Here is a 72,089-nt window from a genome sequence, read left to right as displayed (position 1 = left end):
GACTCCACCAGTTGCTAGCTGTATACCCTTGGGAAAATTACATAACTTCTCTCTGCCTCATTCACAAAATAGAGGTAATAATATGTATTTCATGGGGTGGTAGTGAGGACTGAAGATGACAATTCATCTAATGGGCTTCGCACATAAAAACCAAAAAAAGTGCACTCAATAAATGGTAGTATTGTTGTACCTAAGAATAAGATTAAAAGGAGAGTATGGAAGACATTCCCATAGCCACTGTTTTTGTTTTTGTTTTTGATACTTTAGATGGTTTACAGAGCAAATTAGTTTCTCATTAAACGATTAATAGCATATCACTTTTTGACATTGGTTGTCAACCCCATGACATGTCAACACTCTCCCCTTCTCAACCTTGGGTTCCCCATTACCAGCTTTCCTGTCCCCTCCTACCTTCCCGTCCTTGCCCCTGGGCTAGTGTGCCCATTTACTCTCGTTTTGTTTTATGGGCCTGTCTAATCTTTGGCTGAATGGTGAAGCTGCTGTTTTTTTGTTTGTTTGTTTTGTTTTATTGCTCACTCCCTAAAAAATACACTCCAGTAGATTTTTTACCAACTGTTCCCATCCTTACCAAGGCCATTACAGACACTGAATGGCACTAAGTCATACTCACCTATAAATGCTACTAATATTAGGCATGATATGTTTAACTTTTAAAAAAATTTAACTTCTCTATAATTGGAATTACTTTGCAATCAATTTAATTCTTCCCAGACTTATGAAACTATGTTGTTTGGCAAGGCATGCTAGAATAGAGTGGATTAGAGGGGGCCACGGTTGAAGAATGGCGGCTAGATCATGAGACTGAAAGTCTTATATCCAATTTCGCCCTTGGCATGCTAAATGAGTTTAGTTTAAGCCCACTTGTGCTTCAGTGCCCACATCTTGAAAATGTAGATTCCAGTGCATTTCCCAGGTACGCTGAGTAGTTTAATTAGATAATGCCTGGTAAGTATTCCAAACTCCTTGGAGAAAGGCAAAGGTCCTATTGCCATTTGTAAATATTAATTATACATGTTTACATGGAACCTTTAATCTCAGGAACTAAGCGTGCTTAACTATGTTCAATGACTGGTCTTTGGCATTCACATATTGCTTCATCTATTTGCAAAAACCTTCTTTACACTTGTTAAATAACCCCAGAAAGTTTTCCCTTTGAACTAGAGCTGGTACCCTTTATTTTCTTTAAGATGTAGCTAATACATTTTGAGATTAATTTAGGCACACCAGACACACACACACACATCCCACAACACAGCATAAGTTGACTTTTCAAATGACTATTAGCTCCTTTAACATAATTACCCTAAGAGGCTCTACATGTATTCTGATGCTCAGCCCTTTCTTAGAACTCTCTAGGGATATCCTTGGAGCCAGTTCATGAGCCACACAAGAAATTCAACCTCACTGGTTTATAATCGAGGAACCCTGGTGTGGTGCAGTGGTTAAAACATTTGACCGCTAACTGAAAGGTCAGCGGTTCAAAACCAACAGCCACTCGGCAGGAGAAAGATGTGGCAGTGTGCTTCTGTAGAGATTTATAGCCTTGGAAACCCTATGGGGTCGCTATGAGTTGGAATTAACTCGACGGCAGTGGATTTGGTTTGGTTGGTTCATAATTTAACATTATATAATGGGAAAATGGAGTGCTAGAGAGGTTTGACAAGGCAAGAGTTGGGTTTAGAAAGAGAAACTAGAACCCAAGGCCTCTGACTCCCTATGTTTATCTACACCATCAAACATCAATCAGTTTCATCAAATTAGTTCAGTAACAGGTCCATTGGGGGAGGTGTTATGGATTGAATTGTGTCCCCAAAAAATATATGTTATCTTGAGACTATGTTGGCATCTCCTGCCTGGAGGGGAGATGAGAAGGTAGAGGGGGTTAGAAGCTGGCAAAATGGACATGAAAAGAGAGAGTGGAGGGAGGGAGTGGGCTGTCTCATTAGGGCAAGAGTAATTGGGAGTATGTACCAAGGTGTATATAAGTTTTTATGTGAGAGACTGACTTGATTTATAAACTTTCACTTAAAGCACAATAAAAATTATATATATATATATATATCTACAGATACATCCAAACTCCCCAAGGGAACAAACTGCTGGACTGAGGGTTGTGAGGACCATGGTCTCAGGGAATATCTAGCTCAATTGGCACAACATAGTTTATAAAGAAAATGTTCTACATTCTACTTTGGTGAGTAGCGTCTGGGGTCTTAAAAGACTGTGAGCGGCCATCTAGGATACTCCACTGGTCTCACCACTTTGGGAGCAAAGAAGAATGAATGCAACTAAAGATACGAGGGAAAGATTAGTCCAAAGGACTAATGGACCATGTCTACCATGGCCTTCACCAAGCTTAGTCAAGTAAAACTAGATGGTGCTCAGATACCACCACTGACTGATCTGACAGAGATCACAATAAAGGGTTCTGGACAGAGCTGGAGAAAAATGTAGAACAAAATTCTAACTCAAAAAGAAAGACCAGACTTGCTGGCCTGACAAAGACTGGAGAAACCCTGAGAGTATGGCCCCCAGACACACTTTCAGCTCAGTAATGAGGCCACTCCTGAGGTTCACCCTTCAGCCAAAGATTGAATAGGTCCATGGAACAAAACAAGACTAAAGGGGCACACCAGCCCTGGGGCAGGGACTGGAAGGTAGGAGGGGACAGGAAAGCTGGTAATAGGGAATCCAGGGTTGAGAGGGGAGAGTGTTGACATTTCGTGGAGTTGTTAACCAATGTCATAGAACAATGTGTGTACTGCTTGATGAGAAACTAGTTTGTTCTGTAAACCTTCATCTAAAGTAAAAAAAAAAAAAAGTTAGAAAAGAAAGTAAAAAAAAAAAAAACACATGTTATAAATCCTAACCTCTATGCCTGTAGTTATAATCCCATTTGGGAATGGGTATTCTTTGTTACGTTAATGACACAGGATTAGCGTAGAGGGCGTTTTAAGTCAATCTCTTTTGAGATATAAAAGAGATTAAACAAGCAAACAAAAGCAGCAGAGATGGGGGAAGAGAGATGCCAAGCCACACGAAGACTGCCCTGGAGCAGATTCTCAGAGAGACAGGGACTTTCCTCTAGAGCTAGCAGAGACAGAAAGCCTTCCCCCAGAGCCAGCACCCTGAATTCAGACTTCTAGCCTCCTAAAATGTGAGAAAATTAATTTCTGTTTGTTAAAGCCATCCACTTGTGGTATTTCTGTTATAGTAGCACTAGATAACTAAGACAGAGTTTGGTACTGAGAAGTGGGGGTGCTGCTCTAACCAATACCTAAAATGTGGAAGTGACTTTGGAATTGGGTAATGGGTGGAGGCTGGAAGAGATTTCAGGTGCCTAACAGTAAAAGGCTAGATTGCTAGATTGCCTTGAAGAGACTGTTGGTAAAATTATGGACATCAAAGGCAATTCTGGTGAGGGTTCAGAAAGCAGTGAGGAGAGCTATAGAAAAGGTCCCCACCGTCTTAGAGAATACATATGGTGCCAGCAACAGACTGTCGCTAGAAATGTGGACAGTAGATGTGCTGCTGGTGAGGCTTTAAAAGACAATGATGAACATGTGATTGGGCAACAGAAGAAGGGTGACACTTTTATGCAGTGGCAAAGAACTTGTCTTAATTATGTTCAAATGTTTGGTAGAAGGTAGAACTTGTAAGTGATGAACTTGGATATCTGGCTGAGGAGATTTTTAAGCAAGATCTTGAAGGGGCTGTGTGGTTTCTCCTTGCTGCTTATAGTAAAATGTGAGAGGAAAGAGATGGACTTAAAAATGAACTGTGCAAAACGAAAACAAAACTTAAAGATTTGGAAAATTCAGTTGTACAAACTGAGGACATGTGTCCTAGAATTTTCACCTACCAACTACCATAGCAGAAAACCCATCAGCTTAGACTGAAGGGGACAGAGAAAGAACAAAAGGAAAAAATGGTGTCTGCTTCTTGGAATTCTATAGGCAGGCAACAGGGAAAAGGAGCTACATCTGTTGTCCTCCAAGAAAAGAAAAGGACCATCTGTGGAGCAGCTCAGAGATCAGCAGAACTGCTGGAAGGAGCATGGGAAGTAGGTTCAAAGTGTGGGGCCATGGTCTCCTGGATCTCAAAGGGTGGGGCCACAACCTTCTATGTTTCAATGAGTCAGGTCTTCGCTAACTCAGTTCCAGAGTGTGGGGCTGCCATTAAGGTGTGCAAGGGGGATGAGGCCGCCACCCAAAACCGAGGAGGCGAGGCTACCATGCCCAAGGGGCAGAAGAATGGGGCCTGCTGGGGCCAAGGGGGTGGGTTCGCCACTCAGACGGACTAGGAGAATAGGGCCATCTAAAGCCGAGGGAGCAGAGTTGCTGTTTCAGTTGGCCTGAAGGCGGAACTGAAGCCCACGTCTAGGGGGCCTCCACCCGGAATCCAAAGTGCATGGCCAACACTCGGAGTCTGGAGGGCAGGGCCATTGCCTAGACAGTGTCAGGAGAGGATTATTTTCAAGCCTTAAGAGCTAATGTAATGTATTCTGCTAGGATTTGAACTAGCTTGGTGTCTGTTATCCCTTCTCTCCCTCCAGTTTTTCTCATATGTAATGGAAATGTCTACTTTGTACCTGTCCCACCATTGTACTTTGGAAAGAGATGCCTTATAATTTAGATTTCACAGTTCACACAATAAAGGGGAATTTTGCCCGGGATGGAATACACCTAAAGTATCATCCGTACTTGATTTCAATGATTCAGAAGATGAGATTTTGGACTTGGAGTGGATTTAAGACTTCGGGGGTGATGTGATGGGGTGAGTGTATTTTGCATGTAGCAAGGACACGAATTGGGGGGGATCAAAGGGTGAAATGTTATGGATTGAATTGTGTCCCCCTCAAAATATGTGTTGCAAATTCTAACCTCTATGCCTGTAGTTGGAAACCCTGGTGGTGGAGTGGTTAAGAGCTATGGCTGCTAACCAAAAAGTTGGCAGTTCAAATCCACCAGGCTGTCCTTGGAAACCTCATGAGGCAGCTCTACTCTGTCCTATAGGATCACTATGAGTTGGAATCGACTCGAGGGCAATCAGTTTGGGTTTTTTTTTGGTTTTTGGTTTTTTTTTTTTTTTGGATGCCTGTAGTTATAATTCCATTTGGGAATGGGTTTTCTTTGTTATGATAATGAGACAGGATTAGCATCAGATGTGTCTTAAATTAATCTCTTTTGTGATATAAAAGAGATTAAACAAGCAAGTGAAAGAAGCAGAGATGGGGAAAGCAAGGTGCCAAGCTACATGAAGATAACCAAGGAGTAGAAGCTCAAAGAAACAAGGACGTTCTTCCAGAGCCAGGAGAGAGAGAAAGGCTTCCCCTAGAGCTGGCACCCTGAATTCAGACTTCTAGCTTCCTAAACTGTGAGAAAATAAATTTCTGTTTGTTAAAGTCAGCCACTTGTGATATTTCTTTATAGCAGCACTAGATAACTGAGACACCAGATGTTTTAGTTAGTTGTCCAGTATCCAACAGTATCCTTGGCAAGTAGGTCAGAATTATCATCTTTATTCTACAAAAGCAGAGATTAGATGACTTGACCAAGGTTATGCAGTACAGATAAAATTCTATTTAATGCACTGAAAGGGACATCAAAATTTCTTTATTAGGTTAAAAATATTAAATGGAACTAGGTGCTTTCCATTGGTTGAAATACAGCAAATGCTTCAACATACACTACATGTAACTGATACTCTGGTGTGCCACCCAGATGCCCCCTTCAGGACTGAAGCGCATATTACCCCAGCTGCTGGGGGTGCTTGTAGCTAATAGTTGAGTCCCTCTCTGGGACTTGCCCTCAGTTGAAGAGAGTCATCTCTCCCAAGGTCACATCCCCTCAATAATGTGCTGAAACGGCCTTATGCTGGCTCACAAAAGCTGATTGCTAAACTTTCAGGAATTGTATGAGCCAGATAATGTCATGTTGGTAGCTTGAAATTGGTCATAGAGGGAGTAATTACACCATGGAAATCAGCAAATGCTGCAAATCGGGGAAGTTTTTTTTTTCCTGAAGAGCTGGTTGTTAAAAAATCATTATCACACCAGTGCGCTCCTTTCTATGGATCGGCCTGCATCCAATGACTGGTCAACATGAAGGTATAAAGGCCTAGACTCCTCACTTCAATTCTGGACAATTCTAAAGGGTCATTCTAGCTCCAGAGGTCCTTTTGGAACTGGTTGAGGCCCCTTTGTTGTGGCTGCATTATAGTTTCTCTCTGTTCAATTCTACTGCTTTCTTTCCCTTACAGGTGTTGATCCTTGAAAGCACTCCTCCAATAAGCTTCCTGCACGCAAATCTCCACCTGAGAGACTGTTTTCAGGGAAACTGACTTGTGACACTGGGTTAAAGCCCCAGTGTACTCTCAACTGAGTTCTGTCATGGCATTTACAGGATTTATCGCTCTGATTTATTTTTATCGGCTTCTACTATGAGACTGTGAACAACACCTTGAGGTCAGGGATTGTGCCTTATTTTTCTTTGTATTTTGGTACATTTTATGCATATTATTGGTATGTATATGGTATATATCATGCATGTTATAAATGCACGGATGAATGTTTGCAAACTAACAGGTTCTTAAGAAGAGGTTGTGCATTTAGATACCTTTTGTGGGTTTCCTGAGATGTGAGACATGGGCATATTTGGATTGTTAGGAAGGAGGAACAATTGAAAATGATGTTTCCTAGGCAGGTAGATACTACCATGCCTGTCTTTAATGCCTAGTGCCATTAACTATGCCCAAGACCTTACCCATAGCTTGAATTTCTCCTCTTTATTTTTCTTTGATTGACCTACTCCGATGACATTTCAGACAAAGGGTCAGAATTTTTTAAACTGGAAAGATCCTTGGAAACCATCTAGCTCAATCCCTTACTACTCCACTTATTTTACAGATGAGGAAATGAAGACCTCATGAGAAAATGGTCACAGGCTCCGCAAATTTTTGCATAGCAAAATCCTGCCATTGAATGCAATTAAAGTAAAAAGCATAAATACTGAATTCAAACAATAGCATCTTAATTTAATAAATTGAGTGCTTTGTGGAAAGGGATTTGTAAATGCATCTGTTCTGCAGGATAATTTTACTAAATAACTTTATTATCTCAAAATTACATTCATTAAACTGGGATTTTACCTGTAAATTGTTGTCAGGAAAGGATTAGTGTACAGAAAGCTTAAATCCTAGGCAAGGCCTGGGTCAACAGGTGGGCACTGAATAAATGCTAATTTCGTAAGTTTCCATCCTGATTGTTAACGGTCAAAACACTCTATAGCCAAAACAAGGACCAGGAGATATATACCCTCCTGAGATCCCATCTTACCAGGATGTAATATTAGCACTTTCTCTGAACTACCTGAGCTCCATTCCAGCTATCTGGCAGCTGTATCTTCATACTGTGGTACCCAGTATGGCAGGTTGGCAGGCTGCCTAGGACTCTTTCATCCTCAATGCTAGCAGCAAGAAATATGATGAAACTACAAAAGAAGCCAATTCCAAAGTCACTCCACTCCTACTTCTCTTCTTATATTGAAATACTCTATCCACTATTTTCCTGAGATAGAGGAACCGTGTTTCTTAGAAGGCAACACTCACTCTATTTCTCTAAAATTGTTGGCTATGGAGTCCCCTATGGTAGAAACTGGGCCCAATCTCATACTTTGTGAGATGGAAATGGTTCCACTAGCTAGTGCTGAAGAAGTCTTTGGGAACCAAGTGCATATCAATGAGCCCACAAATGCTGTCACCCCAAAACAAAGATAGTAGAACTATTCCTCCCAATTCACAGAAACCCCCAGCTCCACTGCCCTTGCTTTTCATCTTAACCCATTTCCTGCCACTGACATTCATTAACCTGTTTCATTTTAACAAATGTTTGGGGGCTCATAGATAGGAAGGCCAAAGGAGGGGGAGAGGGGCATACTGTGTTTTATTTATCCAAAGTTTCACATTCCCCCAGAATTCACCCCATCTGGAAACCCTGATGGCATAGTGGTTAAAAGCTATGGCTGCTAACCAAAAGGTCAACAGTTTGAATCCACCAGGCGCTCCTTGGAAACTGTATGGGGCAGTTCTACCCTGTTCTATAAGGTCATCACGAGTCGGAATCGACTCGACAGCAATGGGTTTGGTTTCTTTTTTTTTTTTGACCATATTGTGAAAGAAGCAGATTCATACCCTCTTCCTCTCAGTTTTCTCCCACCCAAGTTTACAGAATGGCTGTGTGTTGTTGTTAGGTGCCATTGAGTCGGTTTCAACTCAGAGCAACCCCATGTGACAGAGTAGAACTGTCCCATAGGGTTTTCTAAGCTGTACTCTTTACAGGGGTGGATCACCAGGTCTTTCTCCCATGGAGCCGCTGTGTGGGCTCGAACAACCAATCTTTCAGTTAGCAGCCAAGCGTTTAACCATTGTGCCACCAGGGCTCCTAAATGAATGTATAAGAAGACCAAATGCAATAGCAGACTAAGAAATGGCAGCCTTTCTTCAGTGAGCCTTTTCCTTGGTGATTAGGCGAGTAGCCCCCAACCAGTGTGTAACAGAATCACATGGGAGGTGTGCTAAATAGGCAGCTTCCAGGAATGACTCAGTAGGTCTTAGGCGGGAGGCTCTGGAATCTGCCTGTTTCATAGCTCCCCATCACCCCCGCCCCCCGCCGTGTGATTCAGTGTAGGAGGCCCTCAAACACACGTTAAGAATATGCACTAGGCAATTCGTGGCTATCTCTATCAGCTGAGGACACCCCATATAGTCTTGGCCTTAAGTCCTGAGGCCACCGCTCTGACTGCCACCAGTGTTGGACTAGCCCAAGTAGCTCAGCATCATGGCAGACATATATTACATTCAATAATTATTCAGTCTACAACAGACCATGATTTTTTTTCATAACAAATAAAACTGGTATGACAAGTGCATTTATTGCCTTAACACTGCTGCCTAGCTTGAGATAAGTTTTTAACATTTCTCCATAACTGCAGCATGTTTTCCTTGTTTCCTAAACTGCGATATAGATTAAAGAAAAAAATAAAAACATTGCTCTCGAGTCGATTCCAACTCATAGTGACCCTATAGGACAGAGTAGAACTGTCCTATCATAGGGTTTACAAGGAGTGGCTGGTGGATTTGAACCGCCGACCTTTTGGTAAGCAGCCATTGCTCTTACCACTTTGCCACCAGGGCTCACATTGGAATGATTTCACAATCAGCCAAGCACAGAGCTGATGGGCAAAGAGATGAAAGTAAGAGAGGAGGGCTTGAAATAGCCATTTGAAAAGTTCTCGGAAGAGCTGTAGAGTTTCTTGCTATCCTTTGTACAAATTAGAAAAAAGAACTCCTTCCAGGTGGATGCAATCTTGTAGGTGCTCTTCTTCATGAGTGGATGCCTCCTTAAAAAAACAACAACAAAAACCAAACCAGTCACCTTAAAGTTGATTCCAACTCATGGCAACCCCAAGTGTGTCAGAGTAGAACTGTGCTCCATAGGGTTTTTAATAGCAGATTTTTCAAAAGTTGAACACCAGGCCTTTCTTCCAAGGCACCTCTGGGTGGACTTGAACTTCCAACCTTTCAGTTAGCAGCGCAGAGCATTAACAGTTGCACCACCCAAGGATTCTGAATGATTCCTAAGTGCTTAGAAAAAGGTGCCCCATCCTTTCATTGGACAAAAGCCTCCATCAGGGCACACGGTTTGAGGAGCAGAGAGCGGACTGGATTTTGGCCCTCACATGTCCACTCAGCTAAGTTCCCTTGTGCAGGGCACAAACTACATACCCACACAAAACAGCCCTGACTGTAAGTTGAAGCTCTTGTGTTTGAATAGTATCTCCTATGTTTGACTTTGTCAGAAACAAAGTTAATTGATAATTGCCCCAATGTATAAGGGAAATGAGTTGAGAATCTGGGAAAGGCTAAAGCCCCCTACTCTGGGACTTCATTTACCTCATTCTTTGGTGTTAATAATGCCTACACTTACCTACTTGTTACTGTGAGTGCTATAGGTGTTGTAAAAGTTGAAAGAAAATGCCTCTCTCCTAGATGACATGAGATGAGATAACCTATGTGCAAATGCCCAATAAACTGTAGAGGGCTGTTCACATGTAAGGTAGTATTGTAGTTGCCTTTATTGTCTCTGTGACAGCATCTACTAACACCTCTGATATTCCCTCCCCAGAATCCCACATTATCATCTTCATTATTAAGTTTATCACTGCCTTGGTATTGTGTAGACACAACTTAGACCTGTTTCTGAAGTTAGACTTCCTCTAACTCCAGTAAGGTGCCAGTGATGTTTTCTAATTGGAAATATTACAAGAAAGAGTGGCATACCAGCCAGTGATAGACTAGCTCTTCTCTCCCTTCCCTCCCCACCACCACCATCACTACCACCATGAGGCTGAGATTGCTGTTACTGTGAGCAGATCAGACAAAATCAATCTTCCAACTATTTCCATGATTTCCAAATATTGTCAAGCTTCCACCAAAAGAATGCGTACCTTTCCGCTGTATTGTGGACCCTTCACAAAGGGCCCCTCTCTGAAGGTTTGCTTAGGGGGTCCATAATGTTAAGATGTTGCCTAATATCCAGCAGAATTGGGAAGATGTCAGACCCCACCTTCCTCAACCCTACTCAGCTGAGGTCACACACAGCTTCCACGTGAAAGCTTAGAGCCTTTTTAGTCCTTGTCAGTCAAGACAGATAACAACCAGGAATACTTTTAGTAGTCTCATTCTGCAAGTTGGGAGGGGCTGGAAGATCAGCTAGAGATTTGGTCTGGTATATGCTATGCCTAGAGTGTTGCCACCTTTCCTTCCTCATGGCTATGTTGGCCCAATCCATACTCTTTGCCTTGTAACTCTGTTTCTCACCAGATGAGCTCTTTTCTAATGGAGCCAGAGATGTGCCTTGAACTCCAGTTTGCTTGGCTACAGCTCTGATACTCTGCCTATTTTTGGCTCATTCTCTCCAGCCTGCTTCTGTTCCCCCCATTGGATGGGGCCCTGCACTGAGTGGATAATCAAGTTGATGACAAGGCCTATCTTACTTTAAGACTCATTCCCCTTCCTTAACTCTTGCTGCCACATCCCACCCACCAGTTGGCATGCCTGAGGACATACTTAGGCCACAGCCCAACTAAAGGTTCAGTTTCTTTGCCCACCACCCCGCTCCCTCATTCTGACTTGTGTTGTTAAGGTACCAGCATGCCTCATGAGAGCCTGCCTATGTTTTGCCAGAAACCAGAGGCAAAGTCCTAGAATTCAGAGGTTTGTCTTCAGTCCTTTTTATCTTTCTGAGTCCAGCCCTGGTGGTACAATGGTTAAAGCACTGTGCTGCTAACCAAAAGGCCAGAGGTTCAAACCCATCAGCTGCTCTGTGGGAGAAAACACCTGGCAATCTGCTCCTGTAAAAGGGAAACAAACCAAAAAAAAAGAAAGTAACCCATTGCCGTCAAGTTGATTCCAACTCATAATGATGCTATAGGACAGATTAGAACTGCCCTATAGGGTTTCCAAGGCTGTAAATCTTTACGGAAGCAGACTGCCACATCTTTCTCCTGCAGAGCAGCTGATGGGTTCAAACCGCTGACTTTTCAGTTAGCAGCTGAGGGCTTAACCACTGCCCCACCAGGGCTCCTTCCTATAAATGTTACAGCCTAGGAAACCCCATGGGGCAGTCCTACTCTGTCACATGGGGTCACTAATGAGTCAAAATTCACTCAATGGCACACAACAACAACAGCAACAACTCCACTTCCTGTTGCTGTCCAGGGTCTTTCTTTGCTCTGTAACTACATCCTCTGCTCTCTAAGGTTTTTTTTTTTTTTCCACTCAATCTCAATATTTTCATTTCCTTAACGGGCTGATTTATACTGCTATAAAGGAAACAATCTGATTAAGCAAAGTCATATTAAGACAAAAGTGACTGAAGGTGAGGAACATTTATTTGCATTTTCATTAACTTAAAGTAGTGGTTTTCAACTCTGGCTGCACTGAGAAGAATACCTTTGCTGGGACCCTACCACAGACCAATTAAATCAGAATCTCTAGGGCTAGGGCTCTGGAACCAGTCATTTTTTAAAGTTTTCCAGATAACTCTAGCGTGCAGCTGGAGTGAGAACCGTTGACCTAAAGGAATGAGTCTCTAATGGAAGGGCAATAACAAACGAGTTGTGGGTGGTGAACACTCAGTCCTAACTTCTCTCAGTCTGACAGTCCAAAGAGCTTCAGGACGTGGATTTATTTAACATTTCATGGTAGAGGCCAAAATGTCGTTTCAAAGTATACTATTTAGAATGGGTGGGATGTGAAACACTCATGGAATGTAAACTTGCAGGAGACGCTGGGCTTCATGAAGATTTGTACCATATTATAAAGTTATGATACTAAATATGTTAGCCAGTTTCTGGCCTGGCTCCCCCTGGAAATGGTTTTATATCTTTAAAAATAATGCTGTGCTCTGCTTTGAAAGTATCAAACTCTATTATGAAGTAATCAGAGCCACAGTGATTGCTTAACATTATAGGATCTTGTAGACTGGAGCTGGAAGCAGACTATTGTAGTTCCTGGAACTAAAAACTCTTGCCCTCATACGCCCCTAATGATTATAATTAAAGTCCAATACTGGAGACACTTGAAACTCAAAATGGGCTTCTGGTTATAGGCCAGGCTTAAGCTGGACTGTTCTCTAATAAGCACATTGTTACGTTAAGGAAATGACTGGGACCAGGACTAATCCTAGTGGTAATCAGTTTGACAAGTAGTTTCTGAGCTATCTGTCCTATAGTGGTATAGTGGCTGCAAGGGGCAATGAGCAGTGTTCCCACAAATCACTGCCACTTTCCAGAGAAAAGCAAAGTGGAGATATTAAAAAAAAAAAAAAAAGGAATAGGAAAAAATCAAAACTGAGTGTCACATAGTTTTGTCACAAGTCTAAGTCAAAGAAGTCTGATTCAAGAGGACCAGGAAGGGCCTCCCTGCCCAAAATTCTACCAAACACGCTCTGGAAATGGTAGCTTCAGTGGGCCAGTCCTTTGCTTTGAACTTTGTTCACTGTCTCCGCAAAAACAACTTTGAACTAAAACTTCCCTTCAAAGGGGAACATGTCGAAATGTAGGCAGACTTCTCATTGTAGTTTGCTTTCATTTATCAGGTAGGCCCCCTCCATATCAATGTGGTATGTGCTGCTGCAGGAAGGGAAGCCTGCTTTGAGGGGGCATGCATTTTGAACTCCAGAGAAGACAGGTTCTAAGTGGGATGTGATGACACGAGGACACTGGGCACTTATGAAGGAAAGTGTCCAGAAGGGGGTCAAAGGCAAACCTCCCTCAGTGACTAAGACAAAAGGGAGCCATAAGAACCCCTCTTTGGAAAAATATTGTATGATTCCACTTACAGGAAATATCTAGAATAGGTAAATGTGTAGGGACCAAAGTTTATTAGTGGTTACCAGGGATGGGAAAGGAGCCCTGGTGATGCAAACCATTAAGCACTTGGCTGCTAATAGAAAAGTTGGAGGTTCAAACCCACCCAGAGGCTCCAAGGGAGAAAGGCCTGATAATCTGCTCCTGTAAAGATTACAGTCTAGATAACCCTATGGGGCAATTCTACTCTGTCACATGGGGTCGTTATGAGTTGAAATGGACTGAACGGCACCTAACAACAACAACAGGGATGGATGGGAGGGGAAAAGGAAGAGTTACTGCTTAGGGGGCACTGAGTATTTGTTAATGGTGACGGAAAATTTGGCAATGGATACTGCTGATGGTGGCACAACATGATTCATGTAATCAGTGTCACTGAATTGTACATGTGACAAAAATGTTAAATTGGCAAATGTTGTGTTATATATATTTTTACCACAATAGAAAAAAAAGAACACCCCTCTTTGGCTGGTCTGAAGCGATGGGGCTCCTAAGGACAAAAACAATGAGTGGCTACAGTTGCCCGTGATGCTGCTCTCTCCTACCTAGGTACTGAGGGCAGGCACTGGCACCTGAAGGCATTTGAACCGCATAGTTCTATGCACCTTTATTCCGTCTGTGAGGCAGGATCTGTTGAAGCAGAACAGTTTAGGAGCCCAAGTGTATGTGAAAGAGTGCAAACACATAAGGAATTGGGAATTGACGTGCAGTCCTAAGGTGTAACAATAGGAAACCTTTTGGAGATTGTAATATCTTTCGTTGACGCCACGTTTAAACTTTAGCCTGGAGAACACTCACTGCGAATTCTGTCTGCCTGGCGAATCCTCTGGAGAGCTTTAAAAATGCTTTGGCTGTCTTGTCCTGTGGTCAGGACGACCCCTACAGGTAGGCCACGGCTCCGAAGGGCACTTGCAACTCGATTGGCTGTGTGTGCCCAAATGTCTTCATCTGAGGAAATGACTCCAGCATGAGCCCACTGGAAATATTTCATGACAGTTACCAGCACTTGGATGGGTGAAGGGAGTGTCCGAGAAAAGGTCAGGTAGCTATTTTTGTTGTCTAATTCATAATTCACACAAGCCCAAGAGAAAATCCCTTTGTCCCAGCTATTTCCCAGGAGTGAGACTGCCTCGCAGTAGCCAGGGTTAGCAGGTCCAATAAATCCTGAGGCCATCTTGTGGTGGGAAATGAAACTGGAGAGGGCCCTGGAAGTCTGGCAGTCTTCATTGAGAATCACATATTCAAAAGAGTACCCCAGGTCCAATGATGGGTCTCTGTTGATCCGCTCAACAGCTAATCGAGCAGCAACCTCAGGCAGGGCCTTTGAGAACAATGGATCACAAGCCCAAGGGCCTATCACTCCTACCTTGTAGGGAGGTGCCCACACCTGCTGTGGGAGGAACATGACAGCCAGGAAGCACAAGCACCACAGGAGCTTGGAGGGTGCAAGGCCATGGTGTCCTGGCTGTTTGCTGGTAGCCACGAACCAGAGCATAAGGCGAGAGAAAGGCCAGGGTCCCAGGAACATAGCCCTCCTGCTTTCAGCAAGCTAATGAAAAAATAGTTGCGGTATTCTGCTGTCCCAAGATGTACAGTGGCGTTTCCAAATGCCTGTCAATCAGAGGAAAAGGTCTGTTATTCATATAATTTCTGAAGCTTCTGAAAACATTCATTATGAAAGAATGGTAATTGCCCTCACTGTTGCCCAGTCCTTGGGGTTAAAAGCATGAGGTCCTGTAAGGATAGAGGTATCACACAGTCCAAGATCCTTGCTATAATACAGACTAGAAATAGGGAAGCTCCCACACCAGTCCCGAGAAGGGCTTGCTCTAAGAGCACTCTGGCTTCCAGCTTTTTCAGTGACAGATAAAAGATTGAGCCTAGGGGAGGCAGTGACAGTCCCCAAACTAAGAGCTTCTTTCCCCATACTGACACTCCTCCTCTACCTGTACTCTGTATCTCACCAAATGACAGCTCCAGCCACTGTTTGCCCACTTGCTCAAGTCAGACACCTGGGAGTCAGTTGAGACTCCTTCTTCTTCTTTGCCCCCACATTCAATCCATCACCAAGTCCTGTTGATCCGACTTGCGTAATAGCTGTGTACCTCAGGGTTGTGCGGGTTACCTGAGTTAACATACATCAAGTGCTTATAACAGTGCCTGGCATATCATTAGCATTATACTAGTGATGTTATTATCATTATTATAGCTTTAAATATGTCCACTTTTCTCCACCCACACTGCACTCTTAGAGTCTAAAAGAGAGATGGAGGTATAAACAAATAATAGCTAAATAGAACAAGAAGTGCTATGACCAAGGTAGCCCAGAGAGGAAAACCTAAGCCCAGATTTCAGGAAGGAAGAGGAGGGAGGTCTCACTGAGTTGAGTATTGAAAATAGAAAGTGAGTCAGGTGAATGGGGTCAGGAAGACGTCGGGACTATGAGCCTTCCAGACAGAAGGAACAACATATAGAAAGACCCAGAGGTGAAAAACAATATAGTAGATTCTCAGAATCCCAAGGTATTTGGAATGGGCTGGAAAGGGGCAAGACCAGAGGCAGAAAGACCAGTTTGGAGGCTGTTGTAGTTAGTGATCCATATGAGAAATGATAACAGACCAAGAGAGTGGTGGCGAAGGTCTAGAGGAAAGGCAATGAATTCCACCAAGACTAAAAATATCAAGAGATTAATAAAAGAGAAGCAGCAAGAATTTGGTGATTGACTAGATGTAGGAAGTAAACATAAAGAGGACACCCAAATGATTTTGAGTTTTTCAGGTCTAGGCAACTGGTTGAAAAATAGTACAAGTTTCTGAGATGAGGAACATTGAAGGAAGAGGATGGGAGAGACAATGCATTCCACTAGACATGTTGAATCAGTGGTGCCTGTGGAATATACAGGAATCCCTGGGTGGTGCAAACAGTTAACACATTTGGCTGCTCCAAAAGGTTGGAGGTTAGAGCCCACCTAGAGGTTCCTCCAAAGAAAGGTCCCAAAAAATATGCCATTGAAAACCCTACAGAGCAGTTTACTCTGACACACACGGGGTTGCCATGAGTTAGAACTGACTCGATGGCAACTGGTTGGTTGGTGGAACATACAAGCGGCAATGTCCAATAGAAAATTTGACATACTGAAGCTCATAATGGAAAGCTGATCTAGAGATATAAATTTGGGAGTAATCAATTTTTTTTTAATTGAATGCATGGCAGAGCATAACAACAAACGACAGTTGTGAAGTAAAGAAAGAAGACAACAAAACCCTGAAAGTCCACTTTATTTAAAAGTCAGGTACAGAAAAGGGAGCTCATAACCATGGAAAGTTCAGAGAAAACAAAGCAAAATCCAGGAGAGAGTGGTGTCTTATAATCCAAGGAAGAAGGAAGTTTGAAGATGGAGAAATGATGATCAGTGTCAAACTCTGCTGAAAAGTCAAGTAAGCTAAAGATAGAAAGGTGTACATTGCAAATGGATTCAGTGAGTAAGCTGTAAATTGAGGGACCACAATGAGTCAAAAACTGAATGAAGTTAATAAAACGGAATTAGCAAGCGTAGAGACCAAAAAACCAAACCCGCTGCCGTTGAGTCAGTTCTGACTCATAGTGACCCTATAGGAGAGAACAGAACTGCCCCCATAAGAGTTTCCAAGGCTGTAAATCTTTACGGAAGCAGACTGCCACGTCTTTCTCCCGAAGAGCAGCTGATGGGTTCGAACCACTGACCTTTCATTAGCAGCCGAGTGCTTAACCACTGTACCACCAAGGCCCCTAAGTGTACAGAACTCTTTCAAAATGACACGTGCAAAGCCTTTCTCAGTTGGCCATGGCCTTTGTCTACAACCCCATCTCCCACTGTTCTCATCTGACTCTTTTTGATACAGTGATTCTGTGTATTCCTTCCATTTTCTTTTGATGCTTCCTGGGTCATTCAATATTTTGAATCCTTCAGTATTGCAACTAGAGACTTGAATTTTCTCTTCAGTTCTCTCAGTTTAAAGAAATGCCAAGTGTGTTCTTCCGTTTTGGTTTTCTAACTCCAGGTCTTTGTACATTTCATTATAATACTTTACTTTGTCTCCTTGAGCCACCCTTTGAAATCTTCTGTTCTTCTCTTTTGCTTCATCATTTCTTCCATTTGCTTTAGCTACTCGACGTTCAAGAAAAAATAAGTTTCAGAGTCTCTTCTGACATCTCTTTTGGTCTTCTGCTTTTTTCCCGTCTTTTTTAAGGACCTTTTGCTTTCTTCATGCATGATTTCCTTGATATCATTCCACAACTCATCTGGTCTTCAGTCATTAGTCTTCAATGTGTCAAATCTATCCTTGAGGTAGTCTCTAAATTCTGGTAGGATATACTTAAGATAGTACTTTGGTTCTGGTGGACTTGTTTTAATTTTCTTCAGCTTCGACTTGAACTTGCATATAAGGAATTGATGGTCTGATCTGCATTCGGCCCCTGGCCTTGATTTTGAGCTTCTTCATTGTCTCTTTGCACAGATGTAGTCGATTTGCCCCCCACGCATCTATCAGTTTATCATACTGTGGGGGCTTGTGTGTTGCTGTGATGCTGGAAGCTATGCCACTCATATTCAGATACCAGCAGGGTCACGCATGGGCCACAGGTTTCAGCTGAGCTTCCAGACTAAGACAGACTAGGAAGAAGGACCTAGCAGTCTACTGCTGAAAAGAATTAGCCAGTGAAAAGCTTATGAATAGCAGCAGAACATTGTCTGATATAGTGCCGGAAGATGAGCCCCCCAGGTTGGAAGGCACTCAAAACACCACTAGGAAAGAGCTGCCTCCTCAAAGTACAGTCGATTTTAATGACGTGGATGGAGTCAAGCTTTTGGGATCTTCATTTGCTGATGTGGCACAACTCAAAATGAGAACAAACAGCTGCAAACATCCATTAGTAACTGAAACGTGGAAGGTATGAACTATGAATCAAGGGAAATTGGAAGTTGTTGAAAATAAAATGGAACACATAAAGATCGATATCCCAGGCATTAGTGAGCTGAAATGGACTGGTATTGGTCATCTTGAATTGGACAATTTTTTTTTAGAAGTAGATTACCAGGTTGTTCTTTCTAGTCTCTCTTATTCTGGAAGCTCCACTGAAACCTGTCCACCATGGGTGACCCTGCTGGTATTTGAAACACCAGTGGCGTAGCTTTCAGCAACATGCGAGCTACCACAGTACTACAAACTGACAGACTTGTGGTGGTTCTGATTTATAAATTGCCTGTATTCCTTGTTTAAATGGTGACTCCAGAACATCTCTATCCTTACAGGACCTCATACTTTCAACCGCAAGGACTGTGCAACAAAGAGGACAACACTATATGGGGAAGAGAGCCCACTGGTTTGCAAGCTCCTGGAGGCCCTCTTTATAGCCCTAAAGCCTAGCTAAGTGCCCAACACATAGTAGGTATCAGTTTATGAAATGAATGATTAAAAGCTTCAACTTGATTAGGAATAACCTCACTGGAAAGAATGAGAATTAATTACTCAAGGGAGATGTTAATAAGAAAAATCCTAGTAAATTCTTAATTCTGACCAAAGATCAAAACAATGACATGGGTCTCCTCAAGGCTGATAATCAGGAATGGTGTGCACCAGCCAGGCCCAACTGAAAATTTATTGTCACTTCTAATTGTATTAGAGACCCTGACACCTTAAGAGGCCATCCTGGGGCACACTGGGTGCATCTTGAAGACGTACAACAACCACATCCCCCAACATTTGTATCCAGGTGAAAGTTGGTTTAAATGAGGGTCAAGAAAGACTTGCGGAGGCACAGATAACAGGGCAAGGAGGCCAACTGATTGCCTCTTTCCTCCAAACACACCTCAGTTTGTTGGATTTCTTCCCTGTAAATGTACATTTATGCCAGAAACAAGCTCTTGGAATAACAAAAGCTACGATTTACTGAGTGATTGTTATGTGTCAAGAAGTTCCTTGTGGTGAAAACAGTTAAGCACTTGGCTATGGCAGTTGGAACCTACCCAGGGGATCCCTGGAAGAAATCCTGCTTTCAGCAAGGTCACACCTATAAAAACCCTAATTGCTTCCAGTAACAAATGCCTCCTTGACCATGAGACCAGAAGAACTGGATGGTGCCTGGCTGCCATTACTGAACATTTTGATCAAAGATTCTATAGAAGAATCCTGATCAAAAGTAGGAAAGTGCAGAACACAATTTCAAATTCTCATGGACCCCAGACTTTCTGGAGCCACGGTGACTGGATGAACCCCTGAAGTTATTACCTTGAGATAATCTTTAAACTTTAAACCAGAAATATTCCCAAAAGTCTTCTTAAAACCAAACAATAGTTTATCTTAACTAGTAAAAAATGTCTACCTTGAACATTATGCTTTTTTAGGAACTACTGTATTTTACACAAATAATGCTCGCATTCTATGTTCATTTGCCAACCATGCCCTCCCCTCCCCACCAGGTATTTTCATAAGCATGCTATGCTAATTTTTTACAACAACATGTTGTAAAAAAAAAATAGCATAGCACAATTAAGAAAATACCTCTCAGGAGTAGGGCAAGGTTGACAAACATAAAATTTGTGCATTATTTGCACAAAAATAAGGCATCTATATGGGATAAAAGTGACAACAGCAACTTGAAAGATAAGATAGGAACCTTAGGGGGCAGTGAGTTTATGTTAATGTGGGAGGAACAACTCAGAAAAGAGCTAGAACAGTTGCACAATTTGAAGCATGTAATCAGTGTCACTGAATTGTATATGTAGAAACTGTTGAATTGGTGTGTATGCCTTGCCATGTACATTCTCAATGACAACAACAACAAACTTAATTTTTTTTTTTTAAATCCATGGACTAGTCCTACTCTGCAATACATGGGGTGGCCATGAATCGGAATTAAACTTGACAGCAACTGGTTTGGTATTTTGGTTTTGCTATGTGTCAGGCACTGGGCTAAACTCTTTTACATGTATTATCTTATTTTTAAAACTCAGTTAAGATAAAAAAACACCACATCACAGCCCTTTGAGGTAGGCACTATTATCACCTTTATTTACCGATGATGAAACTGAGGCTTAGAAAAGGTAAAAAAAACTTGCCTGAGGGCACACCATGGTAGAACCAGGACTTGCTCCCAGGTAGATCGAGCACTGTATGAGAAGGCCTGCTGGCAGCCCATCAGAATGAGTCTATAAATTCACTGGGACCATCATTATAATACCTTCAATGCTACTCATATTGGGTTTGAATGATTTATTTATGGCTAAAAAAAAAATCCTTAGTCCCTATAAAAGAATAAATTAGGAAAATGGGGGTGGGATGGTAGAGTAAGCTGGGAGGACCAACCAGAAAGTCACTATCCAACCTGAAGGAATTTTCCACTAGTGTTCAAGCCCAGCCCTGGGACTGCCCACTTCTCCATCACTCAGGCATAGAGTTGTATAGCTCAGAGTAGAGGAACCAGTCACATTATATTCTGTATGAATTTAATCCTAGAATGGAGAGCCCAGGAGTACAACCTTTGGCTTATTAGCCCCAAGTCTTAATTTCCTCATCCGCAAAATGGGGGTAAATGTAATTTGGTGCCTTTGAAGTAAGGGATTAAATGAGATAGAAAGCTGAGTACACAGTTGTCTTTCAGTAAATACTTGTTCTTCCTTGCTGTTTGGAAAGAGGACTGCATTGGGAATCAGAAGGCCTGGGTCCTGGACCCAGTTCTGCCCCTAATTCACCATGTGACCTTGGAGAAATTGTTCCCCCTTTCTAGGTCTCTGATTTTTCCCCTCATCTGGACAAAAGAATCTGCAATTCCCTTTCTTCTCTGACATACATTGATACTGGGATTCTGTGCTTCTTTCAGGCAGTGACTTTTCTAAATCTCTGCATGATTAAACTGTTTTCTGAGTTAATTCAACATTATCTAGCCCTTGCTGCTCTTGTTAGCTTCTTAATGGAGATGAATTCTCCCAGGTGATTTGCACTTACTTCTATCTGGCAAACCTAATTCCTGATCACTTCTTCATTTTGGCCTAGAATCTTCCATCAGGAACCTACAATGTGAAGAGCCTCTGCTCTACCCTAGTGTTACGCTACACTGAGGTCCTGGGTTCCTAAAACCATCTACTATTTTATCATCGTTACTAACAAACGTGGATATAAAACCCTGGTCTGTGGGAGGCCTGTAAACAAAAAAGCGAGAAAGGATGAGAGCCTGACCAAGAAATCTCACCAGGAAAAGCAATCATGTGCATCATGAGGAGGTCAAATAATAACACCAGCAACCTGGCTGGTATTCAAGTTGAAATTTGTAAGCCCCTGCTTGCTTTTGCTCACCATTGAATCTCCAGTGCCCTGCACAGTGCCTGACATAGAGCAGGTGGTCAGTAAGTATTTGCTGGAATAAATAGTGAGGAGGAGACATGGAGTACAAACAGGGGTGGATTAACCAGTAAGCAACAGGCTTACAGTAAGGTAGGCATGGGCTTATTTGTGTTTACTTACTAATCTGTCGTGATCAATTTCACGTGTTTCACCACAGCTTGACCGTGGTGAAAGACAGGTGAAACTGATCACGACAGATTAGTAAGCAAGCACAAGCAAACCTGTGCATACCTTGCTTATTGGGTAATCCATCCCTGAGTACAAATGAAATTTTTTATGAATCCTATGTCCTTGAAAAATGCTCTATTTTAAGCCCTTGTCAGGACCTACTTTTGGCAAAATCATCCAATAGGCAAAGTTGTCTTTAAACACCCTAGTCCAGCTCTATCTGCCCTCTCCATTAATGGAGAGAAAAACAATTCTAGGGAAAGAAGCTCTTTCAATTATTTATTTCAAACGTAAAATTTAATTCAAATGTAAGTGATGATAATATTGGACACTTTCCCCTATTGCAGCCCAATCAAGAGTGTTTATGTTTTAATAGGGCGTGGGGAGAAGTTTATGCCAAAGGAATTAATCTGGAATAATATAATTTCAAGTATCAGTTGCAGGCAGGCAAGGAGGGTGGATCACTTTTTGAATTGAGAAAGAATTTTTGGTTGCACTCAGATCAAAGTGATCAGCCATCTTCCTAGATATAAGGTTGGCACTTTATGTTATAATCCAGCTCATTCCCCCTGAACACAATGCCTGCCCCATAATGTATTCTAAAGTTTATTTTTTAAGTTTATACATTTATATCATGGGCCCTCCCCAAGCCATATGTCAGAAAGTACCCCTTTTGTTCTAGGTTGTTCTTGCTCTTTTTGCTTTGTTAAGTGCAGGATAAACAACCCCAAGCTGAAGGTTTGGCCTTCCATTCTTTCTGGGCTCCATGTCATGAATTGGGTGATATTTCTGACCCTGATAGGACCCACTGGAGAGAGCCACCAGAAAGTTCTGTGTTGTTAGATTTATTCTTGATGCTCCAACTCAAGATTTTGGAGAAGAAAGCTTAATCTGAAAAGAAGAAAGAAAGCAGGGCTTCACTGGTTCATTCTGATTCATTCTTAGAGTCACCTGGAATCTTGTGAAAAAGTAGATTCTGATTCAGTATATCTGGGGGTAAAAAAAAGCAAATTCTCAGCAGGGGGTCGAGCCAGAAAGAACCATTTTGAAGACCTGTTAGAAAGACAGGGAAGGAAGGGAGAAAAGAAGAAAGGAAGGAAGGGAAAGAGGGAGGGAAGGAAGGAAGGGAGAAAAGAAGGGAGGGAAAGAAGGGAAGAATGAAGGAAAAAAGGAAGGGAGGGAGAGAGAGAATTAAAGAAGGAAGGAAGGAGAGAGGAGGAAGGAAGAGGGTAAGGAACGAAGAAAAGACGGGAGGGTGGAAAGGAAGAAAAGGAAGGAGGGAGGGAGGGAGGAAGGCCTGTCTTCACCTGTTTGTTTGTTTGTTTGTTTTTAATTATAAAGTTCTCCTCTAAAAGACACTGTCTTCAAAACAAGCCAGTAGAAGGCTTCCCTATGGTTAATGGGAAACATGGACATAAATAAAAGTTTGACAGTATGACACTTTAGACATAGAACACTACAGACCCGCAGCTGTTCTGGGGCTGTTGCCTAGGTAACTCAGGTATGAACACCTGCATGAGATCTGGCTTCCAAGGAAAGTGGCTGGAGCATAGGGATGGCTCATTTCATTCCAGGTAGCTTTCACAATCTGGTGGTAAGCCTGGTTTCACAAGGAAAGCGCCTGCTCTTTAAACATATACGAAAAGGGACAATGACAAAGAGCTCTGAGGGAAATGGTTCCTCATCCAAGTTTGTCAAGCCAAAAATGTCTACGGATGATTGATCTTTGCAGTTATGGCCTGAATCAAGTTAACAGCTTGTATAAGACAACATTAGGAAGAAATAAAAAAGAATCATGAGAGAAACTAAACGAAAGCTTGGATGTGCGCCTTTGAGCCCAAATCTTGATTTACAGTGTGTTGAAGGCTCTTTTTTCCCTCTTTCTTTCCTTTTTTCCCTCTTTCTTTCCTTTTTTCCCTCTTTCTTTCCTTTTTTCCCTCTTTCATTCTTTCTCTTTTCTTTTTTCTTAATACAAATTGTAGTAAAACTAATGCACCTCAGTCAGAATTCTGAAATCACAAGTGGACTATTTTTGTTGTTGTTGTTGTTTGTTTTATCTCCCATTACAATCTTTCTTATAAATAAGAGCTGTCAACTACTCACCATGTAATTCACTGCTCAAATGTCTTCAATTTACCACCTTCGCATGCAAATCACTGGCATGGCTACCCCAGTGTGTCCATTTTAGTACATCTTCTATGCCTTCATAATCCTGCCAAGGAATCCAGTCCGTTGATAAGTTCCATTAATGGGGTAAATAATTGAGAGAATAGTGAATCTTTTTTGAAGCACTGTCCAGCATCCCCAGACCAAGACCAGGATTAGGATTTAGGCTGACACTTTCTAATCCTTTAAACTGATGCTGCCTATAGCAGCATTACTGCTGACCTAAATGCAATGACCCGGAGATTAACAATTAGAGTCATCTGGAAAAATGTGGTCCTCCACACACTACCACTTTCTTCAACCTCTCAAAGTCTGACTCACATACCCTTAAATTTTGCCTCTGTTTTCTTTCCTTTTCCCTTCTAATAATCACAAATTGCCCTTTCTCTAGGACAGCTTTAAATGCAAGAACATTCATCAACTGGGATTCCAGCCCAAGGTATGAAAGGTGACTCAGGCTGGCTCTCTGCAAAATTCCAAGGAGGTGAAGTTTGTCTCCTTCTTCTCTTCCCCCTAAGTGCCTTCACTGCCTTTCCTTGTGAGAGAGATCCCCAACTTCCCCCCTCACCTCTGCAACCTCCTACCATACTTTAGATCTATCCATTTTCTTTTCCCTTATGAGCCCCCTTCTATCCTGGGAACCATTCATTCAGGACCCTGTTCTGGATTCCCAAGGTGAGAGGTGAGGTATTAATGGCTAAAAATGGCTTCTATTAAGTGAGGACTTCAATATGGTCACATTTTTTGTAACAGCTTTATTAAGCTATAATTTACATAACATAAAATTTACCCTTTTAAAGCGTACAATTCAACAGTTTGTTGTTTTTTTTTGTTTTTAGTATATTCACAGAGTTTGGGAACTGTCACCACTATCCAATTCCAAAACATTTTCATCATGCCAAAAAGAAAATATGCACCTGTTAACTGTCATTCCCCATTGTCCCACACCCCAAAGCCCCTGGCAACCACTAATCTTCTTCCTGTCTCTATGGATTTGCCTATTCTGGACTTTTCCCATAAATAGAATCAGTCATACAGTATGTGGGCTTTTGTTACTGGCTTCTTTCACTTAGCATAATGTTTTTAATGCTCATCCATGTTGCAGCATGTATCAGTACTTCATTCCTTTTAAATTGGAGAACAATGTTCCATTGTATGGATATGCCACGTTTTGTTAATCCATTCATCAGTGGCTGGTCATTTGGGTTGTTTCCACTTTTTGGCTATTAAGAATACTGCTGCTATAAACATTCATGTGTACATTTTTAGGTGGACACGTTTTTCACTTCCTTGGGTATATATCTAGTAGTGCAATTTCTGGGTAATATGGTAACTCTAAGTGTAACTTTTTTGAGGAGCCTGAAAGCTATTTTCCAAAGCAGTGGTGCCATTTTACATTCCCACCATCAATGTTTGATGTTAAGGGTTTACTATGTTTCATATGTCTTTTTTATGTTAGTATGGCAGGCATTTTACACACACATTTTCTCATTTGATATTCACAAAAACATGAGAGGTAGATATTATTCTCCCCATTTCATCAATGAGGATATCAAGACACAGATAAATTAGACAATAATAATACTTATTGAATGCAAATCGTGTGGCTATGCAAAAGCATTCGACTATGTGGATCATAACAAATTATGGGTACTCTAGAACACTTAATTGTGTTCATGAGAAACTTGTACTTAGACCAAGAGGGAGTCGTTCAAACAGAACAAGAGTAAGCATGGTTTAAAGTCAGGAACGGTGTGCGTCAGGGTTGTATCCTTTCACCATACTTATTCCATCTGTATGCTGAGCAAATTATCAGAGAACCTGGACTATTTGAAGAAGAATGAGGCATCATCAGGACTGTAGGAAGACTAATCAACAAACTGTGATATCAGATGACACAACCTTGCTTGTTGAAAGCGAAGAGGACTTGAAGCACTTACTGATGAAGATCAAAGACTCCAGCCTTCAGTATGGATTGTACCTCAACATAAAGAAAACAAAATTCTCACAACTGGACCAATAAGCAGTATTATGACAAATGGAGAAAAGATTGAAATTGTCAAGGAGTTGATTTTACTTGGATCCACAATCAACACCCATGGAAGTGGCAGTCAAGAAATAAAACAATGTATTGCATTGGGCAAATCTGCTGCAAAAGACCTCTTCAAAGTGTTAAAAAGTAAAGATGTCACTGTGAGGATTAAGGAGCACTTGACCCAATCCACGGAGCCCTGGTGGCGCAGTGGTTAAGAGATCGGCTGCTAACCAAATGGTTGGCAGTTCAAATCCACCAGTCACTCCTTGGAAACCCTGTGGAGCAGTTCTAGTCTGTCCTATAGGGTTGCTATGAGTAGAAATTGACTCAATGGCAATGGGTTTGCTTTGGTTTGGACCCAATCCATGGTATGTTCAACCGCCTCATGTGCACATGAGAGCTGGACAGTGAATAAGGAAAACCAAAGAAGAATCGATACATTTGAATTGTTGGCAAAAGATATTGAATGTACCATGGACTACCAGAAAAACAAACAAACCTCTTTTGGAAGAAATACAGCCAGAATGCTCCTCGAAAGCAAGACTAGCAAGACTTCCTCTTACATACTTTGGACATGTTATCAGGAAGGATCAGTCCCTGGAGAAGGACATCATGCTTGGTAAAGTAGAAGGTCAACATAAAAGAGGGAGACCCTCAATGACATGGACTGACACAGCGACTGCAACAATTTGCTCAAACACACCTACTATTTTAAGGATGGCACACGACCGAGCAGTGTTATGTTCCATTGTACATAGGGTCTCTATGAGTCAGAACCAATTCGACAGCTCCTAACAACAACCGTGTGACAGGAGTCCCGGGGTGGTGCGAACAGTTAAGCCCTCAACTACTAGCCAAAAGGTTGGTGGCTCAAACCCACCCAGAGGCACCTCAGAAGATAGGCCTGGTGATCTGCTTTTGGAAAGGCCACAGCCTTGAAAACCCTATGGAGCAGTTCTACTCTGACACACACAAGGTCACCATTAGTCGGAATCAACCTGATAGCAGCTAACGACGACAACAACAACCACGCAACAGGCACTCTTAGAAGCCCTATCTCTTTAATCCTCACAGTGATCCCATAAGGTAGACACTAATTGAATTCCCAGACAACCAGAGAGGTTAAAGTAACTTACCCAAAGTTACACAACCAATGATCGGTAGAGCCAAAATTTGAACCCAGACAGTCTGATTCTAGTAAGTGGTGAAGTTAGAATTCAAACCCAACTCAACTTGGTTCCAACAAAGCCCATGCTTACTCTTATTACATTCTACTTATGCAACTCTTGTGCTATTCCTCCAACAATGATTGCCAACAGAGGCTCCAGGAAAATACATTGACACTACCCAAAGGAAATAATACCTAACTGCAAAATTTCAGGTGACCTGATGGAAATATCAGTGCAGGTGAGGGCCTCCTAGCTTCGTCTACCTACTGGTGCCATGAGGCCATGAATGACCTCCAGCAGGTGTTTTACAGGAAGGTCCTGATGAGGACTGGGTTGCTCAAGGGAATCATCATTCAAAGAATTCTCCAAAATACAGGAAAGATATGAAACCCTAAATTTACTGGTAGAAGTAGCTAGGAGTTAACACATAAATAAAACTTCTAAAGTGAATTTGTTTTCTTTTGATTAAGAATTTCACAGACATTTGTCTCTCTGTGTGTTAATAATAATAAAATAATAATAATAATATATATAGGTAACAATTATTGAGGGTTTACTATGTGTCAGGCACTGTTCTACAAGCTTTACATACACTACTTCATTGAATCCTGACAACAGCCCTATGGGCAGGTATTATTAACATCCTCATTTTACAGATGAGGAAACCAAGGCACAGAGAGGTTAAATAATTTGCCCAAGAGCAGAAGCATAGCGAGGGCAGTAGAGGAGGTATTTGCCCCTGGACACAAGTCCAAGGGAGTGCCAGACCAGGTATAGAACATTCTGAGGTGCCGCAAATATGAAAGGTGCCTGACTGAGGCAGCTAGACAAGAGGGGGGAAGGTGTTTCTGCTGACACTGCTATCAGTGTCTGTTCATCTTGAAATCGGGGGAGTGCACAACTTAGAGGTCACCCCTGGATGCTCGCTACCCTCTCTACGCCTCTTCCCAAGGGCACATAACCAGCATGTGGTGAAATTAGGACGGGGAAACAAAGGGATCATCTAGCTTTACAGTCAAGGCCCTTAAATATTATGAAACACTGCCTTTTAAAAGAAATCACAGGATGGAGCCCACTGGATTTATCCATAGCCTCAAAAATACTCATTGGATGTCTAGGCTTCATTACAGTATAATTAATTATGATATTAGAGCAGAAACTCAAACCATTTGGAGCCATTGTTCGTCTAAAAATATACGGAAATTCCAAATCCATCCTTAGGGATTGCAGTCATCCATCTGTCACAATATGTTCTGTGAAATAGGACGTTATGTGATTTGGATGTTGTGGGAACACCTGAGTCCAAGGGGTGTGGGGCTCCTAGGCAAACCGGCTGGGGGCTGCTGTGCGGTGCACAGCCTGGGCAACTCCCACTGCGGGCACCTCAAGTGAACACTTGGCTGGGTCCTGCCTGGCCCTTGGCCCCACAGTCCTGTGAAGACGCAGGCAGGGGCAGCAGGGGAGCAGTGATGGCCACCCAGCTGCCCCCATCCTGGCCTAGCCCATGATGCCTGCCTACCCTGGCACTAGGGAGCAGGACCGGGTGCCTAATTCTCCCAGAAACAGGGGCACCTGTTCCTGCAGGTAGGGGGCAGCAGGGTAGGTACACTGCTGAGTAGAGCTGTGGTCATTCCCCCGAGGGCTTATGCTGGACCATGGATGTATATGCAGCCGGAAGTTGCAGCCCATGACTGTATTATATGAAAACTCCAAATACAATCTTAGGAATCATTCCTACAGACCTTGTAGAACTGCTATGTCAGAAACATCAGCTACCTTGTCTGGTTAAATTTTGTCCCTCAGGGTTCTCCTTCACCTATAGCACCAGAATGTTCATGGAGTTCCATTGGATTTTACTGAAACATCTGTTCCTGCTCTTGACTCCCAGTATAAAAACGTAAAAATTTACAGGATTCTATCAGCTCTGGATGATCTTTATTTCTTATGGAGCCATGGAATGAAAGGATCCAAGATGGCAAAAGACCTAGGTTGAAATCTATTATCGATTGAATCGTGTCTCCCAAAACTGTGTTGGAATTCTAACTCCCATACCTGCGGAGGAAACCCTGGTGGTGTAGTGGTTAAGAGCTACAGCTGCTGACCAAAAGATCGGCAGTTCGAATCCACCAGGTGCTCCCTGGAAACTCTATGGGGCAGTTGTACTCTGTCCTATAGGGTCGCTATAGGGCCCCTATGAGTCGGAATTGACTTGATGGCAATGTTTTTTTTTTCATACCTGCAGATGTAATCCACTTTGGGAATAGGCTTTCTTTGTTATGTTAATGAGAGCATATCAGTGTAGAGTTTGTCTTAAACCTAACCACTTTTGAGAGATAAGAGCAGATTAGATACAGAAGCAAGCAAGCACAAAATGCAGGAAAGACAGATGCCACATATAGATCACCAAGGAACTGAGGAATACCAGCGTTACAGAAGCTAACCCAAGGATTCTCCCCCAGAACCACAGAGAGAGAGGCTTCCCCTAGAGCAGGTGCCCTGAATTCAGATGTCTAGCCTCCGAAACTACGAGAAAATTAATTTCTGTTCTTTAAAATCACCCATTTGTGGTATTTCTGTTACAGTGGCACTATCAAACTAAGACAGAATCTCAGCTCTTCTACTTACAGTCTGTGTGAGCTTGGACAAACTATTTGATCTCTTTGAGCCCCAGAAAGTGGCTTCAGTGTGCTCAGCCAATTTATAACAAGGATTTAGAAAACAGCGACCGACCCCCACCATCCCAGATTAGATTGGGACAGCCATGGGCCACCTTATTATAAGACCAGATTTTATTCATAAGCATCACCAAAACCACTTGGGCCATTTTACCGGGCTGCCAGCCCTGGGGACCTTCCAGGAGTCTTTTTGTCCTTAACAGTGCCACCACCAATCCATTGGGTCGAACCACATAAAATCACTCATATTTCCGCCACTTTCAACCAACTAAACCAGCAATTTCATATGGCTCAACCCAGTGTCTCTTCAGGCATCAACTTACCTCTCCACACTCCTTTTCACTCTTTTCCCCCCAAGACTGATTGTAAAGCCAGACACATCTCCCTAGCTTCCCTCTTATCTTTAGTTGCAAAGACAAAAATACAGTTCCTTGACATTCAAAGAGTTTTTATTTTACTGTTAAACACTAACCTCCACTTACATATATCATGGGAAAGTTGCAAAGGCTTTACTTGACATTAGCCTGGGACAGATGATAAATAGCTCTGCAGGGCTGGAGCAGGGGCTATAAAAACAGGTTCATAATGGAGTGTTCATAATTGATCATCCAGAAGAAGGCTTGGACAAGGAGCTCTTTGCAGTCAAGAAGTCACATAAGAACCTGGGGAGCAAGGGAGGTGAGGAGAGGAAGAGTGAGGGTGGGGGAGAACTACAGGAAAGGATGCTAAAGTCAAACTTCCCAGTTTTGCCACAAAGGCTGCCCTGTCAGAAATAACCCCACTGAGAATAAGGAGGAAAACAAAAGCTAACAGTTGCTGCAAACTCTATATACGAGTTACTGAGCTACATGTGTGAACACCACTGACTCATTTTAATCCTCACAGAAACTCTATTAAGCCTGTAATATTACTTTCCCCATTTTAGAGAAACGAGGCTTAGGTAGGTCAAGTAACTTGCCCAAGGCCAGGCCAGGTTAAAAACCGGATCGGCCTCATTCCAGTGCCTAGGCTCTGAGACATTCTCAGCCGCCCTTCAAATGTTTCATATAAACCCTAATCCAGTGATAGTTCTTTTGGTAAATTCAGTAATAACAAAGTTCTTTCACTGCTTATAGAACTCAACAAGATATATATATTAGTTCTCAGAAGTAGAATAGTTTTGGGCAGCAGGCAATATAATAATTACCAATTATTGGGTACGTCCTCTCAGCTGGCACTCAAAGTCCATTATTTCATTTATTTCTCACAACAAGCCTAAGAGGTACCCTCGCTTTATCTTTATTTTACAGATGGAGAAAAATATGAAGCCCAGAGAGGTTATGTGACTTAGTCAGAATCACACAGCTAGTAAATGGTGAGGTGAAATTGGGGCTCAAACCCAGGCTGTGTGGCTCCAGGGCCTGGTGCTTAATAACTTTGCAGTATTGCTTCAGGAAACAAAGAACGTATTGTATTTTATGTACGTGTGTATGTATGTATAGCATGATAAATGGGTTTGTTTTTCTCCAGTTTTGAGCAGAGAGGTGGAATCCTGACCCAGTATTCTGCCGTATTCAACCAAGGATAAAGCTCAGTGCTGCCCTCTAGTAGCCAGTTCTAAAACTGAAATTAAAGCCAAACTGTAATGACTCCATATAGGCACAGGATGTCACCATTATACAATTATTAACAAACTCCTCTTGGATCAAATTTTTTTTTAATTCCAATAATACAAGTGTTGCATGACCATCGTAAAAACATTTTAGATAACACAGAACAGTCAAAAGCAGAAAAAAAATCTTTTGTGTTCAATGAATACTGTATTTTTTTCCAAAATTATCATCAAACCATGTAGACCATTTTGTAGGCTAAAAAAAAAAATTGGAGGCGGAGCCAAGATGGCAGACTAGACAGACGCTTCCATCCAGCCCTCTTTACAACAAAGACCCAAAATAACAAGTGAAACAACTATATTTGTGACAAGCTGGGAGCCCTGAGCATCAAAGGCAAGCTTAGACAACGAACTGAGGGGCAGGGGAAGGAAGAGGCCCTTCAGAAGCAGAGAGGAGTTACCAGACCTGAATCGCGGGGAGCCCTCAGGCACCATTCCCAGAGCAGCAGCGGCGAAGGTGGCAACGGGCTGGTCCTAGTGTTTGGCCGCAGTTTCCTCAGGGAGAAGCAGCCAGCCACACAGCCCACTCACACCTCTGGAACCTAAGCAGAAGGGCGCCCTCGGCAAAAGCTAAGTACTTGCGTATATTGTCCCCTCCACCCCCAAGCCAACTTCAGCAGGTGAATCCTTAGGCCTGAGATAGACCCTGGTGAGCACCTGGAGCCATCCTCCCGGCCTTGGGGAAGGAAAAAATTTGAAATTGGGGGGAAAACATAATTTGCTAGCTCCATTAACCGGGGGAGCTCAGTACACAAGTGGCTCCTGTCCAGGCATAAACCGTCCATGGACTTTGAGCACCTTTCCCTTCTGAATGGACCTGTGTGAGCCTACTTCAGGAGAATAGGCCCTTCTTGGCAAACTCTAACCACTTCAGCTGGGCGGTGGAGAGGTGGATGTTTAATGTTTGACATAGTTTTGCCTATTAAACAAGGTCTTCGCCTACCCGCATCAGGGACCGAAGGACTGGTAGCTCCACTCAGGTCTCCCAGCCACCCACGACATGAGTCCAAAGATAACAGGTACCTCCCAATCCTTAGAACCAAAAACTTTGGGTGCCCGTGGTCCCTCTGCAGAACCCACCCACCTTCATGCTCTAGGGAACAGGGACGTGTTTTCCTCAGAGACACTCGGGGGTCGGTTCTCAGCCCCCTGCCTTGTTAAGAGCGTGACCCCCTGCTGCAATCAGATACTGGTCTATACGCCAATCACCCCTGCCCCCCTAAGACTGTAGGATACAGCCTGTACCACACACTTGATGTCAGCTACCTGGAAACCTGAGCTGAATTCATACAAGAAAACTGAATAGACTCCTAGACTGATATACCTGATAACAGCTCTAGCCAGCTGGGGACCTGATGTCAGAGCTCCAAAGGTGAAAATAATCAAGCTAGCTCACTCAAGCAACCCACAGGGGTATGACAAAACAAAACCAAGCAAGAAGGTACAACACAATAAGCAAGCATAAATTAATAAAATAACTCATAGATGCCTCCAAGACAACAGTAAATATCAAGTCACATAAAGAAACAGACCTTGATCACCTCAACAGGCTCTCAAAACAAAGAATCCAGGGATCTTCTAGATGAAAGTGCATTCCTGGAATTACCAGATGCAGAATACAAAAGTTTAATATACAGAACCCTTCAAGACATCAGGAACAAAACGAGACAATATGCAGAACAAGCCAAGGAACACACAGATAAAGCAACTGAAGAAATTAGAAAGATTATTCAGGAACATAACGAAAAGTTTAATAAGCTGGAAAAATCCATACACAGCAATCAGAAATTCAGAAGATTAACAATAAAATTACAGAAGTAGACAATGAATAGAAAGTCAGAGGAGCAGAACTGAGAAAGTAGAAGCCAGAATTTCTGAACTTGAAGATAAATCACTTGGCACTAATATATTTGAAGAAAAATCAGTTAAAAGAATTTTAAAAAATGAAGAAACCTTAAGAATCATGTGGGACTCTATCAAGAGAAATAACCTACTAGTGATTGGAGTACCAGAACAGGGAGGGATAACAGAAAATACAAAGAGAATTGTTGAAGATTTGTTGGCAGAAAACGTCCCTGATATCGTGAAAGATGAGACGATATCTATCCAAGGTGCTCATCAAACTCCATATAAGGTAGATGTTAAAAGAAATTCAGCAAGACACATTATAATCAAACTTGCCAAAACCAAAGACAAAGAGGGAATTATAAGAACAGAGAGGGATAAACGAAAAGTCACCTACAAAGGAGAGCCAATAAGAATAAGCTTGGACTACTCGGCAGAAACCATGCAGGCAAGAAGGCAATGGGATGACATATTTAAAAAAGTGAAGGAAAAAAATTGCCTGCCAAGAATCATATATCCATCAAAACTGTCTCTTAAATATGAAGGTGAAATTAAGACATTTCCAGATAAACACAAGTTTAGGGAATTCGTAAAAACCAAACCAACACTACAAGAAATCCTAAAGGGAGTTCTTTGGTTAGAAAATCAATAATATCAGGTATTAACCCAAGACTAGAACACTGGGCTGAGCAACCAGAAGTCAACCCAGACAGGGAAATCCAAAAAAACAAAGCAAGATTATATTTAAAAAAAAAAAAAAGCCCAAAACAGGGTAATGGCGATATTATTATATAAAAGAAGACAACATTAGAATAATAAAGAGGGGCTAAGAAATGTAATCATACACCTTCCATATGGAGAGGAAGATACGGCAATACAAAGAAATAAAAGTTAGGTTAAAATTTAGAAAAATACAGGTAAATAATAAGGTAACCACAAAGGAGACAAATTATCCTACTCATCAAAATAAAATGCAAGAAAAAAATAGAGACTCAGCAGAAACAAAATCAACAACAACAAATATGAGGAAAGGACAATAAATAAAGATAATCTACTCAGCACATAAAGTTAAGTGAGAAAAAGAAGCTGCCAACAACACACAAAAAAAGACATCAAAATGATAGCACTGAATTCATACCTATCCATAATTTCCCTGAATGTAAAAGGACTAAATGTACCAATAAAGAGACAGAGAGTGACAGAATGGACTAAAAAACAAGATCCATCTCTATGCTGCCTACAAGAGACACACCTTAGACTTAAAGACGCAAACAAACTAAAACTCAAAGGATGGAAAAAAATATACCAAGCAAACAATAATCAAAAAAGAGCAGGAGTGGCAATATTAATTTCTGACAAAATAGACTTTAAAGTTAAATCCTTCATAAAGGATAAAGGAGGACACTATATAATGATTAAAGGGACAGTACACCAAGAAGATATAACCATATTAAATACTTTTGCACCCAATGACAGGGCTGCAAGATACACAAAACAAACTATCAGCATTGAAAAGTGAGATAGTTCCACAATAATAGAAGACTTCAACACACAACTTTCGGTGAAGGACAGGACATCCAGAAAGAAGCTCAATAAAGACACGGAAGATCTAAATGCCACAATCAACCAACTTGACCTCATAAACATACACAGAACACTCTACCCAACAGCAACCAAGTATACTTTCTTTTCTAGTGCACATGGAACATTCTCTAGAATAGATCACATATTAGGTCATAAAGCAAGCCTTAGCAGAATCCAAAACATCAAAATATTACAAAGCATCTTCTCTGACCATAAGGCCATAAAAGTGGAAATCAATAACAGGAAAAGAAATCAAACACTTGGAAACTGAACAATACCCTGCTCAGAAAAGACTGGATTATAGAAGACATTAAGGATAGAATAAAGAAATCCGTAGAATCCAATGAGAATGAAAACACTTCCTATCAGAACTTTTGGGACACAGCAAAAGTGGTGCTCAGAGGCCAATTTATATCAATAAACGCACACATCCAAAAAGAAAAAAGGTCCAAAATCAAAGAAATATCCCTACAACTTGAACAAATACAAAGAGAGCAACAAAAGAAACCCACAGGCACCAGAAGAAAACAAATAATAAAATTATAGCTGAACTAAATGAAATAAAAAACAGAAAAACAATTGAAAGAACTAACAAGACCAAAAGCTAGTTTTCTGAAAAAATCAACAAAATTGATAAACCACTGGCCAAACTGACAAAAGAAAAACAGGAGAGGAAGCAAATAACCCAAATAAGAAATGAGAGGGGCAATATTACAACAGACCCAACTGAAATTAAAAGAATCATATCAGATTACTATGAAAAACTATACTCAAACAAATTCAAAAACCTAGAAGAAATGGATGAATTCCTAGAAACACACTACCTACTTAAACTAACACAAACAGAGGTAGAACAACTAAATAGACCCATAACAAAAGAAGAGATTGAAAAGGTAATCAAAAAACTCCCAACAAAAAAAAGCGCTGGTCCGGACGGCTTCACTGCAGTTCTACCAAACTTTCAGAGAAGAGTTAAAACCACTACTACTAAAGGTATTTCAGAGCATAGAAAAGGATGGAATACTACCAAACTCATTCTGTGAAGCCACCATATCCCTGATACCAAAACCAGGTAAAGACACCACAAGAAAAGAAAATTATAGACCTATATCCCTCATGAACATGGATGCAAAAATCCTCAACAAAATTCTAGCCAATAGAATTCAACAACATATCAAAAAAATAATTCACCATGACCAAGTGGGATTCATACCAGGTATGCAGGGACGGTTCAACATTAGAAAAACAATTAATGTAATCCACCACATAAATAAAACAAAAGACAAGAATCACATGATTTTATCAATTGATGCAGAAAAGGCATTTGACAAAGTTCAACACCCATTCATGATAAAAAACTCTCAGCAAAATAGGAATAGAAGGAAAATTCCTCAACGTAATAAAGGACATTTATACAAAGACAACAGCCAACATCACCCTAAATGGAGAGAGCCTGAAAGCATTCCCCTTGAGATCCAGAACCAGACATGGATGCCCTTTATCACTGCTCTTATTCAACATTGTGTTGGAGGTCCTAGCCAGAACAATTAGGCTAGATAAAGAAATAAAGGGCATCCAGATTGGCAAGGAAGAACTGAAAGTATCTCTATTTGCAGATGACATGATCTTATACACAGAAAACCCTAAGGAATCCTCCATAAAACTACTGAAACGAATAGAAGAGTTCAGCAGAGCAGCGGGATACAAGATAAACATACAAAAATCAGTTGGATTCCTCTACACCAACAAAAAGAACATCGGAGAGGAAATCACTAAATCAATGCCATTTATAGTAGCCCCCAAGAAGATAAAATACTTAGGAATAAATCTTACCAGAGATGTAAAAGACTTAGACAAAGAAAACTACAGTACACTTTGGCAAGAAACCAAAAGAGACTTACTAAGTGGAAAAACATACCTTGCTCGTGGATAGGAAGACTTAACATTATAAAAATGTCTATTCTACCAAAAGCAATCTATACATTTGATGCAATTTCAATCCAAATCCCAACGACATTATTTTTTTTATAATTTTTATTATACTTTAAGTGAAAGCTTACAAATCAAGTCAGTCTCTCCCACAAAAGCCCATATACACCTTGCTACACACTCCTAATTACTCTCTCCCTCCACTCTCTCTTTTTGTGCCCATTTCACCAGCTTCTAACCCCCTTTAAACTCTCATCTCTCTTCCAGGCTGGAGATGCCAACATAGTCTCAAGTATCCACCTGATCCAAGAAGCTCACTCCTCACCAGCCTCCCTCTCCAACCCATTGTAGTACAGTCCATGTCTGAAGAGTTGGCTTCGGGAATGGTTCCTGTCCTGGGGCAACAGAAGGTCTGGGGGCCATGACCACAGGGGTCCTTCTAGTCTCAGTCAGACCATTAAGTCTGGTCTTATGAGAATTTGGGGTCTGCATCCACTGCTCTCCTGCTCCCTCAGGGGTTCTTTGTTGTGTTCCCTGTCAGGGCAGTCATCGGTTGTAGCCAGGCACCATCTAGTTCTGTTCTCAGGATGACGTAGTGTCTGGTTGGTGTGGCCCTTTCTGTCTCTTGGGCTCCAACAACATTCTTTAATGAGATAGAGAAACAAATCACCAACTTCATATGGAAGGGAAAGAGGCCCTGGATAAATAAGGCATTACTGAAAAAGAAGAACAAAGTGGGAGGCCTTGCTTTACCTGATTTTAGAAACTATTATACCGCCACAGTAGTCAAAACAGCCTGGTACTGGTACAACAACAGATACATAGACCAATGGAACAGAATCGAGAATCCAGACATAAATCCATTCACATATGAGCAGTTGATATTTGACAAAGGCCCCAAAACAGTTAAATGGGGAAAAGACAGTCTTTTTAACAAATGGTGCTGGCATAACTGGATATCCATCTGCAAAAAAATGAAACAAGACCCATACCTCACTCCATGCACAAAAACGAGCTCAAAATGGATCAAAGACCTAAATATAAAATCTAAAACGATAAAGATCATGGAAGAAAAAATAGGGACAACGTTAGGAGCCCTAATACAGGGCATAAGCAGTATACGAAACATTATTAAGGATGCAGAAGAAAAACTAGATAACTGGGAGCTCCTAAAAATCAAACACCTATGCTCATCCAAAGACTTCACCAAAAGAGTAAAAAGATTACCTACAGACTGGGGAAAAGTTTTTAGCTATGACATTTCTGATCAGCACCTGATCTCTAAAATGTATATGATACCACAAAAACTCAACTACAAAAAGACAAATAACCCTATTAAAAATGGGCAAATGTTATGAATAGACACTTCAATAAAGAAGACATTCAGGTAGCTAACAGATACATGAGGAAATGTTCACGATCATTAGCCATTAGACAAATGCAGATCAAAACTACAATGAGATTTCATCTCACTCCAACAAGGCTGGCATTAATCCAAAAAACACAAAATAATAAATGTTGGAGAGGCTGTAGAGATTGGAACACTTATACACTGCTGGTGGGAATGTCAAATGGTACAACCACTTTGGAAATCGATTTGGCGCTTCCTTAAAAAGCTAGAAATAGAACTACCATACGATCCAGCAATCCCACTCCTTGGAATATATCCTAGAGAAATAAGAGCCTTTATACAAACAGATATACGGACACCCATGTTTACTGCAGCACTGTTTACAATAGCAAAAAAAATGGAAGCAACCAAAGTGCCCATCAACGGATGAATGGATAAATAAACGATGGTATATTCACACAATGGAATACTACGCGTTGATAAAGAACAGTGAGGAATCTGTGAAACATTTCATAACATGGAGGAACCTGGAAGGCATTATGCTGAGCAAACTTATTCAGTTGCAAAAGGACAAATATTGTGTAAGACCACTATTATGAGAACTTCAGAAATAGTTTAAACTGAAAAGAAAACATTCTTTTGTGGTTACGAGAGGAGAGAGGGTGGGAAGTTGGGAGGGGGTATTCACTAATTAGATAACCAAATTAGATAGCAGATAATAACTACTTTAGGTGAAGGGAAAGACAACACAATACAGGGGAGGTCAGCACAACTGGACTAAACCAAAAGCAAAGACGTTTCCTGAATAAACTGAATGCTTCAAAGGCCAGGGTAGCAGGGGCAGGGGTTTGTGGACCATGATTTCAGGGGACATCTAAGTCAATTGGCATAATAAAATCTATTAAGAAAACATCCTGCATCCCACTTTGAAGAGTGGCGTCTGGGGTCTTAAACGCTAGCAAGCAGCCATCTAAGATGCATCAATTGCTCTCAACCCATCTGGATTAAAGGAGAATGAAGAACAACAAGGACACAAGGTAATTCCGAGCCCAAGAGACAGTAAGGGCCACATGGACTAGCGACTACATCATCCTGAGACCAGAAGCACTAGATGGTGCCCGGCTACAACCGATGACTCCCTGAAAGGGAACACAACAGAGAACCGCTGAGGGAGCAGGAGAGCAGTGGGATGCAGACCCCAAATTCTCATAAGACCAGACTTAATGGTCTGACTGAGACTAGAAGGACCCCTGTGGTCATGGCCTCCAGACCTTCTGTTGCCCCAGGACAGGAACCATTCCTGAAGCCAACTCTTCAGACATGGATTGAACTGGATGATGGGTTGGAGAGGGAGGCTGGTGAGGAGTGAGCTTCTTGGATCAGGTGGACACTTGAGACTATGTTGGCATCTCCTGCCTGGAGAGTAGATGAGAGGGTAGAGGGGGTTAGAAGCTGGAGAAATGGACACAAAAAGAGTGAGCGGAGGGAGAGAGCAGGCTGTCTCCTTAGGGGGAGAGTAACTGGGAGTATGTAGCAAGGTGTATATAAGTTTTTATGTGTGAGACTGACTTGATTTGTAAACTTTCACTTAAAGCACAATAAAAATTATTTTAAAAATTGATATTATACATATGTTCTCATTAAGGGCACAGGATATGGAGTCAAACCCACCTTCCTTTAAACCTCAGCTCTGCCTTACCTAGTTGTGTGATCTCGGGTTATTTCCTGAAGTTACCTAAAGCCTAGGAATCCTCAAATGAAAGAAATGACAAACAGAACTACATCCCAGCGCTATTGTGGAGGTTAAAAGAGATGACACATTTTAAGTGTCTGGCACACAGTCTGCCTCAAAACATGACATTTCTTAGTCTGACCATTTTAAGACCATGCTAAGTCCTAGGAGCTCTTGCTTTTGGAGGATCCACCCTGCATCTTAAGACATGTATACGTTAAGATATGCCCACATCCTATATTAAATATATTTTTGCTAAAACTTAGAGGAATTTTAAACGTTTGCTTTTGAAATGTAATTATTAGTTATGATTTACTAACAGAGATTTTATATAATCAGGAATTCTTAAAAATTCTAACTATGCCCATTTCTCCAATTGGATGTATTGAAATTTTTCTGAATACAAAATGTAAAATTTATAAAATTGATATTACATTTTTCTCCATTAAACATTTATTGACTTTGATTTTGCAGTTTTCTTCACATTTTGGAGCCAATAACTTCTTTTAAGCTTCAAACACCTTTTCGGGTCCTTGAAAAGTTTATTGACAAGGCATTGTGGCTATCTATAGTTTTTGATGGATTAAAATTACAGTTCCTGGCTAACATCATTATCGTTTTACTTTTGCATTATTTTTATAGCTACAGAATATTTACTTTTGTGCCTATTCCAAAATGTATTCAACCATTCTCCTATTATTATATATTTAAGTTGTTTCCAATTTTCACTATTATAAATGATGCTACAATTAATATCTTTGAATATAACCCTGTTTTCAGTACATTAGGGTTATTACCTTATGAGATAGTCCCAGAAGTAAATCTACTGGGCCAGAATGTGTGAACAGCAGTTACTAGCTCTTCACATATATGTACTAATTGTTTTCCAAAATGTTTGGATCAATTTATGCTCCAGCAGTGAATAAGTATCCATGTTATTGTCCTGTCATCAGCTTCAGGTAGTGTCAAATTCATGTACATTCATTTCATAGGCCGAAAAAGAATGATATCTGGTCTTAATATATATTATTGGATTACTAGTAGTTGTTTAAAAATTTTTTGCCCATATTTTATAAGTCATATGCATTTCTTGTTTTGTGAATTGTCTCTTCCCCAGCTTCTGAGGTCCAGTGGTAGGCAGACCTAAAAATAGTGTCTCGTACAGCCTTATGCAGAAGTGGGTAGTTAATAATACTGCATAAGAATTACAGACTGGCCTAATATGTGAATTGGTTTACTCCACTTCCTTCCTACCCCAGAATCCCTTGCAGCTAAGATTTTGCATGTGAATTAAATATCACCAATTAGATGTACTTTTGTGAGGTTTGGCAGGTGGAAGTGGGGTGTCAAGCTAGAAAGAGTAGTCCCATGTGTATATCTGAGGTTTTGCTACAGCGTTCATTCTCTAGCTTCTGCGATATCAAGAGGAATTGAGGTGTTCCCCCAGCAATGGCAGCAGCAAAAATACCTTGATCTGGTTTCTAATTCCTGGGTCTAAGCTGTGGATGCTTGCATCTAGCTCCTGGGTGTTTGGAGGCAGCTGCAGCAGCCACAGGAGTGGCAGTGGTAGGTTCTTGATTCTGGAAGAGCTCTAGGGGCAGGACCAGACAGAGGTAGTTGCTTCCTTGATGTTTCACTGGAACTATTCTTCGAAGTCCAGCCAACGCCCACTCCTTTAGACCTTTTAGCAACTTTGTAAGTACCAAATTCCCTGTTTTAAATTCCATCTTGTAAATTGTTATGAACTTTTTGGAAATTAATCTAGTAGTAGCAATTGCAATTTAAAAATACATAGAGCCTTGGACTCAGCAATCTCACTTGGAAAAATCTTTTGCACAGAAATAAAAGCACCAATATTCATTGTCACAAAAGGAAATTTACTGCAGGGTTTTAGTGGCAACAAACAAACAAACATAACACTCTGGAGACAACCTGAATGCCCATGATTAGGGGAATGATTAAAGTCATTACAGTATACCCACACTATGAAACCAAAAGGCTGTGTATGTATTGACCTGGAGGTATGCCATGATATTTGATATATTAAGTGAAATAGGTTGTATAATTCCATTTTTGTAAATAAAGTGGAAGGAGGAATCACTTCCTGCTTAAAATACTTTAAGAGTGGCTTCAGTTTCCTGCACTGAACCCTGACTGAAACACACACTACACTATCATCATCATCATTTATATCGAAGGTGTTGCAATCATTGTATTACAATAAAGACCTAGGTACTCTGGCTTTTGGAGTCCTGGGTGGTTTGCAAACGGTTAATGCGCCTGGCTGCTAACTGAAAGGATGGAAGTTCGACTCCAGCCAGAGGCACCTTGGAAGAAAGGCCTGGTGATCTGCTTCTGAAAAACCAGCCGTTGAAAACCAACCTTATGGAGCACAGTTCTACTCTGACACAAATGGGGTTACCATGAGTCAGAATCCACTCTATAGAACTTGATAGTGATACTGATACTCTGGTTTCTAATCCAGTTATGGATCACATCAAAAACCAAACCCGTTGCCGCCGAGTCAATTCTGACTCACGGCAACAGTATAGGACAGAGTGGACCACATAGATGATATAAATATACAAGAAAATCCTTGGAGACCCAACACTTATTAAAATATTGTACCATATAAGACTCTGATTCAAGATAGAATAACCTGTAGCACACCAATGCTCTTGCTGAGAACTAGAAAACTCACATGAATTACAAAAACAAAATTCCTTTTTGAAGATGTCAGAGAGCCAGGACTTGAAAGATGAGATCCCGGAAAGCAGGGAAGCTCATCAAAGTAAGCTCAACTTTCTGCATTTTCCCCCCCAGCCCCCCGCCTTAGGATATTTGTTAATTCTTGGCCCAGACACTGGGTAGAGGGGTGGCTCGTAAGGGAAGTCAGCAAAGCTTTAGGTAATATTACAGGACTGGGGAAACAAAAATTAGAGTTTAAGGTCTACCAATGCCAGCCAGGATTTGGGTGGCCATGATCCTGGAGAGGAGAGAATTAAAGAAAAGTGAGCCTCACATGCATACAGGTTTTTTCCTCCAGACAATTACCAATCAAGTTGAACAGGGCAAATGTTTAGAAGCCAAGCAGAGTGGCTAAAAAGCAAAGCAGAGTTTTGAGAAGTTCCAAAAAACTGAGGAGACAAAAATTGGAGCTCAGAACTTCTCAAGGAGGAAGATCTCTAGGAAACAACCACCCTTGGTCTCATTTGGGACTCACTAGGGAAACCGTCAGTGAGATGACTTGACACAATAGCTGCAACAAAGGACTCAAACACACCAATGATCATGAAGATAGCACACAACCAGGCAACATTTCATTCTGTTATATATAAGGTCACCCTGAGTTGAAACCAACTCAACAGCAACTAACAGGAACAACAAGAAGAAAGCTTTATCTCAGAAATGGGGCAAACCAGAGGTAGGCTGAGTCTAGCAACCATTGCAAACCAGCCTCAAGTCAGTTCATTGGTTGATTGGATTAAGGGAATGTGCCCCTCTGCTGCCTGACAGAAACTAGAATGCATCTTCTCTGGAAGGACCAGAGCCCGTATACTTGTTCATGTGCAATGGCTGGCTGTAAGTAAAAACTTAACTGATGTACCAAGAAATAGGACTCAGAGGTGAAAAATAAAAAAGGAACAAACTCATAGTGACTCAGTTATTGCAGTTACATGACATGTACTTTAAAATAACTGTGATTAATATAGTCAAGAAAATAAAGGACAACATGGAAAATTTCATCAAAAAGCTGGAAACTCTAAAAATGATTCTAATGGAAATTTTAAAATAGAAAAATACAGTAAATGAAATTAAAAAGTTATTAGAGCCAAGATTAAAAAATGGAAAATAACAAGTGTTGGAGGGATGTGGAGAAATTGGAATGCTCATCCATTACTGGTGGTAATGCAAAATGGTACAGCCATTGTGGGAAAATATTCTGGTGGTCCCTCAAAAACTAGAGGTAATGCTGCCATATGACCCAGCAATTCCACTCCTACCTATATACCCTAGGGATCTAAGAGAAGTGACACAAACAGACATATGCATATCTATGTTCATCACAGCACTATTCAACAATAGCAAAAACATGGAAACAACCTAAATGTCCGCCAACGGATGAATGGATAAGTAAAAGGTGGTACGTACACACAATGGAAGACTACTCAGTGATAAAGAAAAATGAGTTCCCAAAACATCTTGGAACATGGATGAACCTGAAGGACATTATGTTGAATGAAATAAGTCAATCCCCAAAAAACATATTGTATGTTCTCACTTTTATGAAATGACATGAATAAGTAAAATACAGAAACTAATGTTCATTAGTGCTTACCAAAGATGGGGTGGGGGGAGAGGGGGATCCACTTTCTAAATATAGACACTTGCTATTTCTGGTGATGGGAAAGGTAACACCAAATGAGGGTGAAGTGTACACAGTTTGATATAGGTAAATGATGTCACTAAAAGGTACACAAAGAGGACCTATTGGTAATTGCTATGGCATATATAATTTTGAAACAACACGAAAAACAACCAAAAAATAAATGTGCCTGTATACATGTATGTTGGCATATATTATGGATTGAATTGTGTCCCCCCAAAATATGTGTTGTAAATCCTAATCTCTATGTGATCTAGCAATTCCACTCTTGGATTGAACCCAGGAGAAATAAAAAACATATGTCTATCCAAAAGGGATAAATAAAATGTTTTATACCCATACAATGGAGCCCTGGTGGCACAGTGGTTAAGAGCTCAATTGCTAACCAAAAGGTCGGCAGTTCAATCCTTGGAAACTATATGGGGCAGTTCTACTCTGTCCTACAGGGTCACTGTGAGTTGGAATCAACTCAACAGCAACAGGTTTGGTTTTCCATGTTACATGGATGCACCTTGAAAATATTACACTATGTGGAAGAAGCTGGACACGAAGGACTACATAATGTATTATTCTATTTACATGAAATGTCCAGAATGGGCAAATCACAGAGACAGGAAGGTTTTTGGTTGCCAGGGAGAGGGGAGTGGAAACTGACTACAAATAGACATGGGATTTCTTTTTGGAGTATTGAAAATGTTCTGGCATTAGATAGTGGTGACAGGTGCATAACTGTGAATACGCTAAAAACACTGAATTATACACTTTAAATGGGTGGATTGTATGGTAGGTGAATTATATCTCAATAAAGTTTTTTTTTTTTTTAGGTGGTATCTAACGTTGAGTAGGATGGTTGCTAACTAGAAACGTGAGACGGAGGGGCTGACTGGAAAGATTACTTCCCTGATTGTTCTGGATTTGTCCTGCTGAACCCCTGAATAAGACGAAGATTGCTAACGGATATAGGGATGTTGGTAACTCCAAACATCTTTAATTCCCATTAGTTCTATACTTGACCAAGATAGTTGACTGCACAGCACAGACAGTAGCAATCCTAAACTACCCAATTTATTGCATTTATAGTGCTACCCCAGGGCCCCCAGCTATGGTTAATTTTCTGTGTCAACTTGGCTAGGCTATGGTGCCCAGTTATTTGGTCAAACGCTACTCTGGTTGTTGTTACAGAATAGTTAAAAAAAATCTGCTTTACTTAAGGCCAGCTGATTTAATCTTTTTTTAAAAAAAAGAATAGTTACATGTGATTAAATCAGCTGGCCTTAAGTAAAGCAGATTGCCCTCCATAATGTGAGTGGGCCTTATCCAATCAGTTGAAGGGCCTTAAGAGCAAAAGGAGAGTTTCCACAGGGTGTGTTCTGCCGCAGACTATAAATAGACATTTTACCAGAATTCCTTCACTCTGCACTCTTTCTGTCACCTGGCCTATGGATTTTAGGATATAAGCCTGCAGAAGTCTCCAGCCTGTTGCCTGACCTACAGATTTTGGACTTGCCAGTCCCCCACACTTGCATGAGCCAATTCCTTAAAATCTCTCTCTCACCTGACTGATTCTGTTTTTCTAGAGAATCATAGCTAAGACAACCCCCAACCCTCTGAACTGTACTGATGCCTCTCAATACACCAAAAGTTATCTAACCTGTCCCAACTTCATACTCTCAAATAAATGACTGCCTAATCTCCTCTACCCTGGATAGGAAAATAATAATAATAATAAATGGACTATATGCCAGGTACTAGCTAAGTGTTTTCCAACCACTGATACATTGAATCCTCACAACAGTGCTATGAAATCGGTACTGTTATGGATTGAATTTGTGTCCCCGAACAAAGATATGCTGAAATTCTAACCCCCTGTAATTTTGAATGTGACCCTGTTTGGAATTAGGGTTTCTTCTCTTGTTATGTTAATGAGGTCATACCAGAGTAGGGTGGATCCTAAACCTAATCCATTCTGAATAGTGCCTAATAGAAAGGAAAAAGAGACATCAAAAGACACACACAGGGGGAAGACAGTGTGTAAGGATCTATCTACAAGCCAAGGAATGCCAAGAAATGCCTGGGGATGCTGGAAGCTGAAGGAGGCAAGCAATGCTCTTCTGAGCAGACATAGCATAGCCCTGCTGATGCCCTGAATTAGGACACTTAGGCTCCAAAACTGTGAGACGATAAGTGTCTGTTCTTTAAAGTCACACACTTGTGTTTTTGTTAAGACAGAAGTAACTAAGACAGGTACCAATACTATTATTATTTCTATTTTACAGATGGGAAGACTGAGACATGGAAGGGTTAGGTTACTTGCCCAAGGTCACAGAGCCAGCCCCTCACCCTTATGCAAGTACACAAAATTATTTGCAAAAATTCAGTGCAAAAGTCTGAGGCTTCCTTCTACCCCCAGCTCAACTGTCCCTTTGCAGTGCCTCCAACACTCACCTATATGCCAGTACTATTTCCTCACTCCAATAGCAACCCTTCACAACTACAGGAGAGTTTACATCCATTGGGGTTCAGGGGACATGTAATGGGGGAAAGCTTCATGGAGGAGGCTGCACCTGACCTGGACCCTGAAGGACAGGTAGAAATAGAGGGGACAAACATTTCCAAATAAGCACAACATGAGCAAATGCATGAATAGCAGAATGTCTAAAAGAGCAAAGACTCTGGAGTCAGATAGTTGTGGGCAGAAATCCCAGCTTCACAAGATGTGTCATCTTGGCCAAATTACTTAACCACTTTGAACTTTATATTTGACCAAATTAATTAATTCTTTGAAGTTTATGTTCTTAAAAATGTAAATAATAATGCCTCCATCTCCAGGAGCTGTGAGGATTGAAAGAAATCATGTACAATGCTGGACACACGGTAAGAAAAGCAACTACCAATAAAGCAGTAAACCTGAGTTATATCTGGCAAACTAGTAGTTAACCTTGCCAGCGGTGTTGAACAGTAAGAATGAAATCTGGAAAGGTAAATTGGGAACAGACTAAAACAGGTATTTAAGGGTTAGGAGGGTTTAGGAGAAAAGAGAATAGGGTGAACAAAGTGGAAGTTTGTGTATAGATGAGAGAGAAAGAGAATAGAGAGAGAGAGATACAGATAGAGAGAGAGTGATTGATTCATTCCAATCAGAAAAATGACAGGAGATTAATGGAATAAAAAAAGAAAACCCAAGTTAATGTAGATCTGAACAAAAGTGAGGGCAGTGTGAATGAAAGGAAGAAGTTGCTTTAAAGAATAGGCAGAACAGGGCAAGTTAATTTGAAATCTTTCGTAATTCATTAATGTTTTCTTTATTGTCTGGCACTCCCTTTACACTGTGAACTTCCTAAGGATAGGGACCATATCTGTTTTGTTCACCACTTTATATCCAGAACCTTGCACAATATCAGGCACATAGTAAGTGCTCAATAAAAGTTTGTTCAGTGAGTTCATGAATTTTGATGAGGGGGAGGAGGGGTAAAAAAAAATCCAAGAGTTCAAGCATAGATGAATGAGAGAATACAGAAGTAGACTGGACATGCAGAGGAAATAATGAGTGTAAATTTTGGATTCTATGAGTTTGAGGATCCTGTAGCGCATTCTGGTGGAATTATGTGGAAATGGAGCTCGGAGTATTGCTCCAGCCTGGAGATGTGCTGTTGCAGTTTATTAGCATACAAGTTATCTATTGCGATTATGTGGGAGGAGGGAGGTTTTAAATTAGAGCCTACACCGGAAGTGATGTCAGTAAGAGAAGCGCAGAGGAGGGGAGTATTGTTCCAGGCTGGAGATGTGCTGTTGCAATTCACTAGCATACAAGTTATCTATTACAATTATGTGGGAGGAGGGAGGTTTTAAATTAGAGCCTACCCCGGAAGTGATGTCAGTAAGAGGAGGGGAAAAGTGCGCGAGAGAAGCCGCTGCAGTTCGAGCGAGGCTAAAGTGAGGCCAGCTAGGGGAAAAATAAGATAAAAAGTATGAAGAAATCCCGAAAAGATTTCTCTTGGAGAGACAGACGAAGAAACCAAGGAAGGTCTGACCAGTATTATGAAGGGCCACAAACCAGCCAGTCACGGTAAGCGATATCTAATTGACAAACTAGAAGTTGTTGGCGGCTTTGTGACGAGCGGTTTTAATGAGAGATGGGGAGCCAGATTCCAGGGGTAGTTAAATTGCTTGCTGGAGTCTCTACTAGTTTGTGACCTTAGACAAGTTATTTACCAGTAATCACTCTGTGGCTTGGTTTCTTAGCTATAAAATGAAGATAATAGCAATTATCTCATGGTTATTGTATGGGATAAGTGAATATAGGTAAAAATGCTTAGAAAAATACCTTTCATGTGGTTGCCCCGCAATAAAATTCTAGCAATAAGAATTCCACTGAGGCGTTGGGGATTAATTCTGTGAGGATTTCGATTCTTCGAGAATGTTCCAGAACTCTAAACTGTTCTCGAATGGTCATGCGCACTAAGGTTGCGCGCTTTTCCCCAAGCTCCACCCCCTTTTTTAATAGGCTACAGAGTCAATGGTCTCTCATCGTCTTCTCATTGGTCTTCAGTGGGACTTGGTCCCGCCTTCTGGAGCAAATAAGTTCTCTCATTGGCCCCTTTCGATGGTGCCTTTTCTCTCTTGTTCAAGGGCTCGCCATTGGGAAGTTGTTTATTTTCATTTAGAGTACCCAGTTTACAAAAGCAAAGTTATTTTTCTTTCTTTTAAAGTAAGTACTGTAAATAAATATTAAATGAATAAATAAGGCGGATGGGAGGGCAGTGTCGGAACTGAAGTGAGATAAACTTAAGGTTGGACCGTCGGGTGCTTTTTAAAACGGACAGCCACTTCCGGAAGAGAATGGGCGGGTAGAGAATTCTACGAGTTTGGCGGGTTTTGCGCTCTTTCTAAGTGTGTGATCCTCCTGAAGCCCAGAGTCCCAGACACGTGAGGACGTAGTGACGCCGCCACTGCCAGGCCGCGCTGCTTTTGTCTCCCCGATGGCCATGTCTGTGGTGAGTGCCCGTGCAGGGTGCCTGGGCGCCAGGGTTTGGGCGGCTGAGGGGAGGGGGGCACCGAGCCGGCCGGCCGCTAAACACTTGGGCAAGTGGCAAACCGGGGCCTGACCCGCCGGGCTCGGGGCGGGACCGCTCTCTGCAGCCGGCCTGCCTTCTCCGGACTATGTAGTTGCTTTGTAGTCCTGGGAAGGAACCTACGGAGGGGACTAGTCCGAGACGAGGGTGTTGGAGTCTGTTCATGGTTTGGAATCTTTTTCTCTCGCTTATCTCTCTCTAAAAATCACTTTAGCTCACCTGAGAAAGAAATGAAACTGGTGATTCTTTGATCTTAATTCTAATAATAGGCCGGGCATGGTAAATGTCTAGGGAAGAAGGTTCTTAAATCTTTTGCATAAGAAACCTGCTATCAGTGTTTCTTTTCTTTGGTTTTACAATTCTTTACAAATGTTCTTGAATGTATCTGTAATGTGAGAAGGTTTTCTAAGTAGGGTTACTTGTTTTTCCAAGTAGTTCTTTGAACTCCACCCCTCCCCCCATCAACTTTTGAGTTTGGTCGCAGTTTCTCGCTTTAAAAGAGAACTCAAAACTTTTGTGGCTTACTCACTGGCAAATTCACCTTTAAGGTTCAGGCAGCGTCATTTTTATTAAGGTGAATATTTTGTAAAATATTGAAAGCTTGAAATCCTTACTGCTCGGGTAAAGATTATAAATTTATATGTGAAGATGAAAAAAATCAAATTCACTAACGGGAGAAAATTATGGCCTAAAGACATGCACCTAAAATAGTGAAATTTTAAAAAATCTGAAGCTTTCGAGACCTAATTTTTAAAATGCCCAAATTTATGTGAAATAATGTGGAAAAAAAAATTTTTGTGTGTGTACAGCTACAAAGTGGTTGAAAATGAATTGTCAGCCTCTGTTGGTGGTTTTGTGTTTGTAGGGGATTGGAGGAATGGTAATCTACGCTTCTGAAATTTTTCTTGTAGGATTTTAAAACTTATGTAGATCAGGCGTGTAGAGCTGCTGAGGAATTTGTCAATATTTACTATGAGACAATGGACAAAAGAAGGCGGGTGAGTGTTATAAACTCTGCTACTCTTTATTAAATACCAGTTCTTTTGTTAGCTACCCATTCATCTGACTTGCTAAAGTGCTAGCTGTGGACTTGCTTTCTAAAACCACATTGCTTAGGAAAAGATTGGTATGGTATTAATGGGAGTGTGGGCTCTCAGATCATATCCCAGCTTTGCCCTTACCTAGCCCTGTGGCCTTGAACAAGTTACTAATCTCTCTTAACCTCTTTTTCTTTTTAGGGTGGAAAGTAGGAATTAATTTAAATACCACCTAACTTGGAGCCCAGTATATGCTTACTTACATACGTAATCTTTTCTTTATTCCCATAACTTAATTGATACAATAGTTAAAATAGTATCAGTGTTAGTAATGGGGTCTGCTTTACAGAGAATGTTTCCTGATTTGCCCCTTTTATTTCCTAATTAGTAGATAATCTCTCATCAAGGTCCAGTGCTATAGCTGGCTCTCACTAACAGGATCCACATGGCTTGGATTCCTTTTGTCTTCAGCAGACCTAGTTCTCACTTCATCAGCTTTTTGTTGTTGTTGTGATTTATCCCTGAGCCGCATTTTCTAAGTATTCCAGTATGAGTTCAAGTGAGTCTTGCCTAGGTCTCTTATCAGCATGTAACTGTTTCAGAGAATCTCTTCAATCCTGTAGGTAAGGAAGTTAATGCTCTATTTCTAAAAATCTTTTTTTGTTTGTTTTTGTTTTTAAAGCAGAACGTAGAAGTTGTTCCTGGTACTGATATTCAGTAACATGGGATGGGGCAAGGGATATGACAGTGAATGTTCATTGTGCTTTGTCTTGACTATTTATTGTGCCTTGCTGCTTCCAAAAAAAGACAACAGTTTGTTACTAGAGTCAAGATACCACGTGTTGGCCTATGAATCCAAGTTAAATTTTAAAATTAAGCAAATAGTGTGTCCTCTTGCCCGAAAAGAGTTAACTGTTGAATTTTGCCTTAACTGGGCCTTAACTTATTTGACTTATCAAAGGCTTTGTGTAAGCAAATATTCATGGTTCTTTTGAACTATGTTTGAAGTATGCTGATAAAAGTAGCAAAAAAGGAACTGATTCTTCCTCAAGCATATAAACATTAAAATTATTCAGGTTTTCACTTGTATCATGCTAGGATTGAAGTATAGTGGTAGGGCTTGGTTGACAACTTAAATTCACAGAATTTCTTTTATGGAGAAGGGGGAGAGACTAAAACTGGTTTGGCACTGCATGTGCTTGGAATTTGTGATCACTTTATTTTACTAGAGAAAGCAAATCATTAAAATTCTTTGCTAGTTTGCATGCAGGGTTTTCTCATTATGGCTAGAATGAAATATGAAGAAAAGTATTATTCACTTGTCTAGTTCATTAAGAGTAGAGTAATACCTATTTAAGGCCAAGATTGTAAGGCAGAAATTTTGTTCACATTGGTTTCCGGTGGAGCAGGGGACATGGGGAGTGAAGATGGAGGTGGTGGTGGTTGTTAGGTCAGGGCTTTGAACCGGTTCAGTCGTGGCTGATGAAGTGAAATCTGAACAGACCAGAATTTTTAAATTTTCAGTGAAACGGAACCAGAAAATTACGGGTCAAAGCCCTGGAATGGGAGACTTGGAAGAGGTGTAACGAACCCTTTCAGGAGTCTGATGCAGGAGATTGGATTATTGCCAGGACTGTGGAGCGCAAAGCACATTCAAAGCATCGTGGTCTTTGAGCAGGGCACCGCTGTTTGCAACTGTGTGGGTCAAGAGATTTGGTTGCTATGCAACTCGCACGCTGTCCTTATTTTCTACGAGGGAGAATAAGTTTCTAGCAGTGCTTCAACCTGTAATTTTCGCCATTCCGCTTATTGTTCCACTTCAGCCCCATTTTAAAAATTCAGGTCCGTTCAGGTTTCGCTTCATCGGCTGTGGCTGAACTGGGCAGAACTGGTTCAAAGCCCTGTGTTAGGTGCCATTGCGTTGATTTTTAACTCATAGTGACTCCATTTGATGGAATAGAACTGTCCCATCTGGTTTTCTAGGCTGTAATCTTTATGGGAAAACATTGCAAGTTCTTTCTCCCGTGGAGCCCCTGGGTAGGTTTGAACCACGAACCTTTCAGTTAGCAGCCTAGTGCTTAACCACTGAGCAATCAGGGCTAACTACGAAAATGTTTGTATATCATTTGTAACCTTTTAATCCAGTTCTGTAAAATGCTTATGCAGAAACAATCTTTTTTTCTTTTTAGGCACTCACCAGGCTGTATCTGGACAAGGCCACTTTAATATGGAATGGAAATGTTGTCACTGGGCTGGACGCCCTAGCTAATTTTTTTGAAATGTTGCCTTCTAGTGAGTTCCAGGTCAATATGTTAGATTGCCAGCCAGTTCATGGTAAGATCAGGGTCTTCCAAGGTACTTTTTTTTTTCTCTTCCTTTAGTGACCATTGAGCTTTTAGACCAAAAGCAGTAAGCAGTTTTTTGTGGTGGAAGTATTTACTTAGGAAAGTTAAATATTAAGAAAAATTCAGGTGTCTAAGGTTTTGGTGGGTTGTGCAACTGTGCTTTATTACCAGTTAAATTGAGGCTAACCATGATTTTTGTTAATGGAGATGAGGGATTATCTTTTCACTAAATAGATGGTTGCCTGCTGTGCCCTGAAGTGTCTCCAGAGAAAAATTATACCATCTCTCTGATTAATGTCTTTTAGTATCTTCCAAAAACCCATTGCCATGGAGTCTATTCCGACTCATAGTGACCCTATAGGAGAGAGTAGAACTGCCCATAGAATTTCTGAGGCTGTAAATCTTCACAAAAGCAGATTGCCGCATCTTTCTCCCACAGAGCGGCTGGTGGGTTCGAACCATCAACCTTTTGGTTAGCAGCAGATCCCCTTAATCACTGTGTCGCCAGGGCTCCTTTTAGCGTCTTACAACCTGTTAACATTTTTCAAAAGAAACGTACCCTGTTATGTAAAAGGATTACTTTTGGCAAGACGGAATTTGATTCAAGGTAGATTGATGCAGTTTATAAGATTCACTTCCAGGTGGGGTCTTAAGTGTCTTAAGTAGTGATTCAGGGTGATTTTTTTTCTTTGTAGTTCTTGAAAAGAACAATAGCTTCAGATTCAAAATGTGAATGAGCTCCAGTAGAAACTCAAATAAGTATTAATAATACAGCAAGCAAATGGTCCCACACTAGATATAAGTCATTTTGAAAATATGAGTATCCAAAAACTTTTTGGACTGAAAATAATTTCAACATCTTTGAAACGATTGTAGTATTTAGTTTTCTGAGTTTGAGTCTTTACAGATTATGCTCTCAAGGTGAAGAAATTTCATGAAACTTTAGTGTAGAAGCAGTGTAGTTTAAGCCTGAAAATCTGCCTATTTGGGTTAAGAAACAGACCTTTATTTTTTTGTGTGTGGGGTTGGGTAAAGAAACTGACCTCTCTTTTTTGTGTGTCTGTGGGTAAAGAGCAAGCTACCCCGTCGCAGACCACAGTTCTTGTTGTGACCAGTGGAATTGTGAAGTTTGATGGAAACAAACAGCACTACTTCAACCAGAACTTCCTGCTGACTGCTCAGTCCACTCCTAACAACACCGTGTGGAAGATCGCAAGTGACTGCTTCCGTTTTCAGGATTGGGCTACTACTTAAAGGGGTAAAGGTCCATTCTCCTGTAGTCCATTAGTTGCAGCAACTGAAATTTATGTGAATTAATCCATTTCACTGTAGAAGTACTATAAATTAGTATGTGTTAAAACTAGATTTCTTTAATATCTTCAATTCCTCGCAGCACCTTTTCTAGAAGCTGCCAGTTTGGATCATTGTCCTTAAGAACTTTAACGCTAGTTTTTTACATGCCTTACGTACATTCCACTAATAATGTTTTGATTGTAATATTAAACACATGGTCTCTGTACTAACATTCACTGTGAATTCAGCCCATCGCAAAAATCAAATCCTTTTATAATACTGTCCATGGGTTATCAGCACAACGTAACTCTCTGGGAGCGAGTGGGGTTTTTCTGGTCATTAGGTTAGTTTTGTAGTAAAACTTACACTTATTTTCAGTAAACACTGGTAATGCAGTTTTAATATATGGCTTTTTCATATCAGCTCAATGAAAGCATTACTAAGATTTGCATAACTACTCTGATATACTAGAATTGCATGTAGAGATGTTCAGTAGCTCTTTTAATGTGTTAAGTACTGTTTTATGTTAGCATGTTTTTTTAATGAAGTGAATTAGTAGACTATAGAGATGTATAATGCTCTCGGTTGATACCTTGAGTACTGAGTACAATTTGGTGGTTTAAAAGCAAAGCTTCTTAAAAAGATTTTTTTTGGCAGCTCCAGGTCTATAACTTTGGGTTATGAGCGATAGTAGGACTGATAGCTTTAATGTGAGAACGGAGAATGAGAAATGTCAAGATCTAAGGTTAGAAGCAGAACTAAGGAGCGGTGGCCAAATACTAAATTTTGGGGACTTGTTTTCTACCTCTTAACAATGTTTTAAGTCTTATTTTTAGGATTTAAATCACTAGGGTAATCGATATCCTTGCCAAATGGTCACAAGTGTCACATTTGTTCTAAACATGATTTTTTAAAGTTTTTCAACTTACCTCATACTTATCACCAATATAGGTCTCAATTTATATTCAAGGACTTATGGGGGCAAAATGTCAGCAATAAGCCTAACCCTGGCAGCTGGAGTCTTAACAGGAAAGTTAGAAATAAAGCCATTGCCATTAGTAACAGGACATATCTCTTAACCTCTGTCTCTTCCGTGTAGACTTCAGGCCAAAACTCTACAGTGTATTAATGCCCCACAAGAAAAGTGATTTTACCGCAGCGTTTTACACTGTCAACTGCATTATTTTTTAATTATTGGAAATTCAAAATTTCTTTTTGTGATTTATTCTTCCATATGGCATTGAACAATATCTGTTTTTAAAACATTCTGTTTCTGTTATGTGGCTCACTCTTTGACTTTTTTTTAAGAGAAAATGAAGAACAGTAGATCTTTATAAACCCATAAACTTCAAAACACCAAATTGATTAATTCGATGTCTCTCAGCTCTAAAGAGAAAGAAACTTAGCTTTGGTTTTTGGTTAAACTTGAAATATCTTTTCCATTTTTAATTGATTTTTTAAATGTTTTTACACTGTAGTACCAGCTTCATTTCTACATTGAAACTCACTAAATTTTAAAACCAGCAATTCATTTCTCTTTGCCCCAAATTGCACACTACATTTCTGCCATGTTAACAAAATAAGGGGCTGGAACTGAAATTTAGAAATTATCCATGCCTTCTTGTAGTACTGATCAAAACTTACACATATTCTGCTCAAAATGAGCTAACTATTTTAAATTGGCTTTTTAAAACCACAGCTTTAGCAACAATTTGAATGCCAAACACTACCCCTCACCTTAGGGAGAATAGTCTCAAATACAAGCTACATATAACTAGCAATAACTGACTTGAATAAACAGTTGTATACTATTCACTAGTTGTACATTTTTAAGACTTGCATATGAGTGCTTTTTCCAGGTTCTGTATAACTTCAATTGGTTGGAACTACTCTTATGTGGACTATACTGTATTTTTAACATGATCATATTTTTGTACCTTGAAAAAATAAAATAAAGTTTGCCTTGTGATGGGTTTTATCGAGTTCATTTTGAGATCTTTTGAATTTTTTAAGGCTCCGGAGCAGGTATTTGTTTCTTTACAATATAAGGTCTTTCAAATTTAACAAAATGTTAGAATGTTGAAAACAGTGGTTGACAGCTTGAACTTTTTCTTTGCTGTCCTGTCTCTAGTCTACCCTATTCTCTTTTCCTACCAAGTATTCATATTCCTGAGATGACCTCTGAGGTCGAAGGAAGATTTTTTGTGAGAAGTTGGAAATTTTAACCTTGAGGAACTAGCCAGAATGCTCTTAGACAGTCGAAACAAAATACAACTGTTTTCCAGGAAGAATGGTCCCATTATCTTTAATTCTACATTAAAAATATGTTAGCAGACACTTTTGGAGAGGAGTGAGAAGAGACAAAAACCCTTGAAATCAAAGACCATATTTCGTCTCTTCAAAGATGCGTGTATTTTTCATATTTTAACGCTCCTGAAATACTGGTATGATCTTAAATCAATGGCGTGTCATAGTTCAATTGGGTTTTTTTTTTTTTTTTTCGTTTTGTAATGGTGCATAAAATAGTGAATCTTACAATTGATGGCATCTTAGATTGATGAAATGCAGTAATAAGTTTTGCCAAGACAAAAATGGTTAGGAATCTGCTTAGGTCTAAATTTGGAATCATTAAGTGAAAGAGGCTGTAAGCCTAAGATGTTAGAAACTCATAACCCAAACTCTGTCACCATGTTATTTGTATTTCATGACTAGCCCATGTGGTTGGATCTTATTTAAGCATGCATATTTCCTTGGTGAATTTGAGTCATCGTAATAGTTTGCAGGTTTTTGGAAATTACCTATTAATGTATGATGTACCTAAAAAAGTAGTCGCAGTAAAAGGTAAGTGGCATGTTTGGGACAGGAGCACGAAGTCAGAAGTGAAACAGGTACTGCAAGTTGTTTTATTCCGGAATTTTGCAGAATTGACTATTGCCTGAAGTTAGTGAGGCAGGAAATTTGATAGAAGGGAACTTAATTTGCTGATTTTGTTGTAACACAGTTTGTTCTACAGGAGTAGAAAGAAGCAGCACGGATGTAATTTAACATAACCATGTGTATTTAGGGGAAAATGGTAGGGCATTTGGCTTTCTGGTTTGACAGTTGGCTCTGTACAATAAAATATTTCGTCAAAACTCTTGATACTAAAATCTGTATTCTAGTAATTTCTACTAATAAATACTTTCCCCTCTTTGCCAAATGCAGCTTTCTGTACAAAAGAGTACTTGGTGACTATCAGTGGGCTATATAGGTCAGTCTTCATTCCTAGAAAAGTACTAAAAGGAAGGGAGAGGTATCATTTGAGTAAGATGTGTCATTTGGGTCTTTGGATACATCATACATCTGGGATTGAGGTACAGTTGATATTATTTGTGGATTCCATATTTGTAAATTCACCTACTTGCTAAATTTATTTGTAACCCAGAATCAATACAGCACTTTTACAGTCACTGGTGGACATACACAGAGCAGTGAAAAATTTGAGTCATTCAGTGTGTACCTTCCCAGCTGAGGTCAAACAATGCAGTGCTCTGCTTGCTTTGTCAGCTCTTGTGCTGTAAACAAGTATCCTTTTCACAGTCTATTTAGTGCCATGTTTTTCACTTTTTTTGTGCTTTCTGTTAGTGATTTTGTTGTTTAAAATGACCCCAAGCAAAGTGCTGAAATGCTGCCCAGCGTTCCTAAGAACAAGAAAGGTGTAATGTGCCTTACAGAGAAAATACATGTGTTAGGTAAGTTTTGTTCAGGCATGAGTTATAGTGCTGTTGGCCCAGCATTTATGAATCAACAATACGGTACATCCGGAAAAAGGAAGAGAAAATTCGCCAATCTGTACATGAAAGTGCTAAAGTAACATCTATAGTGCATGATGAAACTATGAGAAATATAGAGAAGCAGCTAAATTTGTAGATTTATGAGATGACCAGTGAAAAAAGCATAGTAGGACAGCATTGTGGGGCTGAAATCCAAAGAAATTATGATCATTTTACCTAGAGTCAGGAAAATGTTAAAACTGTTCTTGGTTAATGTTTAATTATAAAGAGATACTGCATATAATTAATCATTTGTAAGAAATAAGGTGTCTTTAAACAGAAACACGTAAATCAAGGTTATATATTGATCAGTTGATGAAAATGTTGTGATCAGAGGCCCACAGTACCCTAGCCCTGTATTTTCCCTAGGGCAGTGGCTGAATATTTGGTAATTCAGTGTTCTTGGTGACATTAAATAACAAGAATTGACTATATGTGTTCTCTAGATCATTGACATTCAAACTTTTTACCATGACTCATAGTAAGAAGCATATATTACATCACAACCCAGTATACAGATGCATAAATATAACAAACCAATTTAAAAAAAAAAAAAACACATCCTTCCTGCAGTGCATTTCTGGTATTTTCTATTTCATTCTATCCATTTTATTTTTAATGCTGGCCATAACCTGCTAAATTGGTTTTTATTACTTCCTAATGAGTTTTACCAGCAGTTTGAAAGGCACAAAAATAGAGCAAGCATAGTATTTTCACTGTCACTTTTTTTTTTTCTAGTGGTGGTTTGGGGTTGGCTTCTAAAAAGTGGTGCCGTGTGTCAGTGATGGCAGCCTGACTTGGAATTGATTAAAAGTTTTTCTCTTCTCGGGCCTGTCATGTTCTTTGAGGGCCGTAAATAGCAGCACTGTTTTCCTCCCATTCCTTTGGCTTGCACCTGAAGTTCAGAGCTAAGAAAGCAGACGTTTAGATTAGTCTTTAGGCAGAGTCTGGGAATAGGATGAGTGGCAACAATGGAAGGAGTTGAAACAGGGAAGAGGCTGCCCTATTTCAGATATCCAACCAGAAAAATGAGAAGGCATTCCAGCAGAATTCCTTTGAATGTGGTTTGATACTACAAAAAGTGTATTTCTGTAGATTTTAAGTCAATTTCATGTGTTTTTTGCCTTTCCCTCCCTCCCTGGAACACGCCAAACATCTGCATATAACCCCTCCGGATTTGACAAAGGCTTGTTGGTCTCTAAGGTGTAAACCCTGGTACCAGACCCAAAGGAAATCTGTATTCTAAGGCCATTCTGACCTTGATTAGCTTTGTGACCTTGGGGGATTCACTTACTCTCATTGGGTCTGTCTTCAGCTGTTTAATGTAGATACTATTTGCCCTGTCTCCCCAAGTGCTTAGGAGGATCAAATAAGACAACAAATGTGAAAATATTTTTGAAAAGTGCAAAGTTCTGTACAAATGCAGTAGTTCTATTTTTGGAAATGTTTAGTAGAACCATAGGCTTGGTGCTTGGCTTCACCGTCCCCCCACCCAAAAAAAAAAATTGTTTCTTGTAGGGCAAAATCAACTGATACGGACTGCTGTCTACAACCAGACATTTGTTCTAAATCTTGCTCCTGCCCTTACAAGACTCTTATCCACCTCCACAAAAAGCATAAAATTAGATTGATGTAAATAGAGATGCCAATTTTACCATAAAAAGACATTCAGGGCCTTAATGGGAATCAAGGATAGCAATTTTCAAATGTATTTTTTGAGAAGTCTTTCTGTAACCGGGAAAAGTAAATAGATGTAACATTATTTTTTTAAACATTATTGATTACAACTCCCTTGCTCAACGGCAGGAAATCAGAGAGAAGCCTGCAACACTTAACCAAGCCCAGGTGCGCAGTTCACTTCGGAGCCCTGAGCTGCCTTAGGTGGCCAACATGCTCTTTGTTCTCTTGACCCTTTTGTGTCGTTGCTCAAAGAGCCTCTGGGATTGATTTCTTTAATATGCTATCCTATCCATCTGTGGTGCCCAGAATTCCCTGTGGTCCAGGCCCAATCTTAAAGCTAATAATTCACTGGCTTTGCATGTTGCTGGGGAGAAAAGGCAACCCTGGAGGAAGGGACTAGAGGAGAAATTAGCTGGGGGGTAGGGACAGTTGGGAAGATGTTTTCCAAACAACTGAAAATGAGGGGGAGAGAGACCACGGATAGTCTCCCCTGGACAGGAAATTTATGATAACTCTAGGAGGGAAGACACAGAGGTTAAGGAAGCCCTTACACCTTTAAGAATTGCAGTTAAAAAGCATATACACTGAAACATCTCTGGGAGGCCAGTGGCAAAACTAGGAACTAGGGGCCACCTACCTCTGTTCCCCTTTCTCTCATCCTTCTGGGACCCTATATTATGCTTCCCAAGACCCACCACCATCGCAGGTTCTGGACCTATTCATCTGTTCCCCCGCCCCCAAATCTTTATGGTCTCATCCATTCCATCTCATCCCATCACAACGCCTTTGCCCAGGGCTTCGACCTGTTCATCCTGGTTTGACTGCCTGCTGAGAGTTTGCATGTCTACCCCAGATATACTGAATCACTACATTTTAACGAGATCCCCAAGTGTTTCTTAATGTATACTACTTTCTAACAAGATCCCCAGGTGATTCTTAAATACATGTATAAGATTCTTATATATGTATAAAAATCACCTGGGAATCATGTTAAAATGTCGATATATATGTAACACTCACCTGGGGATCTTTTAGAACTGTAGATTGTGATTCAGTATATCTGGGGTGGAAATGCAAATTCTCAGCAGGCAGTTAAAGTGGGCCGAACCGGTTCAAAGCCTTTTCTTTGCCCTCAGAGTCATTCCCTTAGGAAACCACTCTGCTTTCAAGTGAAGTTTGTTCATAAACTCATTATAGAGGTAATTAGCTTTTGTCTCTTGGGGTTGTTGCATTTTGGCTGGAAACAGAATAATACCAGAACTCAAAGAAATGGCTCACTAATCATGACACTTCGGACATATTTTATGTGTGAGGGGTGGGAGGGGTTTGATCTGAGAATCAGAAGGACCTTTAGTGCCCCTAAAACTACATCTTGCAGAAGGTAAATGTCTATAATTTATCATGGAATAGAAATTAGCCCAATATATAACCACTCAAATCTTATGCATTCTTTTGACTTCTGTATACTGTGGTAACTGGCTTCCATCCCCCTGACACACTCTCACCTAATTGTTAGTGGGCTGAGAATGCCCCAAACCGGGTTTCTGTCCCCATGCTGCTTAATAGCCTGCAGAGTCCCTTGAGCGGCAGCCTAGGAAAATAACGTGTCAGAGCTCGCAGTCAGGGAAGACTTGGAAGAGAATGGTGGCCCCGTCACTAGTTGTGTGATCCTTTGTTGTTATTGAGTGCTGTTGAGTTGACTCCAACTCATAGCAACCCCATATGACAGAATATAACTGCCCCATAGGGTTTTCTAGGCCATAATCTTTACAGAAGTACATCTTTTTTCCTGCAGAGCCACTGGGTGGGTTCGAACCGCCAACCTTTCTGTTAGCGGCAGAGCACTTAACCATTGTACCACGGGGGGGATCATTTACCAGCTTATTAATCCTCTACTGGCACCTCAGTTTTCTCGTTTATAAAAAACAAAAACATTGCTGTCGAGTCGATTCCAACTCATAGTGACCCTATAGTACAGAGTAGAACTGCCCCATGGGGTTTCCAAGCAGCTGCTGGTGGATTTAAACTGCTGACCTTTTGGTTAGCAGCTGTGCCACCAGGGCTCCCATTTATAAAAGAGAGCTAATAATACTTTTTTTAATAATACTTATATTGCAAGGTTGTTGTGAGGCTCGAATGAGATAATAGCTGCAATAGCTAACGTTCATTAAGCACTTACCATGTGCCCGACTATACTAAGCACCTTACCTGCATTATCATCTCATTTGACCTCACAGTAACCTTAGGAAATAGGTACTGTTGTCATCACCATTTTGAAAATGAGAAAACCAAGGCTCAGAGAGTTAGTCACTTGTCCAAGGCCACTCAGTGGCAGAAGCAGGATTCAAACCCAGGCCTTTATGATTCTTAACCATCGTGATAGCATATAGCCATTTCACAAATGGAAATGAAATGTTGTGTTGTAGCTGCTTAGAAAGGACCCCTGGTGGACGGCACCCAATAACAACAGCTGCTTAGAGCCAAGCTTGGGGAAGACTTAGCTGCCTATACACTCAGCAAATAAATTGTTTGCAATTTAGAGGAAAATGTCATTACTATAAAAAGGTGCCTTATATGTTCTGGTGTACAGTGTATATATGCCAATGATCATGAAGATGGCTCATGAAGATGGCACAGGACCCGGCAGTGTTTTGTTCTGTTATACATAAGATCACCATGAATTGAAGCTGACTTGATGGCAACTAACAACAAACTGTATATGTGTCCACACATTGTATGTCTTGTTAGCATCTTATCTTCTTGCTCTCTGGCAGGAAGACTCCTTAAGCCAAGGATAAACACAATTATATATATATATGTCATATTAAGGGTGACATATAAGGAAAATATAACAGGACATGGTGGGAGCTACTCTCGTCTCCATTCCTCCTACCTCCCCTCATTCTAAGGAAGAGGAAACCAGCCAAAACTCTGTCTTGGAAGTGTCACAAGTAGATAACCTCACATTAATCCTCATCTGCCTGCATATAGCTATGCTGGGCAATATCTTGGTGGTTAAAAAGGGTTAGAGGTGGTGGCAGCCACGAACGCTGCTCAGCTCTTCATGTCTTTTAGCTGTGACTAAGGCAGTTAGTGGATTGACACAGTGGCTGCAACAATGGGCTGAACCACAGCAGTGGTTGTGAGGATGGCACAGGACCAAGCTACATTTTGTTCTGTTATATGTAGGGTCACTATGAGTCAGAACCGACTTAATGGCACCTAACAACAACAACAACAAGGCAGTTAGTTGACAGCCTCCAGAACAGCACCTGTGAGATCTGTTGCAACATTTGAGCCAATGCCATGCTCTTTTGGGGCAGCCCCTAGCCAATGACTGAACAGGTAAGAGTGCTAAAGCCTGGCCATTTCAGTCCAGGGCAGGACTTCTCTAGCGGGCCATGTTTGCTCCATGGCTCTCTCTCTCGAATTGGCCGAGCCTGTCAAATCCATATCACAGCCTGCATAGTTCTGCTTTTGTCCATTTTTCCTTTCACAGATGTCAGATATGCATCGTGGTCTGAAGACTTTCCTGCCCAACCCTGCTTCCTCCCTCTATCTTCCACAGGCGTTAACTCCCAGGAAACTTCTTGCACTCCTAACTACACCTCAGCATCTGCTTGCTAGAGGACCTAAACCAACCCCAGGGTTTCTGTTGCCAGCACTCTGCTGAGTTGAAGCACTGATTAATATTGGGAGTGAGTGTTTGATGGCTTCTCAGGTGGCTATCCTAGTAGCCTGCTTCACCATTGCCATAGAGACTTCCCTGTGGAAGAAATAAAACAGGAGACAAGGGCTCATTGCAAAGCCTCCCACCCAGGCTTTGGGAGAGGTTTCCAAGCCACTTGGGCAGAAGGGTTGGGGTCATGGCAGAGAATATTTGGCCTCATGAAGGCTGGAGCTGAAAGGGAGATGGAGAGACACAGGCCGTCCAGGCCTGGAGGTGGGGGATGGAGGGTGGGGAGGGAAATGCTGGCTAACGGGAGTGTATGGCCCAGATTGCACTGTTGGTATTCATGAGGGAACCCTAGTATCCTGGCGTCCTAGCATCCTGGCAGCAAAGTCTGCACTTAACCAACGCTTTCCAAATAGAAGCTGGCCTGCCAAAGATTTTTGTATGCCCTGGCCTTCTGCTCTGCCCTACCTCCTGCTCTTGCCTTGATGAATCATTGCTGCAGACCAGAGACTCTGAACCTCACCTGGGGTCCACGAGCATACTGGAGCCTCAGGAGGGTGCTCTGTGATCCCCACGAGGAAATTTTATAAGTATTTATCTGGAAAAAGGGGCCATAGCTCCCATCAGCTTCTCGAAGGGGCCTCTAATGCTGAAGAGATTGGGTAAGTGAATCTATTTTTATGGATTAAGGAGGCAGAGCTGGCACATGACAGGTACACAAAATCAAAAAAGTTCCATGAATGATTTGAATGACTAGAAAGGAGAAATGACTGAGGGTTGTTGTTGTAAGGTGCTATCAAGTCAGTTCTGAGTCACAGCGACCTCATGTATAACAACGAAACATTGCCCAGGTCCTGAGCCATTCTCCCAATGTGACTGTGTTTGAGCCTATTGTTGCAGCCAACATGTAAGTTCATCTCACTGAGAGTCTTCCTCTTTCCTACTGACCCTCTACTTTATCCAGCATGATGTCCTTCTCCAAGGATTAAATTAGATAAAACATAAAGCACTTAGCATAGTACCTGACACATAGCAAACACTCAGTAAAAATAATAACGATTATTATTAATATCACATACTCAATCTTTTGACAGGAGTTTAGTATTCCAGGCTGACTGAACAATAAGGTATTTAACCATTTTCTACTGTTGCATACACCAATTGTCTCCATTATTTTCTATTACAAGCAATGCAACATTAAGCATCCTTGTACACAAATTTTTGCGTATATGTGTGAGCATACCTAGGAGATAGATTTCTAGAAGTACAATTGTTAAGGAATATGCACCTTTTATAGTCTTGATTAAAACTGCCAAGTTTCCCTCCAAAAAGGCTCTACCTTTGTTAATAGCCCCACAAAATGTATAACCCAAAAAAACCAAACCCACTGCCGTGGAGTCGATTCCGACCCTATAGGTAGAGTAGAACTGCCCCATAGAGTTTCCAAGGAGCACCTGGTGGATTCGAACTGCTGACCTCTTGGTTAGCAGCCGTAGCACTTAACCACTATGCCACCAGGGTTTCCACAAAATGTATATGAGAGATCATTTTCTCATACCCTCACCCACACTAAACATCATTCCCTTAAAAATATTTGCTAAACTGCTGAGTGAAAAAACAGTACTGTGTTTTAGTTTTTATTTCTTTATTGGTTAGATAATTTGGTAACTTCCAAATTTATACTTCTAGTCATGAGCTCCAAACTTATGTTCAAATCAGCAGTCTATTCAAATACCTGATAGACAACTCTAACTTAATGTAACATGTCCAAAATCAAAATCCTAATTTGGAGAGATTTTTAAAAGGTAGAACTAAAATATGGACAAGAATAACACTTAAGACAGGAGGGAGTTAACATGCCTAAAACTGAACTCCTGATTTTATCCTCTAACCTGCTCTACCTACAGACCAGTCCATCCCTGTAAATGGCAACTCCATTATTCTGGTTGCTCAGGCCAAAAACCTGGCATCATCCTTGACTCCACCCTTTCTCTCACATCCCGCAGAATCTGACAGCTTCTTGTTACCAATACTACCCTACTTTAAGCCACTATCTTCTTCTCACTGGCCTCCTGCCTGGTCTTCCTGATCCAATCTCCCATACCCCAGTCTATTCCCAACACAGCAGCAAGAGTGGTCCTTTAGAAACACAACTCAGATTATGTCACTCCTCTGCTCGAAACCCTCCAATGCCTTCCCATCTTATTCTAAGTAAAAGGCAAAGTCCTTTCAATGGTCTCCAAGACCCTCATGGTCTGGCCCCTGCTGCCACTCTGACCTTATCTCCCTCATGCTCACTCCACTCCAGTCCCCTGGCCACTTTGCTGACTCTGGACCAGACTAGGGAAGCCACCTACTTAAGGCCTTTGCATCTGCCTGCAACGCTGTTCCTACAGATACCTTCGTGCCTCATTCCCGCACTTTCTTCGGGTCTTTTTTTTTTTCCAAATGCCATCTAATCAGAGAGGTCCGCCCTACCCTCCTTTCTAAAAAAAAGTACTTTCCCCATCACTCTTTACCCCCTGCTCTGCTTTATTTTGTTCCAGAGCAGTTTCACTGATATATATCTTAATTTTTACTGTTTGTCCACATCCACCAGAATGTAAGTTCCAAGAAGGCAGAGACTTTGTATATTTTGTTCACTGCTTGATCTCCAGAACCCATTACACTGCTTGGCAGTAGTAGCTGCTCATGAAATCTTTGTTGAGTAAATGAATGACTCAGATTGAGCACCAGTGAGTACGACCATTTGCAGTCCTTCATCTGTGAACTGCCACTTCATGTCCTCTGCCTGTTTTTCCATTGAAGCTTAGTTTCCTTTCTTGTGTTGATTTTTATAGAAGGCCTATGTAGAAAGTGGAAGCCTGGTGGTGCAGTGATTAAAGAGCTATGGCTCCTAACCAAAAGGTCAGCAGTTAAAATCTACCAGCCCTTCCTTGGAAACCATCTGGGGCAGTTCTACTCTGTCCTATAGGGTTGCTATGAGTTGGAGTGGGCTAGATGGCAACAGGTTTGGTCTGGGTTTTTATGTTGTCGTTGTTGTTGTTGTTTTTAGGTGCCGTTGAGTCGGTTCTGACTCATAATGACCCTATGCACAACAGAATGAAATACGGCCTGATCCTGAGCCATCCTTACAATTGTTGCAATGCTTGAGCTCATCGTTGCAGCCACTGTGTCAATCCACCTCTGTGAGGGTCTTCCTCTTTTCCGCTGACCCTGTACTCTGCCAAGCATGATGTCCTTCTCCAGGGACTGATCCCTCCTGACAACATGTCCAAAGTATGTAAGACGCAGTCTCGCCATCCTTGCTTCTAAGGAGCATTCTGGCTGTATTTCTTCTAAGACAGATTTGTTTGTTCTTTTGGCAGTCCATGGTATATTCAGATTTCTTCGCCAACACCACAATTCAAAGGCGTCAGTTCTTCCTCGGTCTTATTCATTGTCCAGCTTTCACATGCATATGATGCGATTGAAAATACCATGGCTTGGGTCGGGCGCACCTTAGTCTTCAAGGTGACATCTTTGCTCTTCAACACTTTAAAGAGGTCCTGTGCAGCAGATTTACCCAATGCAATGCGTCTTTTGATTTCCTGACTGCTGCTTCCATGGCTGTTGATTGTGGATCCAAGTAAAACAAAATCCTTGACAACATCAATCTTTTCTCCATTTATCATGATGTTGCTCATTGGTCCAGTTGTGAGGATTTTTGTTTTCTTTATGTTCAGGTGCAATCCATACCGAAGGCTGTGGCCTTTGATCTTCATTAGTAAGTGCTTCAAGTCCTCTTCACTTTCAGCAAGCAAGGTTGTGTCATCTGCATAACGCAGGTTGTTAATGAGTCTTCCTCCAATCCTGAAGCCCCATTCTTCTTCATATAGTCCAGCCTCTCATGTTATTTGTTCAGCATACAGATTAAATAGGTATGGTGAAAGAATACAACCCTGACGCACACCTTTCCTGACTTTAAACCAATCAGTATCCCCTTGTTCTGTCCAAACAACTGCCTCTTGATCTATGTAAAGGTTCCTCATCAGCACAATTAAGTGTTCTGGAATTCCCATTCTTCGCAATGTTACCCATAATTTGTTATGATCCACACAGTCGAATGCCTTTGCATAGTCAATAAAACACAGGTAAACATCTTTCTGGTATTCTCTGCTTTCAGCCTGGATCCATCTGACATCAGCAGTGATACCCCTGGTTCCACATCCTCTCTGAAACCGGCCTGAATTTCTGGCAGTTCCCTGTCGATATACTGCTACAGCCATTTTTGAATGATCTTCAGCAAAATTTTGCTCGCATGTGATATTAATGATATTGTTCTATAATTTCCACATTCAGTTCGATCACCTTTCTTGGGAATAGGCATAAATATGGATCTCTTCCAGTCAGTAGGCCAGGAAGCTCTCTTCCATATTTCTTGGCGTACATGAGTGAGCACCTCCAGCGCTGCATCTATTTGTTGAAACATCTCAATTGATATTTCATCAATTCCTGGAGCCTTGTTTTTTGCCAATGCCTTCAGAGAAGCTTGGACTTCTTCCTTCAGTACCATTGGTTCCTGATCATATGCCACCTCTTGAAATGGTTGAACATCGACTAATTCTTTTTGGTATAATGACTCTGTGTATTCCTTCCATCTTCTTTTGATGCTTCCTGTGCCATTTAGCATTTTCCCCATAGAATCCTTCACTATTGCAACTCGAGGCTTGAATTTTTTCTTCAGTTCTTTCAGCTTGAGAAACGCCGAGAGTGTTCTTCCCTTTTGCTTTTCCATCTCCAGCTCTTTGCACATATCATTATCATACTTTACTTTGTCTTCTCGAGATGCCCTTTGAAATCTTCTGTTCAGTTCTTTTACTTCATCAATTCTTCCTTTTGTTTTAGCTGCTTGATGCTCAAGAGCAAGTTTCAGAGTCTCCTCTGACATCCATCTTGGTCGTTTCTTTCCTGTCTTTTCAGTGACCTCTTGCTTTCTCCATGTATGATGTCCTTGATGTCATTCCACAACTCGTCTGGTCTTTGGCCACTAGTGTTCAATGCGTCAAATCTATTCTTGAGATGGTCTCTAAATTCAGGTGGGATGTACTCAAGGTCGTATTTTGGCTCTTGGAGACTTGCTCTGATTTTCTTCAGTTTCAGCTTGAACTTGCATATGAGCGATTGATGGTCTGTTCCACAGTCGGCCCCTGGCCTTGTTCTGACTGATGATATTGAGCTTCTCCATCGTCTTTTTCCACAGATGTAGTCAATTTGATTTCTGTGTGTTCCATCTGGCGAGGTCCATGTGTATAGTCACCATTTATGTTGGTGAAAGAAGGTATTTGCAATGAAGAAGTCATTGGTCTTGCAAAATTCTATCATTCGATCTCTGGCATTGTTTCTATCACCAAGGCCATATTTTCCAACTACCAATCCTGCTTCTTTGTTTCCAACTTTCGCATTCCAATCGCCAGTAATTATCAATGCATCTTGATTGCATGTTGGATCAATTTCAGACTGCAGAAGCTGATAAAAATCTTGTATTTCTTCATCTTTGGCCCTAGTGGTTGGTGTGTATGTTTGAATAATAGTCGTATTAACTGGTCTTCCTTGTAGGTGTATGGATATTATCCTATCACTGACAGCGTTGTACTTCAGGATAGATCTTGAAACATTCTTTTTGACAATGAATGCAACACCATTCCTCTTCAAGTTGTCATTTCCAGCATAGTAGACTATATGATTGTCTGATTCAAAATAGCCAATACTAGTCCATTTTAGGTCACTAATGCCTAGGATATCGATGTTTATGCGTTCCATTTCATTTTTGACGATTTCCAATTTTCCTAGATTCATACTTCGTACATTCCAGGTTCTGATTATCAATGGATGTTTGCAGCTGTTTCTTCTCATTTTGAGTCGTGCCACATCAGCAAATGAAGGTCCCGAAAGCTTTACTCCACCCACGTCATTAAGGTCGACTCTACTTTGAGGAGGCAGCTCTTCCCCAGTCATCTTTTGAGTGCCTTCCAACCTGGGGGGCTCATCTTCCAGCGCTGTATCAGACAGTGTTCCGCTGCTATTCATAAGGTTTTCACTGGCTAATGCTTTTCAGAAGTAGACTGCCAGGTCCTTTTTCCTAGTGTGTCTTAGTCTGGAAGCTCAGCTGAAACCTGTCCTCCATGGGTGACCCTGCTGGTATCTGAATACCAGTATCATAGCTTCCAGCATCACAGCAACACGCAAGCCCCCACAGTACGACAAACTGACAGACACGTGAGGGTTGGGTTTTTATAGAAAGTGGATATTAACCATTTGTTATTATGCTTCGAAGGGGGCCTGGTGGCACAGCGGTTAAGCAGTTGGCTGCTAATCAAAAGGTTGGCAGTTCGAACCCACCACCCACTCCTGGGGAGAAAGATGTGGCAGTCTGTTTCCATGAAGACTCACAGCCTTGGAAACCCTGTGGGACAATTCTGTTCTGTCCAATTGGTTCAGTATGAGACAGCAACAACTCAAAGGCAATGAGTTTCATTAAGTCACTTGTCCTTTAACTCTTTCATGACCCATGATACATACCACCCACTTTTTCAGGCTCTTGGGTTCTTTGGTAGTGTACTTTTATCACTGAAAGTATTTGTTACCCTCCAGTGTGGGCTTGCATAACAGTGAAATATGAAAGAAACGTTAGTTGAAGCAATATAGCTGGGGTATGAGGCTTGCAAGTGAGGTAGTGCAACCAGGAAGTGTGACTGGGTAAACATTTTGTCTCTTTTGGCTTTTGTACACCTAGATAAGCCTTGTAAGCATATTTATGGTTTCCTGTGATAGTTAGGGAGCCCTGATGAGTTTTATTTTTTTTCTATCATATTTGGAAAACCAGTGGTTCCCCATGTAACCTAATGAAAGGTGCCATGAAAAACGTTAGCAATCAAGGTCCAGAGGTACAGATGGGTACCTATTAATTATGGGATTCAAGAACCTTAAGAGTTCTGTGATAACCGCGTAGTATCAGATAATATTTCTCAAAATCCATATTACCAACCAAAAATTTAAACATGACTCAGCATGCTTCCATTAATGAAAACAAAACACATGATATTAAAAAAAAATAAGAAAATAAAATAATTGGATCTTGAAAGGGTTAACTTGTTTATATCTTTGGCCATGCAGATGTTTTATATCAGGTCAAACTTGGCAAACTTTTATTTTGTGACTTTTGGTGTTCATGGCATACTTAGAAGAGCTTTCCTTACACCCAAATTATAAATATATATTCTCTCATATTTTATTCAAGTACTTATATGGGATTGGGATTTTTTTTTTTACGTTTAAATTCATCTGAAATATATTTCATTAGGTGTATGCTGAAAGGTAGAGATCTAACTTTACTTTCGTAATCCTATTTTCTGCATTTGTATGTCTGTGATCCTTAGGAAATGTATATAGGGCTCGCTGACATACTAAGCAAGCACTGAGTTCGTGGTTCCCATACTGGCCTTTTCTGTCAACTTGTGTGGTGGGGAAAATGAGATGCCCTTACTCCACCACCACCCCCTTCTGTAGTCAAGTGAGAAACCAAGGGATTAGGGTTTCTGCATTAGGCATTAGTTCCTTCATTATCATTCTATTACATGTTGAAAACTTTACAATATAACCCTGGACAGAGGAGAGGCTAATGCTTTATTAGCATAGTATATGATGTCCACTCCCAAATGTCTATATTTCCCTTAGACCTCTCCTCCACACTCAGGTCTCATATATCCAGCTGTCTGATTGGCATCTCTTCTTGGATGAATAACCACCAAATTTAACTTACATGTTCAAAATTGAATTCATAATCTCCTCTCCAAACCTGCTCCTCTTCCATTATATGACACCACTGTTGACATAGTTGCTCATTCAGAAATTGGGAGTCCACCTTGACACCTTCCGGTCCTGCACTCCCCACATCCAATCCATCATCAAGTTCTATCAGTTTCTATGTCTAGATTACATTCAAAAACATCTACTTCACTCATTTCCCACAGCCTCCACTCTAGCTCAAGCCACTATACCATTGTCTCTTGCCTGAGTTGCTACATTAGCCTCTAGGATGGTATCCTTACTTCTACTCTTTCCTCACTAGAGCCCATTCTCCATGCAGAAGCCAGAGTGATCTTCTGAAATGGTAAATTAGGTTATGTTACTTTCCTCACAAAGCCAATGGGAAAAGCCTTTCTATTGTACTTAAAATAAAATCCAAATTCCTTCCCATGACCTACAAGGCTCTGCCTGATCTGGCTCCTGCCTCTGTCTCCATCACTATCTTCCTACCTTCTCCCACTTGCTCTGCTTTAGCCACGCTGGCCTTGTTGCTCTTCCTTGAATATGCCAAGGCCATTCCCTACTTGGAGCCTTTCCATTTGCTCTTCCCTCTAACAAAACCCTTTGGCCAGCTCCTTGAATGGCTGACTTCACAACTTTCAGAGCTTAGCTAAAACTGTGCCCTCCTCAGAGAGGCTCCCAAGAATTTGCTATCACAGCATCCTATTTAATTCTTCAAAAGAAATATCACATTTCGTAATTACATGTATGGTTTTTTTTTTTTACTCATGTAACCCTACTCCTGTGCTCTATGACAGCACTCCTTCCAGGTTATGCATGCTCAGTTCATGGCTGTGAAGATTCT

The 72,089-nt window shown here is 41.0% G+C and overlaps 2 protein-coding genes across 3 annotated transcripts in view; one reads left to right on the top strand and one right to left on the bottom strand.

Annotated features, from left to right (window-relative positions):
- The window catches only part of GUCY2F (guanylate cyclase 2F, retinal), a 125,664-nt gene extending 110,685 nt beyond the window's left edge, over positions 1-14,979 (bottom strand). Inside the window, exon 1 of the mRNA XM_049872134.1 lies at positions 14,250-14,979. Within this exon, the coding sequence (XP_049728091.1) occupies positions 14,250-14,979 (730 nt within the window). The remainder of the gene's footprint in view (positions 1-14,249) is intronic.
- Positions 14,980-49,149: 34,170 nt separating this feature from the next.
- NXT2 (nuclear transport factor 2 like export factor 2) lies at positions 49,150-56,248 on the top strand. 2 transcript variants are annotated; one of them, XM_049872836.1, is made up of 5 exons: positions 49,150-49,229; positions 49,431-49,515; positions 50,505-50,591; positions 52,820-52,964; positions 54,048-56,248. In XM_049872836.1, the coding sequence occupies exons 2-5, from the start codon at positions 49,501-49,503 to the stop codon at positions 54,227-54,229; spliced, it is 429 nt and encodes a 142-aa protein (XP_049728793.1). In that variant the 5' UTR covers positions 49,150-49,229; positions 49,431-49,500; the 3' UTR covers positions 54,230-56,248. The 2 variants fall into 2 exon arrangements, with proteins under 2 accessions (XP_049728793.1, XP_049728792.1); XM_049872835.1 differs by lacking the exon at positions 49,150-49,229 and having other exon boundaries at positions 49,236-49,515.
- Positions 56,249-72,089: the final 15,841 nt, after the last annotated feature.

This window comes from Elephas maximus, chromosome X (assembly GCF_024166365.1).
Source record: "Elephas maximus indicus isolate mEleMax1 chromosome X, mEleMax1 primary haplotype, whole genome shotgun sequence".
Classification (NCBI taxonomy): Eukaryota; Metazoa; Chordata; class Mammalia; order Proboscidea; family Elephantidae; genus Elephas; species Elephas maximus.
This window is presented reverse-complemented; position numbering and strand designations above follow the sequence as displayed.

Bases quoted from the DNA above. Each gene is read 5' to 3' on its own strand.
- NXT2 (XM_049872836.1), top strand. The intron at 50,592-52,819 runs GTGAGTGTTATA...TTTTCTTTTTAG, and splicing joins CAATGGACAAAAGAAGGCGG to GCACTCACCAGGCTGTATCT. The intron at 52,965-54,047 runs GTAAGATCAGGG...CTGTGGGTAAAG, and splicing joins AGATTGCCAGCCAGTTCATG to AGCAAGCTACCCCGTCGCAG.